Source organism: Lolium rigidum, chromosome 6 (assembly GCF_022539505.1).
Source record: "Lolium rigidum isolate FL_2022 chromosome 6, APGP_CSIRO_Lrig_0.1, whole genome shotgun sequence".
Lineage (NCBI taxonomy): Eukaryota > Viridiplantae > Streptophyta > Magnoliopsida > Poales > Poaceae > Lolium > Lolium rigidum.
Window position 1 is genome coordinate 132,902,189 of NC_061513.1, and position 62,756 is coordinate 132,964,944.

The window sequence follows — 62,756 nt, forward strand, 5'->3', positions numbered from 1 at the left end:
ACACATGAGAAGTCTCCATTCCTGGGAAAACAAAAGTCACCGTGCTCACACCGGTACGCAGGGGCGAAGCTCCCATTCGGACAAGGTAGGGCGGCTACGAAAACCGAAAACCGAGTTAGGGCGGCTACGAAAACCGAAACCGACTCCGTATAAGAAAGTTGTGCTTATTTTAGGGAAGCACATTTGGTGCACATGAGTACTGGTGCTTCCAATTTTCAAAATATTTAAAAATGGTGTATTTTTATTTTTAAAAATCGTCACATTTATTTTAGGAATACAAACACATGTCTTGAATACTCGTGGGAAATTTTGGTAGAAATTGCATTGTATTTTGAGCTACATAAAAAAAGTTGTGGCTACGTATAGAAATAGATATTTGTCAGAAATTTGTCTTTTTTTATATAGCTCAAAATACAACATATTTCTCTCCAAAATTCCTATCGTACAGAATGTTTTCATGTATGTGGGTATTTAATTTTATTTTTTTGGAATTCAAAAAATATGATTTTTATAAACCAGAAGCACTGGTGGTCATGTGTCAAACACACTTTTCGTTGTTTTAGTGAATACTGCACGAAACGGACTTCGAACAGAAACTAGGAACCAAAAAACATAGATCGTTTTCTAGGTTAATAAGATTGCTTGTCTTAGAGAGATTTATCATGGACCATACTATAAATAAGATAGCCTTGACCTATTCATTATTCATATCCTGAGAATTGAGGACTTAAGAGATTTCTTGGTATTTGAAAGACACATCACGTTTCCTCCGATGACATTATTCCCTTATTGGGTTTGCGTTGCTTTTATCGGTGGTGATGGAAAACAACTAAAAGGGATTTCCCAACGACAAAGATCATCAATACTGGTGCGTCGAGTAACAAATATTGAAAATTCTTGATCGATAGAATTATAAACCATTTTTAGTAAACAGTAAAGCTTTGCCATTGAGGGGGTATTATTGATATGTTTGTAGCTTCTACTTATAAACAAATATGTTTCTATTTTAAGGACTGTGTTAGAATTATATGCACTTTTAATGTCTCGTGACTATTTTGGTCTTTACATTCTTTTTACATTCTTTTTAGAGTTCGCTCTACGTCACGCGATGTTGCTCCTACATGGAGACATTTTTGGGGGTAACGGCTTCCGCCGCCCGAGAAGTGTCTTTCTAGACCCACAATTTTTTTTGAGAGCAACCACGTATTTCATTAATAGAAAGTCAAGTTACATAAGTAAACAAACGTGGAAACTAACAAACAGACTAGGAGAAAATAGTTTTCCCGAAAACTTTGCACAAAAAAACCTAAAGGACAGAAGAATACAAAATTATCATTAGGGTTTCCTGCACTCGCCGAAGCCAGCGGCCGCCGCCAAACTCCAACGCCGCCTAGACGTGCGCTCGAAGAGAGACGCCGAGCCTCCACCATTGCCAATCCAAAAGAGCACCATCGCCAACGAGGCTTTGTGAGTCGATGAACAGGACCGTTGCAAGCAACGAGGCACATGTCGATGTGGCATGTCGACCGGGGACGTCGCCGTGCTATCTTGGACCAAAATCCACCGCATCCCGACGACAAAGTCGGGGAACAACAATAGAACCACCACCTCCGGACCAACATCCTTGCTCCAGAGCATCCATCTTGCCCGGGCCCAGCGTCACCGTGGATAACAACAAACGCCAGCGACACGTCGACAAACAGATCTCGCCACATCTGAAGAAGCGGCGAGAAGACCACGTTGTCGATATGAAGAATCGACAAGCACACGATGCCACCAACTTTGAGACGCCGCCATAAAGGTCGCCGCCGGTGTGGGAGTAGAGTTGAGGCAGATTTATTTGCTCGCGCGTTCCCACCATCCCAACGACGCACCATAGCAGACAAGCCCTAACCCTACCTACAGAACGGAGGAACAAGATCCCCCTCCCTCCCGCCGCCGGAGCGGCAAAGTGGAGGGAGAGGGGATCTAGACCCACAATTGGGGAAATGGCAGAAGCATTTTCTAGTTTAAACTAGACTAATTTATTAAAAAATGTTACAACTAACTTCTGCTTTTGACTATGAAGCCGCTTTGCATCCCTACCCGTAGTGCTAATTAGAACCAATAAAGGATGGAATGGCCTTTTTTCCTTTTCTTTTATTTTTAATTTCTTATTTCTGTTTTTATTGCTTTCTTACCTTTTAATTTTTCTTTTTTCTTGTGGTAAGCCGCAAACATTTGTCTTTAAATAGATGAACATCTGTAGAAAAATATGAATATTTGCTAATAAGTTAATCATTTATACATTCTTTATTTTCTCTTCTATTATTGTGGTAAAAATATGTAGACATTGTTTCTGGGAGACCATTATGTTTAAAGCCGTCAACATTTTTTGTAACGTGTATACATGGCTTATGTTTTATTTATATTTATTCTACTTATTTAAATGTTTTTATTTTATTTTATTTTGGTAAAAATATAAATATTTATTTGAAAAAAACATGAACATATATTCCAAAATACATGAAAACTTTTTGCTAAATTTATAAACATTAGTTTTGAACTACACTTCTTTAGAAATAGCCGGTCCCAAGCTTGGGTAAAGGAGGAGGGTTGTGATAGGTGGCGAGCCAATGTCAAGGCCAACCGTTCCTATGAATATGAATCCCAATAGGAAATCGTTGAGGCATAACCCTCTTAGCGATGTTGAAAGGGCATTTTGTCCCCTAAGTATGTTTTGGTTTTTAATGACAACACTAGGATGTTTAACCATTTGCTAAGAAATAGAGTGTGTCGAAGACGAAGCAAATGGAAGGTGAATCCCCATGGAGTAGAAGAAGCAAAATCGAGAAGCCAATGTGTTTTCGTTTTCGGTTTGTAGCTAGTTTCCCGTACTATGATGACATTCTTTGAGAAGTAGAATGGTGGTTTTGGATAAACCTTCGCCATACCATACACAAAATTCTCGAGAAGGAATCGATTAGTTATGCCTTGGAGGAGCTGACTTTGCAGCATCAGACTAGCCAGGCTTGTCCAGTCTGGGCCGTAGGACTGGTCTGACACCGGTTGGGCTTTGCCGCCCCTGGACTTAGGCCGGAATGTGGCGCGGAGTGGTCCGATCAGTGAGCTTCCTTACTACTTTGGCAACCGCAAACAGTAATTTGACATGATCTTGTTTAATCTGACAACCACATCATCCATTGGCATTCTCTCATCAGGTGCAGTTCTTGAGCAAAGTAAGCCCAACTCAGCAATGGACACTAGGCAAGTATTCAAGACTCTAGAGTTCTCTTCAGAGGGATTGCTTGTTGGATTTATACCGTGCTCTGGTTCACCTTGCAGTAGTCAACAGTCAGTGACACTTAAGAGTTCGTGTGGGAATGCTTGACTAACCCAATGCCGGCGAGGAAATAGTGTGGGCGAGGGAGAGTTTTGGTGCGGGGTGGGTTGCGAGTTTTTTCTCTAGAGAGGCTGCGACCGAGTATATTTAAGAATTGGATGACACTAGAAGTAGAAAAAAAAAACTCCTCTAAAAGCTATGAGGGTTTGGTTAAGTCCTGGTTAGACCCCTGAAATAAATAAAAAATACTTCTCTAACCAATTTTAAGGATCTGTTAGAGATGTCCTTATATTATTGTATGCTGCAGTGGACAAGGAACAAAGTGCTACCTAAGGGCATCTCCAATGCCACAAATCATTTGGCGTGCAGCATCCGTTCGTGTCCATATACTCATCTGCCCTGACCCCCATCAGGATGAAGCTCACGTCCAGTGCATGACACCACGTGGAGGAGGCACACATCCCTCCTTGAAAAATCCTGATCAAAGCATAAGACGCTGCGGTTGAGCCACCCCAGTCCACCAAGGCCCTCTTCCAAGCGCACGACACCACTGTGAAAGAAATGCATAGTGCCGCCTGAAAGCCGAGTCAGCTGTCCGGGCTGGAGGGAAGCTAGAACGGCCCATGATTACACGTCAATTGTTGGTTTACTGCTTCTTTTTCTTGTAAGGAGTGGAGCAGGTGCTCTGCTTAATTTTATTGAGGAAAAATATGTTACAAATCTAGTCCAAGAATGTAAAAGCAGCCAAAAAGTTACAAGTTTCATTCCCTTAATTCGCTAGCTTAGAGCAGTAATTTGACTTGATCTTGTTTAATCTGACAACCACATCATCCATTGGCATTCTCTCATCAGGTGCAGTTCTTGAGCAAAGTAAGCCCAACTCAATAATGGACATTAGGCAGGTATTCAAGATGGTGGAGCTCTCATCGGAGGAATTGCTTGTCGGGTTCGTACTGTTCCTTGGTTCATCTCGCAGTAGGCTACAGTCAGTGACACTTGAGAGTTCGTGAGGGACGGCTCGACTAACCCACTGCCTTAAGCTCAACTCACCAACAAACATTGGATTCGTCGGGCTTTTCCTTGTGAAGACCTCAAGGAGAACAATCCCAAAGCTGTAAACGTCACTCCTCCGTGATGCTTTCCCTGTTGATCCGAACTCTGTTCCGTGACAAAAGGAAACCGGTGAGGTACATCATATGAAAACGATATGAACCATTTATCAGATTTTGTAAGGGAAATTACCTGGTGCCATATATCCTACGGTGCCAGGCATGCTTGTTAACACAATAGAGTTGTCATCCCCAAACAGCAGCTTGGAAACTCCGAAATCAGCAACATGTGCAGTCATCTCCATGTCGAGCAAAATATTATTTGGCTTCAAATCAAAATGAAGGACAACTTCAAAATGCCTGTGATGTAGATACTCAATTGCCGTTGCAACATCCAGCATGATTCCAAGCCTCTCTAGGAAACTGATGTGCCGCCTTTCACTTGAATGCAACCAATCACCTAAACTGCCATTGGGCATGTACTCGAGAACAAGTGCTTTGAAGTCAAGGTTAGAGCAAGTGGTAACTATCCTCACCAAGTTCCGGTGCCGGGCCATTCGCAGTGCGCGGCACTCTGTGTCAAAGCTGTTTGAAGCTGTTTCGTCTTGCATGTTGAGAACCTTTATTGCAACGATAGACTCATCATCTAGCTGGCCTTTGAACACTTTACCAAAGCCTCCAGCCCCTAGCAGGTTATCATCACTGAAGTTGCTTGTTGCACGGACGAGTTCATGGTATGAGATCAACTGGTAGTTCAGCACGTCTGTGTCTGAAGATACTGACATCTTTCCTTGCTTATTCATCTTTTTTCTGAGCAGCATGTACAGACAAGCAGCCAAAATAAGAAGTGTCACTACTGCAGGTAATATGACTTCCAGCAGTAGTTGTGACCTGGAGTGTTTTCTGTACTGGCATGGTGCTATTCCTTCTCTCGGGAGGCCACAAAGTGCACTGTTTCCCATCAATGATTTCAGGGTGATGTTGGAGAACACACCTCCTTCTGGTATCTGCCCATCTAGCTTGTTGAAAGAGAGATTCAAGTTGTCAAGGTAAGTGAGATTGGCCAGGGACTTCGGAATGACACCAGAAAGTGCATTGGAGGATAAATCCAAGTCCTCGATGTTAAGTAACTTGCCAAGTGAATCTGGTATTGAGCCTTCAAACAAGTTGCTGTACAGATTCAGATAGGTTATCATCTGCAAGTCGCCGAAGGAAGCTGGGATCCCACCTGACAGCTGGTTACTTGATATATCCATCGTGGTAATTGCAGTCAGTTTCCCTACACCGACAGGCAGGGAACCACTGAAAGAGTTATGTGACAAGTCAAGCTTAGTTAGTTTTTGATTTTGCCATAAACTGGTTGGTATGGCTGAAGACAATAAGTTGTGGGACAGTGTCAGGATCTGTATCTGGCTTAGGCTACTGACACTGCTTGGAATGGAGCCACTGAGTCTATTGCTATCAAGATGCAATTCTGTCAGGCTTGTTAATCCATTGATTTCTGTTGGGATGGTGCCAGACAATCTGTTGTTGGAAAGGTCGAGTCCTTGGAGATTACTCATTGCAGCAATTGATGTGGGGATAGTCCCATTCAGCTGGTTTCCACTGAGATATAGAATCAGTAAGCTGGTAAGGTTGGCCAGTGTACTAGGGATGCTGCCAGTGATCCTGTTATTATCTGCTATAAAAAGTTGGAGGGTTGTGCTAAGGTTTCCAATGTAGGCTGGTAGCCTCCCCGTGAATGTGTTGTTTGAAATACCAATTATATTTAGGCTCCTGCATTTTAAGAACACGGACAGGAAGTCTAGGTTCCCACTGAGCTGGTTCCCATCGACAAAGATGCGATGAAGGTTCAGCAATTTCCCAAATGAAATTGGCACTGATCCAGTCAAACCATTTCCAACAAGATCTATTCCAGTAAGTTTAGAAAGATAGCCTATGGATTCAGGAATGGGACCTGTTATTCAGTTGTTTGCCAAGCCTATAAACCTGAGGTTTCTTAGCTGCCCAAACTCTGGTGGGATTCTCCCCTCAAGCTTGTTCTCGCTGAGGTCCAAACTACGAAGCCCAGTACAGTTGCTCAGTTCCACGGGGATCTCTCCAGTAAGACCATTGGTTGACAAGTAAATTACGGTGAGATTGGGCATTGTTGCCAGCCATGATGGCACAGGACCAGTAAAATTATTCACTTGAAGGGAGAGCCCAGCAAGGTTCTGACATGCCGAAAGACCAGGCGGGATAGGTCCATCAAAATGATTTTCACCGAGCGAGAACAATTCCAACATAGGGAGGTAAAAGCTTCCATTTCCAGGAATCTGACCTGAGAGATTGTTCCTTGTCATACCTATTGCTCGCAACTGGGACATATTGAAGATAGCTGGAGGAATGGGTCCTGAGAGAAGATTGACTTGCAGGTTTAGCAACTCAAGCTTCGACAAGGATCCGATGCTATCAGGAATAGCTCCTGTCAGCCGGTTCGACCCGAGATCTACTGTACCCAAATTGGGTGTGTTGTTGAACAGGCCATAAGGTATCGACCCACTCAAGTCATTTTGTGTCAATCTTAGAAACTGAAGGCTGTTCAGATTTTGAAACTCGTGTGGGATCCCTCCGAAGAGGTTGTTGCTATTAAGATAAAGAGCCTCGAGCCTAGTGAGGTTGCCAAGGGTGGAGGGGATGGTACCTGACAAACTGTTGTATGAAAGGACGAGATTTTGGAGCCAAGGCAGCCCACCAAGCTCACTCGGCACAGGGCCTTCAAGGCTAGTGTTGCTAAGGACAAGGCTGGAGAGGAAGGAGAGGTTGCCGAGCTGCGGAGTGATGCTGCCCTGAAGCGGCACGCTGTCGAACTCTAGGCCGGTGACGCGCTGTCCACGGCGGTCGCATGAAACCCCAACCCACGAGCAAGGGGATGCGGTGGCGGTCCAGTTGCTGGCGAGGATGCCGAGAGGGTCCTTCACCTGTGCTTTGAAGGCGAGCAGAGCGGCGAGGTCTGTGGTGTTGGAGTGCTGTTGCCGGGTGGGTGCCAGCCGTGCGGCGGCACATGGCATCAGTAACACGAGGAGCACCACCATGCGGATGCAGACGAGAGTCATAGTGGTGAAGAACTGAACGTTGGTGAAGGTAATGTGGGACGTGCAGTGTGCTGGTTTTATATGGAGTTCTGGACGTGCAATCAGTAGGCTCAAGTGGCTGATAACTGAAGGGAGAATAAACCCTCACTCCAAGTTGCGCCCTATTTTGGATGTTGCATGGTTAAATAGTCAACAAGTTGCATACCGTACACTAGTACTCGTGGAAAATGGGAGGAAGCGCCATACGACCTTCTCATATGCAGCTGGTTGCACACGGCTGGTTCTTGGATCTTGGAAGTTAGAAATCAGAAATGCCAAAGCTCTTTCGTTTACCAGGTCCAGGTACCTGAATCGGAGGGAATCGCATAATACATATAATTTGAGAACAATCGTTCAGCCTTTCGTCATCTAGATGCATGGAGTCAATCCTGATCGTTGGAGACGTGGGGCGAATTCTGATTCGCATGCATTGTCACATCATTTTTCGCAGGAATATTTAGGTTCACTAGACTGCGCAAGTTTACGTTATCGACGATGGTCAGATTGCAGGTTGACGGTAGTATAGCTTTTCTGGCTTCCTGGATTCTCTCTTTGGTTGCTTTTTATAAACGACTTATATATGAGTAGTCATTCACGTCTTACAGTATTTTTTTTCTGGACAATGAAGAAAAGAGACTTTAGGCAAGTGGTTCTGGTAGCTCAGCTGGTTAGAGCAAAACAAGCAACGGATTGAGCAACTAGCGCGAAAGCCGTCGCGCGTTAGCGCATCCGTTTTCTTGCTGGACTGCAAATCCTTTTTTTCTTGTTTCAGTGGGAAGAGCAAGGGGGTGGGAAACTATTCTTCTAGAGTTGTTTCGGGTCAACATTATATATGGACGTGGTTACTTCCAGATTTGATGTATGTGTGTGTGGGCGTGTATGTGTGTGAACCCATGCATTTCATTCGTACCAACATGGCATGACCTTTCACCTAGTGCCTTGGACATTGACAACGGAGTTGGAGTGCCACCAAGCTTTAACGGCGACAAATAGCTCACCAGAAATCTCCTAGATCCCTCAATAGATGGGCATGGTTTATCATGTGTTAATTCATTATTGTGGTTATGCCAAATCCGCCATAGTGTCATCATCGTGCATGCTCGTTGCATCGTCGGTATGGCATTGAGTAGCTGGAGTGGTTTCCTGTAGGCTTGATTAGTGCATCTGCTGGCAGATCCCATTCTTCTCTCATTGCAAGCCAAAGAGTGTGCGCACCCTGGCCACTCTTTGGATCTGCCACTGATGGGAGGCTCCTGATCCTCTTCCTCCGTCCCCTATCTTTCTCCGAGCCTCCTCGCTGTTGTTGGGCAAAGTAAGTGAGGCTAACGAGCTATGGCAGGGCTCTGGGTGGGTTCGTAGCAATTTGTGCAACTACGACCGTGTGGCAGAGAGGCGGCGGGCGGTGATTGTCACGATGGTGACATTGAAGGCAGTATGGACATGAAGGGCACAACAATGACTGAACGATAGTGTATGGTGAGAACCTTTACGTCTGGTCTTTATTGATTATACCTAGGAATGGCGTTGCTTCCATAGTGTTCCTTGTGACACTGCTTGTAGATAGCTCAAACTTGATTTTCAAGGTGGAAACCCCCATGATCTAGCCTTTAGGGTGTGGTGAAGGTGATGTCTACACATCGTTGTGTGTTGTGAAGGGCGCTATTGGATGTTTTTTTATTGCACACATTTGGTTGTTTTCCTTCTTTTCTAATAATTTTTCCATGTGCACCATCGATGTCCCGGCTGATTCTTGGCAATATGTTGTTGAACTGGACGGATGAACCTGATATCGGCTTTGTTGGGTTTAGTCCCGCATTGGTTGTAGGAGGAACTCAAGGGCGACTTATAAGCCTAAGGGTGCCCCCTAACATGCTAGTCTTTTGGGGGAGTGGGGCCAGTAAGTTCGGGTAGGTCTGTGGTTGGGCTGGGTTGGAGGACCGACACACTCATGTAGCGGGCCCTTGATGCATATGGGTAGCAAACACTGTGAAATGGACATGGGATATTGCGATAACAAACGCTACAATTGTTATCAGATCCTAGGTGTCCGGATGCAAACTACATGTGTACTCATGGTAGTCGGGCATAGTTGATAGGCTAAAAATACTATGTTAAGCGGGCCCATGTGACTGATGTGAGATTTGTTGGGTTTAGTTTCACATTGGTAATGGGAGCAGACCATGGGTGACTTACAAGGCTAAGGGCATCCCTTGATTTCTCGTGTTGCCTTATTTCAGAATAGGTTGTGAATGCTACTTGGTGGACCATATATAAAGGAAAGGGGTGATTATTTTTCCTTTACGGCAATAAAAGTTGATTCCCTTGCTTATAATTTTGGATCGATTACGTGATTTAACATATTTAAGAGTGGTTATGGGAGAGAGGTTCCAAGAGCCGATATATGTCCGTGTTGGTCTCTGGTTGATCTAGGTTGGGCACCAAAGTGATCATGCAGCGGACCCATGGGCATGTGTGCCATAAACGGTGTAAAGTGAACCTGGGATTTCGACAACAACCGAAAATTTACTACGACAAACAATGCATCTTGGTGGTGATAATTAGCTTACTACTGCCTTCCCGAAATATTATCCTTTTCAAGAACACACAAGCTGTGTTTCCTCTATATTAAGGCAGTGCCTTCCTTGAAACATGATATGGGTTGTATCTCGATGAAGGGATGTTCATACACATAACGTCAGCATGACTGCTTGTGTACGTGGGCATATGCCGATTTTTTCCCATTCTGGGTCTATTTCCAATTGCTATTCCACCACTTGTCGCTCGTGGGGGCCGTTTACCATACACCAGTCAACTGCAGATGAAACGGGAGTACAGTACGACTGTACGAGACATGGAGACAACCGAGGACGTATGGCTTTGGTGACGACTGACGATGGAATTGGGCGATTTACACAAAAATAACCCTTTGCTGAAAAAAAACGCACAAAATGATCTTCCGGACAAACTATTTCACGCATCTAACTCTTTTGTGTGGCGCTCTTCGCAAGGGCGTCACACCTGTCTATGTGGCGCCCGTGTGAGCGGCGCCACACATTGTCGGTAGACAAGCTGGAGCCACCACGTATGACAGAATGTGTGGCGCCCTTGCGAAGGGAGCCACACAGAAGGGTGTGGCGCCCTTGCGAAAGGAGCCACACAAAAGGGTTAGAAACGTGAAATAGTTTGGTTGGAGGGTCATTTTGTGCTATTCTTACGCAAAGGGTTATTTCTGTGTAAATCGCCACGGAATTGGTGTTCGTTTGGAGCCTTGCGTTACGTACGTTGATGAGTGATGACGATGGTGTCGGGACGAACCCGTCCCCGACGCCGACGCCCACGCGCCGAGGAATGCCGGGGGTATTGACCAAATCTCTGCTGACCAGAGCCGGGACTCTGGAGTGAGTCGGAACCCTGGACGCATGTGTCTCGCTGCCTACATGCGAACATCCTTACAGTCCACAAGGGTGCAAGATGGGCGACCGAATTTTGATTTTTCCGGAAAAACTACCAATATACTAATAATCTTGAACGTTATATAGGAAATCTTAGTAATAAAATTGTAAACAAGTCTTTGAACCACCTAGTGACGACTACAATCATTCGAACGAGCTAGAGACACACCATCGCCCTCGCCCCTCCATCATTGGAGCCGGGCAAAGAACCACCGCATAAGAGCAACAACCATCACCGATGAAGAGAAGGGTAGAACATAAGGGCCACAGACCAACTCCAGCGAGATCAGCCGGAGACAAACCTCCACACCCTCCAATGACGCTAGGCGCTCCACCGAGACATGGGGTAGGTGGGGAGGACTTTATTCTATTTTTCGGAAGTCACCATCCCCATGCCATTCTGAGCAGGACCCAAACTCTAAAGAGACTATGAAAACATCAAAAACTGAGACCCCCGTGGACAAGGACCAGAATCCACCGCGGCCAATAGGCGAAAGAGAACTGATCTAAGTAGGCTCAATATAGGGAATACCCTAACCTGGAACCAGCGCCTCCATGGCTGTAAGCCCACAAGAGGCGAGGTAGATCGGCTCAACATAGGGAGGCAGGGAAGCCCTAATCACCTTTGTTTCTGTCTCGGAAACATGTCGAACCGAAAATTGTTTCAACAAATTATATGAAATAAGTGTTTATATAAAAAATATGAGCTAGCGTTATTCTTTCCATATTTCAAAAATGATAGCATGATAGACTTAATTGGTGTTCAAATTTAGAGGAATATTGCACCAAAGAACATATTTTAGGATGGCACTAATAGAAAGCCACTAGTTCAGGATGTTTTTAACATATACTCCTACCCTGTTGTTGCGGTCAGAAACCCACCGGCGAGCAACGACGGGCAACACAGGAGAGCCGGGAGCAACTTAGGGCTGCGGCTGGCCCTAGTCCCTCCGAGCGACGGCCCGCAAAGACTCCGGCATGCACGTCCGATGCTGGTGCAAGGGCGTGCCACCTGACCTATACCTGGTCAGGAAGGTGATGGAGATGCCTCGCTTAGTTTCCTGCATGGCATACACGTAAACATTAAATACGAGCCTCGATCGGCTCTCAGGTTGTCCTGTGAATCGGCTCAAGGAGCCGATCCACCCATGATTCGTACGAGGTGCACAAATATATGGTGGTCCTGCTTGATCAAGATAAAGCTAAAACGATCTACGACGATTTAGGGTTTTCACCGCATAATCGGAACATCCTACTCGTGATTGGGCCTCGCGGCCGCGCACGGTGATCGTAAGCCGATCCTAGACAAGACCTAAAAACCAACACGAGGTTGATCCTCGGAACATCCTGTCTAGGGCTAGCAAACTACACCCTACACGTCGCTGGATCCTCCAACCCTTTGTAAGGCCTAACTATGCAGATATTAAACTAATCCTTGAAGAACAAGGAGCAATCATAACGGATCGGATCTACTAAATAATGATCAAGCGGGGTGCCGCTCCTACGCCTAAGATAGGCGTAAGGGCGGCTAGATGTCTAAGGGTTGCACTACGATAGCATATGATATGAAGAACAATGCTAACCCTAACACATCTAAGATAACTACGTTGCTCGCCATCAAAAAGGCTTCAGTACGAGCAACGCATGAACGACGAATAAACTTGTACTGCCTAGATCGCAAGAGGCAGCATGCTGCTTACCCGGAAGAAACCCTCGAGACGAAGGAGTTGGCGATGCGCCTAGATTGATTTGTGGTGAACGATGATTGTTGTTTATTTCATAAACCCTAGATACATATTTATAGTTCGTAGACTTTCTAACGTGGGAATAATCCCAACCGTGCACGAGGCAAACTCTAACTAACCGACACGTAATCTACTATGTTACAGATACACGGGCAAACTAGCCCAAACTTTGCATAACAGGTCGATTCACGTATTTCTTCCATGTATATTCTTCAAGTCCATCCTGATCGCGGCCCACCTCTGACTCGGTCAAATTCTGGTGATAACACATGCCCCCTGGTTTTGGAATTGATAATTCCAAAATCACTCTGCTTTTTCTTCGTCGGGTCATGTCGTGGCAGAGCAGAACCGTCGCAGTATCCTTCTTCATGATGCCTTGTCTTCTCAACTTCTCTGCAAAATTTGATAGCTTTAGCATTACTTCCTTGGAAACTGCAATGGCATTAAATCTCCACTAGGCTCCTCCTTATTTAACTGTGCCGATTGATTAGCCCTCTTCATCCCCTTCCTCTGTTCTAGCTATCGGCACCGAAAAACCCTCTTTCCCTGTAGCAATGTCTTCCTCTTCCTCCGTCTCCTCCAGCCTCTCCCTCCAGTCTTCCTCCTCGAGCGAGCCGGAGTGGAACTTCGACCACGTGCCAGACGGTCCACCCGGAGCATTCGTCGGGTCAGATGGCGACCTGCCTCTGACCGATGGGGAAGACGACCTCAAGTTCCTCATCGAAGGGGAGCTGATAAGCGAAAGCGAAGACGACCTCCATCCCTGGGTGAAACCCACCTCCTCCGACGGGAAGGAGGAAGAAGAAGAAGTAGAGGAAGAAGAGGAAAAGGAGGAGGATGATTCCTCCTCCCCGCTAAGCATCCGCCGGCAAAGCGATTCCGCGCTTAGGCGGACAGCGAGGACGATGATGATGACGAGGAGGAAGAGGAGGAGGATGAATCCTCCTCCTCCGTCGGATATCCGCCGACAAAGCGCTTCCGCTCTTGGGCGGACAGCGAGGATGATGATGATGACGAGGAAGAAGAAGCTCCGGCCGAGGGCTGGGGCAGCAGCGACGAGGAACTCCCTGGGAGCAGCGCCGACGGCAGCTACAACGGCGGCGATGAGGACAGCGACGACTAGTAGAGTAGGACTAGTAGTAGCAATGCACTAGGCATCAGATTCCCCTTTTGAGAGTCATCGGCTCTTTCTTGTAAAGCCGCTCCTTTGAATTAATAAGAATTGTTCTTCCAATTTGTCTTTCAATTAATCCAATTTCAAGCTTTCCGCTCGCCACACCAAGACCGATAACAACGTATCGGATTTCTTCTTTAGACGCCCATGAAGCCAGACTCAGATATCGATTAGACCGTCAGTCAAGCACTTCTCAAATTCAGACTATGATTTGATACCTGACCATAATCACTCGCAATCCTATAGCCGATGGCTGTTCATCGGCTATTTTGAGAATCCAGTCTCCTTCATTTTCTTGCAGCAACAGGACGGTCCAAACCCTGTAAATGACGACGGCTTCCCTTTCCGGCTCCTCTCCGTAGCTCTAGCAGTCTTCTTCTGCAACAACTCACCGCTTTCGGAGAAGGTTATGATGCAGGGTCAGCTGATGCAACTCCAATCGGCTCTTAAAAACAGAGCATCTACCAAGTCAGTTGCCCCCCCGAGCCTTAGTCAAGGCGAGAATAACGGTGAGGATGCACAGATCAAACAAAAGGGCTTTGAACTCAGGTAATCTGGTAATCTGAAACAGCCATCATGAAGAGTCAGCCAAACTTGCCCCCATTGATCAGCTTTCTTCTACTAAACGCCGATGTTGTAGATGAAACACCAACAGCCGATGTTGTAAATGAGAAAGAGGCTGCCTTGCATGCCAAACTGATGTTACTGCTGAACTGGCGCAAAGGTTGGAAGTCCTTGAAGAGGAGGTTTGGGCACCATAATCGGCTCATTGCAGCCGAGGCTGCTCTCATTACACATTCCCTTCAAGGAAACAGAAGCTCTTGAAGCTGAACTGAAAACCATCTTGGCGAAAATCTGAGTCTTGAGCACATAGCAGGTAGATCCTGTGTAATTGTACTAGAGTCGATGGCTGTGCATCGGCTGTATAGCATAATTTTTTTTTACTGGCCGATTTTTTCTATCGGCCCCCAATATTTCACGGCACACATGTTCATCTGCACATGTTCATCTGATTAGGTGCCCCCCGAGCCGAATCTGTCAGGGAACTGCAGATATCGGCTCTGTAGTTAACCAAGGCACATGAATTTGCACGTCGGCTCCGGTAGGACCAATGTTGATTTTTCCTAACTCATCAGCCGACGTAAAACCGCTGCCCAGTAGATCGATGTTGAACACCAGCAGAACATGTGGTGGGGATAAATTTTGGCCGATTGCTGGAATCGGCCTCCATATTGATCGAAGCGCTCAATGAAGGTGTTTGTAATGTTCCTTCATATATCTTTGGGGCCGATCCCAAGGATCGGCCTCGCCACGTTTACTCATCGGTTTGTTCTTGCTACACGGTCAGGCCTGTGGATAGGACCAGCCTAACCCCGTTCTTCGTCAGGACGATGCGCTCGCAGTCGTCCAAATTGATGCCTGAGAGTGGTTCTTGGCCTGCTGTTTCCCAAACATTCATGTCAGCCGTTGAAATTTCGGCTGAGTCATCGGCCTGGACGACCTCTACCTCATCTCCATCCCACTGTATTACGCATTGGTGCATCGTGGAGGGAATGCAACAGTTGGCGTGGATCCAATCTCTTCCTAGCAGAACAGCATAGGTGCTCTTGCTATCGACGATGAAGAACGTCGTAGGGATGGTTTTCCTTCCTACGGTCAGATCCACATTCAGAACACCTTGTGCGTCAGACGCTTGGCCGTTGAAATCGCTCAACGTCACGTTGGTCTTGATCAGATCCGAGCTAGAGCGTCCCAACCGACGTAGCATAGAGTATGGCATAATGTTGAGTGCCGCTCCGGTGTCTACCAGCATCTTGTTGACAGGCCTCCCATCGATATAACCTCGCAAGTACAGGGCCTTCAGATGTCTGTAGCTTCTTTCTCGTGGCTTCTCAAAGATAACCGGCCGTGGGCCGCGATCAAGTTGTGCCACGAGTGCCTCGTCTAATCTCGGAGCACCGAACTCCGTAGGAAGGATGAACACCATGTTTGTGCCAGCCGATGTCTCATCATCGGCTTTCCTTTGCTTGGGGCGCCACACCATTTTTTGTGGTCGACCCTCTTCATCCAGGGTTCGCTGAATTTTCGCGGCCAGATCAGGCCGCGCCTTCCTTAGCGTGTGCAGGTACAACCTTTCGGCTTCTTCCAAGCCGCGCAGCCGCTGAACCCTACGCTTTTGGGAACGGCTGAGTCCATCAGGGCACCACCTTGGCCGGTGGTACCTGTCTTCTTCTTCTTCTTCGTCTTCCAAATCCTCGAGATCTTCCACCCGAGGGGACTCAGCGCGTTTGCTTCGAGGTGGGAGAGGCCCTAGACGTTTGAACACGGACACGTTAGCTGCATCCTTCCTCTTCTGTCTACATTCTGGGCAGTTGCCGATTGTAGGCAATCGGCTCATTCCTGAATCCCAGCGAGTGTCGAAGAAGGGCGGTCCCGGTGCCTATCCTCGTCGTCTTGCTCCCTCGACTTTTCCTTGGCACGGCGCTCGTACTCCTCCTCATCGCGATCATGCCGACGATGTCTCCTGGCGTCCCTAGCCAGACGGTCTCTATCATCATCGTCGCTGGATCGTCGGCGTTGGCTATATTGACTCACGTACTTGTTGAGGAGGTGATCGGAGAGAGGTCGCTGATATCTTACATTCTTCACTTCTCCCTCTGTGATGTAGCGCTTGCCATCGTGACGGAGCCGATCGCGTGGAGCGGCCTCCTCTGTGTCCTTGCTACGAGAGCAGCTGCCCTCGTCTCCATCCTTGCCGCAGTGGTGCCCGGGTCCTACCATGTTGATGCTGAACGAGAATCCTGGCCGGCAACCTTCGGGGTAAGTGCACTCCACCATGTTAACGGCGGGGAAGGGGTGGGTGTCGACTTTCATGGCGTACTTGGTTAAAAATCAGACGTCCTTGTTCTATCGCCATTTGGATCTGCCGACGCCACACCCTGCGGTCGTTGGTGGCATGGGAGAACGAGTTATGCCATTTGCGGTATGGCTTTCCGTTCAGCTCCTGTACCATGGGGATTTTGAGGCCTTCGGGTAACTTCAACTCGCTTCTCCTTGAGTAGGAGGTCGAAGATTTGCTCGGTTTTAGTCACGTCAAAATCGAACCCTGCCGGGCGGACTCGGTGGCTTAACCCATTTGCAGGACACGGGGGTTGCCCCCGAGTCCATTCAGCCATTGCTACCTCTTGATCTCCCGCCGAGCCTTCGTCTTCATCCGCCTCAACCGGGACTACCGCACGCTTGAATTTGTCCCGGTACAAGTCCGAGTGGCGGCTGTTCATATGCCGACAGTTTCGAACCATGTGCGCCGGTGAAGGGTAGTCCGCTTGGGAGGCCATGTCCTTGATTGGTGACGCAAGGCCCACCACCGCCAACTCGACTCGCTTCCTTTTCGGTCACACGAGCCGAATAACATCGGTTCCTTAGATTTACGAAGCGCTGGACGTATTCGCCACGGTCTCTCCACGTTTCGACGTATCCGTGCTAGATCGGCAAGGCCGGACTCGGAAGCCTCCGAGTGATACTGCATGTGGAATTGTTCTTCCAACTGCTTCCAAGTCCGGATCGAGTCTGGCGGTAACGAAGTGTACCACCCGAAAGCCGATCCCGTGAGGGACTGTGCGAAGAACCTCACGCGTAGTGGATCCGACGCTGAGGCCGTTCCTAGCTGCGCCAAATATCGGCTCACATGCTCGATGGAGCTGGAACCATCTGATCCATTGAATTTGGAGAAATCAGGGAGCCGATATTTGGGGGGTAGCGGGACCAACTCGTACTCGTTGGGGTACGGCTTGGAATAGCCGATTGTCCTCCTTTTCGGCACCATGCCGAACTGGTCTCTTAGGATCGTACTGATTTGATCCGCGGTGCTGGCTGTAGGAGTCGAACTCTGAAGATTCGCTGGAGTGGCATACTTAGCCAGCCATGCTTGTTTTTCCAACTCTGAGCCAACTGCAGGAGCTGGGCTCTGGAGGTTTGTCGGGGTGGCATACTTAGCTAGCCACGTCTGCTTCTCAAGATCTGTTCCCGAAGTTCCTCCTGTTGTTCCAGAAGTCCCTGCTGTTGCGGCCTGGTTTGTGAATGCCCAGTTACCGCAGTCTGGCACGTATGTGCACATGTACCCGTGAGGGATCTCCTTAGGCGCCTCATGCAAGAACCGGCAGTCACTAGGGTCACCACCGATCTTGTAGACGACGAATGCCGGTGAATTCGGCACTTCCGGTGCTGCCAACGCAAATGGCAGCGGTGGACGGGACTCGGAGTGGCATCTCTCCTTGGTGTGTCCCGAGAGCTGGTCCCGACGGAGAGTACTGGTGCCTCATGATCTCCTGGATCACCCGAAGAGCGACACGCTCCAAAGTGTTCACCAGGTTCTCAGAGTGGCGGTGCAGCGAGTGAGCCACCAGGTAGTTAATCTCCTGACGTAGGGACCTGGTGCGTTCTTCTGACGAGGCGGACAGGTCTATCCCATCGAGCGCACCTTCCGGCGAGAACCTTTTCCACCTGATGCCATGTGAACGGGTTCTGTGAAAAGAGCCGATGAGGACGGCTTCGAGGATCGCTTTGACCTCGTCATACTTCTTCTTGAGCTCCTCGGTCAGATCCTCGTACGTGACTGGAGTGCCGTCCGCCATCTCAGATGTAGATGGCGATGTGGTTGATGTCGAAGCTTGTCCCACCGGGCGTGCCGAATGTGTTGCGGTCGAAACCCACCGGCGAGCAACGACGGGCAACACGGAGAGCCGGGAGCAACTTAGGGCTGCGGCCGGCCCCGGTCCCTCCGAGCGACGGCCCGCAAAGACTCCGGCACGCACGTCCGATGCTGGTGCAAGGGCGTGCCACCCGACCTATACCCGGTCGGGAAGGTGATGGAGATGCCTCGCTTAGTTTCCTGCATGGCATACACGTAAACATTAAATACGAGCCTCGATCGGCTCTCGGGTTGTCCCGTGAATCGGCTCAAGGAGCCGATCCACCCATGATTCGTACGAGGTGCACGAATATATGGTGGTCCTGCTTGATCGAGATAAAGCTAAAACGATCTACGACGATTTAGGGTTTTCACCGCATAATCGGAACATCCTACTCGTGATTGGGCCTCGCGGCCGCGCACGGTGATCGTAAGCCGATCCCAGACAAGGCCTAAAAACCAACACGAGGTTGATCCTCGGAACATCCTGTCTAGGGCTAGCAAACTACACCCTACACGTCGCTGGATCCTCCAACCCTTTGTAAGGCCTAACTATGCAGATATTAAACTAATCCTTGAAGAACAAGGAGCAATCATAACGGATCGGATCTACTAAATAATGATCAAGCGGGTGCCGCCCCTACGCCTAAGATAGGCGTAAGGGCGGCTAGATGTCTAAGGGTTGCACTACGATAGCATATGATATAAAGAACAATGCTAACCCTAACACATCTAAGATAACTACGTTGCTCGCCATCAAAAAGGCTTCGATACGAGCAACGCATGAACGACGAATAAACTTGTATCGCCTAGATCGCAAGATGCGATCTAGGCAGCATGATGCTTACCCGGAAGAAACCCTCGAGACGAAGGAGTTGGCGATGCGCCTAGATTGATTTGTGGTGAACGATGATTGTTGTTTATTTCATAAACCCTAGATACATATTTATAGTCCGTAGACTTTCTAACGTGGGAATAATCCCAACCGTGCACGAGGCAAACTCTAACTAACCGACACGTAATCTACTATGTTACAGATACACGGGCAAACTAGCCCAAACTTTGCATAACAGGCCGATTCACGTATTTCTTCCATGTATATTCTTCTAGTCCATCCTGATCGCGACCCACCTCTGACTCGGTCAAATTCTGGTGATAACACCTGTACTTAGGATAAGTGACAAGCCTAAAATGTCGGTGGTTGTAACGTGGGCTTTTTTCAGAAACAATAGTCATTCATTAATCATTGGGCTTCCATTTCAAAAAAAAGTTATTGGGCTTACAATCATTCTGCAGACAGACAACTAGCGTAATTGATCCAAAGGCATCTACATCTACTAGATCTGCAATACTAAAGCAATCTCGGATCTTCCATTAGCCCGATCGTTCAATAGCTTTACAACTTCATTTGAATACATCTCCACATCTATCCGAGACATGCCAAGATCAAAAGCAAGTTTGATACCATCACGAACTATTGAGGATTCCATGATCAGGGCATTAGCTGCGTGGCAATACCATATGTTCTGTCCCCTTATCAATGATACTTCATGTTCACGAAGTACCAACCCCAACGCTCCTTCATGTGAAGTCATTGAGAAGCGTGCATCCACATTCATTTTCAAAACTCCTTCATCTGGTGGCTTCCGTTTCGACGAACTTTTTGGGGTTCGTTTAGATATTGCACGGCCTATTTTTGAGAGATCCATTGAAATATCAATAGTCCATTTTTATAGATTCTTATATAGTTCTTGATCGTTCTCCATGATTCCCGATGTTCCTTTCGGACCAAACATGGTTGACAAACTGTTGCATCCCTAAGGTCTATATTGATGCTATCAACAAGATCGATAGCCCAAGTTGTAGAATGGAGATCAGGTATTTTAACACCTCTAACAACCTTGATCTCCTGCCAGAATATTTTTTCCATGTACACTCAAATAAGGCGGCATGCTCATTGTTTTACACACTCCCACACACCTGACAAAAAACAATATTTTATATGTATCGCTTTTTTAAGTACAGCTTGGCATGGAATGAACCCCTTGATGACTCTCTACCAATAATTCCATACTGACATGGGGATAACTTATTGGGTCCGCATGATTAGCGTCCATGCATGGTATGGATCCAGGAAGGAGCCCGTGAAGCCTAAAATGAAATAATAGGACTGGAAGCATCTGAAGCCTAGGAACTAGACGTAAAGAGCAAGTAAATACCCATCTAGGAGCCGACATTGACATAGACTTATCCAAGTACTTGTAACTGACCTAGATTAGAATCTGAGACCCAACCTCACATATAAAGGCTGGGACGAGCCAACGGGAGGAGAGAGATTCAACTCATAGCATAAACGTTGTAACCCTAGATTGATTCTAGCAACTCAGGGACTTTGCGTTTTGATCAATATCATCGGACCACCTTGTTTGTCTAATAGGCGACGAAATCACCAACGCGCCTCTTTTCCTGAAACCCAAGTCAATAACCATGAACATTGCCGAGGTTAACCCTCCTCACAAACCTTTTGGTGGCACTCTAAATTTCCATAGCTTCTTCCACTAAGACTGCTCAGAACCACCTGTCCATAATAGGATTAATAGTGGAGTTTGCTTGCACCAAGGCTCTATAGGCCGACCGAAATGTGAAGTTGCCATGCCTCTCTCTCTAGCTGTGTGAAGTTGCCATGCCTCTCTAGCTGCCAAGCCCATGTATCTACCTCTAGACATCCAATTGAAAATTTTAGTATAGCTTGTACATCAACTGAAGAAATCTTAGTCTGCAAAACCTCTTCATTCCATTCACCCGTGCGAGGATTCAACGGCTCATGTACCAAGGTCGCCCGTGAACCAGGTCTCCTCACAATTGGCTTCATACACGGGTTAGTAGGGACCCACAACTCATCCTACACTCCAGTGCTTCCACCATCACCTATATGTTTTCTTAACCCCGCAATTTGGGCTTCTCGTCCACATAATATTGCTCTCAAGTATGAGAAGAATTCCTTTTATTTCATGGTGACATAAAATCTTCATCATGGTAATACTTCCCCTTAAAAACTCTTGCACATAGTGATTATAGAATAGAAATTAATCGCCACCCTTTTTCGTTAACATAGCTTTATTGAAGAGTGTGAAATCCTTAAATTGGTGAAGGTAAAAGGAAAATGCATTGGGTTAAGTGGGCCGTAAAGTCGGCTTGGTTTTTTTTTCTCTAGCCAGAAGAGCTCACCTATCATCTCAGGAAACTACATTTTGCAAACAGAGGCGAAGCTCGAGCAAGACATCGTCGGGGCACAATTCTTAGTACTGCGGTGTAATCTTGTAATCTTCTAGTAATTTGATATATCAGAGACTAATTCAACAACAGTTTGATGGATTTTGTTTGGTTCATCTGAACTTGATTATTCTATACTACCATCGCCACTGTTTGCAACTCATTGCATCCGCAACTTATTATTGGATGATGCGCTTTCAAGATTTCAAAAAACGCGAAGTATATCATGGGCATAGATTATGTTGCATATTGTACATCCACAAACTTTCATCTCAAAATATGATAATGTGTGGACTGCACACAAAAGATGTCTACATAGTTGCGGAATATTACTCACTTTTTTTTTTTTTGCATAGTTCACATATGGTCAGAGTTTGGGAGTTTTATGAAGGAGACAAAAACTGCGAAGGCAAGAGTTTTTTCTTATGGGAGTTAAGGGAAGAGTTGGGCCGGCCCTGTAAGAATAGCAAGCGATGTACAGAGTAAGCCTAATAAGCAGATTTGCATTTTGAAATGCCGGATAACCAAAATTAACTGCAGTACTGGCATAGCCCAACTTGCCAAACCTAAGAAGCCCAGCGCGCGTCCGAAACCCGGCCCTGCCCCATCCAAGCCAACTCGTGGTGTCAACAAGTCTAGCCGGCGACGGCGGCGATGCGGCTGCTCTCCGGCGCGTCGGCTTCCCGCCTCCACTTCCCCATCCTCCCGCTCGCCCGCGCAACGCCTAGACGTGTGCCACGCTCTTCCTCCGCCTTAGCTTGCCGGGCAGCCTCCTCGTCAGCTGCGCCCGCCGGTGACGGCGGCGCGCGTAAGCCGTGGCTGTTCGTTGGCCTCGGGAACCCCGGGAAGATGTACCAGCGGACTCGCCACAACGTAAGCTTCCTTACCGGCTCTGGCGCTGTAAAATACATCGTTCTGCTTGGTGAATTGTGACACTATCATAGTTACTCATGGGTTGAAATGTTGAAATGGTAGTACATATTTGTGTCTTAAACCAAAAAGGTTGCACGCTTAGATTGGTGAATAGTAGGTATGCATATCTGATAGGTAATCTTGAAAATGATATGGTGGTGCTAGGTTGTAGATATATGCTAGCATCGAGTTTGTGAACGTGGACATGCTTGTTTGAGCCTGTGTACTGAAGATATTGTCTTTGTAGTGGACTGTTGTTGATAACTGCATTGTGTATCATGGTGATTCTCAGAAATGTATTAAACTGTCTAGTATTAGTAATCGGGATAACAGTATATATTATGAAGGGTATTTAAATTTATAGGGAGCAAAATTGGCTGTTGTCACTGGTTTTCATTTTGTCTAGATAACAGTATATATTGTGAAGTGTATCTAAGGTTACTCTTGTTTCGGACTTGGTTTTGTAGAATTGAATTGCACATAACTCCAGTCTCCCAGAAAGGGATAAATGATTTGGTATGTCAATAGTCCAATGGGCAATATCTCTGTATTTAAGTTGAGGTTGCATCTGATTATTCACAGGTTGGATTTGAGATGATTGATGTTATAGCAGAAGCTGAGGGTATATCGCTGAGCAGTATGCAGTTCAAGGCAATGGTTGGTAAAGGTAATATTCTCACCAAAGATGTTTTTTTGCATTTCAAGTTGGGGGCTGGGATGCTATTTTGATTGGATCTTGCCAGAGCTAAACTTTCTTGCTTTTCTGTTACCATCATAAAAACTTTCTTCTTCATGTTTGCATACTGATGTAACCTAAATACCTAGTGAATAAAAAAAATCAATACTTGTTTCTGAACAATCTTTATGGTTTTTCTTAAGTAATTACAAGGTTCAAAAAAGCGCTAGGCGCTAAGCGAGCGGTGAGGCACTGCTTAGAGGAATTGTTGCTTAAGCGAGCTTAAGCGCCGCTTAAGCGCTTAGGCTAAAATCGTACGAACATGAAACAACATGAAAGAGAAAGTCAAGATGAGCACATATAACCCTATAATATGTTGTAAATTTGTATCCTAAGCATGTAATGCTACATTTCTGAGGAATACGAGGATTAATACCTTCGTTAGCCTCGGTTTTGCTCCAATTTGCTTATACACACAAGTAGCTAAGCAAACAATGTACAAACACAAGCAAGCAGCTAAGCAAACAATGTAACAAACACAAACAAGCAGCTAAGCAGTACTGGAGTAACAAGCAGCTAAGCAAGACCTAATCAAATTAACATAACATCAATGCATCGAGCAAGGAGCAGAGCAACACAGCCAACACACCAACACTCGCATAGAGGAGATTCTAGCACAAAACACGACCAGATTCCCTGTCTCGCTTAATCGAACGCTTAGGCCAAAAGCGAAGCGGAAGGCAACCGCTCAGAGCTTAAGCGCGCTTAAGCGTACCTAGGCGTACGCTTTTCTGAACCATGAGTAATTATTGGAAGCAAAAGCTTTTTTTCTTTTCGAGAAAACGCAAAGGACTCTTTGCATTTCATTTCATTGGAAAGATAGAAGTTTTACAATCCTCCTAAGAGGCAGGGTACATGAGCAGGGACTTAATGTACATCCCAGGTCGTCGGTAGCAAGATACGCAGGCCTAAGGCACCAGCTCTTGCCCACAGCCTGGCCTCGTCCTTGATCAAGCCAATCCTAGCGGTGACAGAAGGTTGGGCACCCTCGAAGACGCAGTCGTTCCGCTGCTTCCACACCATCCAGGGAATGAGCAGGGCCATGGAGGAAAGTCCTTTGCGCATGGGTTTGGGAACATGCTGTCTAGAGTCCTGCCACCAATCGAGGAGAGTGGCGTCGTGGCTGGGTGCGGCACAGGGTAGCCGTAGCCAGGCGATGATCTCATGCCAAACCTGCCTAGCGAAGGGGCACCCAATGATCAGATGACGTATGGTCTCGGGCTCCTGATTGCACAAAGGGCAGGCGGTGTGGTGCGGTAATCCTCGTCTGGCCAAGCGATCGGCGGTCCAACAGCGGTCCAAGTCGGCGAGCCAATGAAAGAACTTGACACGCGGCGGCGCCCAACACTTCCAGATCATCCTCCACGAAGGGGAGGCGGTGGAACCGTGGAAGGAGGCCAAGTAGCAAGATTTCGCCGTGTATGTGCCACTGGCCGTCCATTTCTAAAGCAGGGTGTCGGGTTCCTCGCCAAGCGTGGTGTGCTCGATGGCCATCCAGATGCGCAGATATTGGCCAATCTCATGCACACCAAGAGTGCCATGGATGTCCCTTGCCCAGCTGTGTCCCTGGAGCCCGTCAGCAACGGTCCTAGTCCGCCTCCGGCGCTTGGGGATGCACTCATAAAGCAAGGGCGCAAGCTCTCTGATAGAGCGGCCTTGGATCCAGCGATCCTCCCAGAAGAGGGCAGTGGCTCCGTTGCCGAGCGACATCGTGGTGGAGGCGAAGAATAGGGCGCGCTCTTCAGCAGAAAACTGCAAGTCAAGGCCGCTCCAAGCTCTGTTGATGTCCGTGCGAGAGAACCACAACCATCGCATACGCAAAGCCAGCCCCGTGCGCTCCAGGTCATGCACGCCTAAGCCACCAAGCGAGATCGGTCGGCAGACGCGGCGCCAAGAGACATGGCAATTGCCACCCTTGGCCTCCTCGCGCCCCGCCCAGAGAAAACCCCTTTCAATCCTCTCAAGCTGCTTGAGAGACTTCTTAGGCGGTGCGTGCACGAGCAGTTGATGAAGCGGCACCGCTCCCAGGATGGACTTGACGAAGGCGAGGCGCCCAGCTTTGTTCATCAGCCGGGCCTTCCAAGCGGGCAAGCAGCCTGCAACCCTGTCGACGACAGGCTGTAATTGCGCAGCGGTGGGGCGGCGAATGTGCAGCGGGATGCCCAGGTATGTGATCGGCAGATCAACGATGGGGCAGGCCAGGTGCTCAGTCACCGGCGCGGCCTCTTCCTCGCTGCAGCGCAAGAGGGAGGCAGAACTCTTGGCGTAGTTGACCTGCAGACCTGACACCCTGCCGAACAGGTGTAGGATTTCCTTGACAGCGATGACGTCTCCCTCAGAGGGGTGGCAGAATAGTACCACATCATCGGCGTAGAGGGAGATGGCGGGCACCGGGCGTCGAGGGTGGAGCTGCTGCAGGATGCCGGTGTCAATCGCACGCTTGATGATCTTGCTGAGGACGTCCACGGCGAGCACGAACAGCTGTGGCGATAGAGGGTCGCCTTGACGGAGTCCTCTTCGGTGCCAGATGGGCGGCCCAGGCTCACCATTGATGAGCACTCTTGTGCTAGCCGAGGAAAGCAGGATTGCCAGCCACTCAAGGAATCTGTCCCCAAAGCCGTGTTGGCGCAGAACCTCGAACAAGAACGGCCAAGACAAAGAGTCGAAGGCACGCGCGAGATCGAGTTTGAGCAGGACTCGGGGTGCTCCAAGTTGGTGCAGCAGGCGCGCAGATTGCTTGACGAGGATGAAGTTGTCATGAAGGCTTCTTCCGGCGATGAATGCGTTCTGGCAAGGACTGACCAGCTCCGCGAGCCTTGGCGCAAGACGCAGCGAGAGGACCTTTGCGAAGAGCTTAGCGACGAGGTGAATGAGGCTTATGGGGCGGTAATCGCTCAGGGAGCTGGCGTCAGCACGCTTAGGCAGCAGGGAAACCAGGGCTTGGTTGAGGCGACAAAAGCCCCGACCTCTCATGTCGTGCAGCTGCTGGAACGCGGCCACAATATCTGGGCCGACGACAGCCCAACATGAGCGGAGGAACTCCGTCGTGAAGCCGTCCGGCCCCGGCGCTTTGTGGCCCGGCAAGCGCTTGACAGCACCCCAGATCTCATCAGCGGTGAAGGGAGCGTCCAACTCGTGGAGGTTGGTGGCGGGCTCGATGAGCGGCGTGAGGTCCAGGGTGCAGTCGCGGTCGCGGCGGTGCCTAACAGGGCGTCAAAGTGGTCGAAAGCAGCCTCTGCCATGTCGGTATGATCCGTGACCACGCGCCCGCTGCTCAGGAGGCTGTGAATCCTATTCTTCTGGCGGCGGAAGGTACACTGCCTATGGAAGAAAGACGTGTTGGCGTCGCCATCTTTGAGGAAGGCAATGCGGGCTCGCTGTCGCGCGATCGTGCGCTCGAAGGAGGCCAGGCCCAAGTAGGTCACTTTAAGTTGCTTGCGCAGCCAGTCCTCGTGAGGCGTGAGCAGGCGGTCCTCTTGTGCCTTATCGAAGCGCAGGATAAGCTCCCTAGAGACAGCCATCTTGTCCCTAATGTTGCCAACTGAGCGCGCGCTCCAGCTGGTCAACCTCCGCGCCGTGGCCTGTAACCTTAGCACCAAGCGACGGAAAGGGTCGTCGTCCGTGACGGAGGCCCAGGCTCCGGCCACCGTGTCCTGAAAGCCATCCATCCGTAGCCAAAACTCCTCGAAGCGGAAGCGACGATGAGTTGCCGGTGATGGATTGCAGTCTAGGAGCAGCGGGCTGTGATCAGAGACGACCGAAGCGAGGCATCTGAGGTGGCATTCGCCATGTAGGTCTTCCCAGTCCGTGGTGCAAAGGAACCTGTCGATGTGGCTCAGTGTTGGTGGGCTGCGTTCGTTCGACCAGGTGAAGCGGCGCCCGCTGAGGTAGATCTCTTTGAGCACGAGGTCGTTGAGAAGCCGACGGAATCTGCCCATCATGCGACGATTGAGGTTGCCATTATTCTTATCCTCATCCTGGTAGATGAGATTGAAATCGCCGCATAGCAACCATGGTCCCGTGCACGCCGCGCGCACATCTCTCAGCTCCTGCAGGAAAGCGATCTTGTCGGCATCGTCTTGTGGCCCGTAAACCACAGAGAGCCACCATGGCGTGCCAGCGGCCGTGGACACCTTGGCCGTGATCGAGTTGGTGGTGAACATTGGGTCCGTGATCGAAACGGCCCTGCTCTTCCACGCCAGCAAGATACCTCCGCGCGTGCCAATGGCCGGTAGATACACGTAGTCATCAAATTCCGAACCTAGGGTTTCGAGGACAGTTGACGAGTAGATTAACTCCATCTTTGTTTCCTGGAAGCAAACGATAGAGACATCCATGGTGTCTACAAGCGATTTGATGGCAGTGCGGCGAGCACGGGCATTCATGCCACGCACGTTCCAGTTACCAATCCTAAGGCCGTAATCCATGAGACAAGGATCGACGGGTGCGGCGCGCAGCGCGGCTAGGCCACAAGCGGCCAGCCAGCCGCCGGGGCCACGAGGGGCGGCGCGTTGAGGTCCGCCGGCAGCTCACGGTCGACGAGGGCAGCCATGGCCGAGAGGACGGGCAGTGGTATCGGAGTAGCAAAGATGCTATCGTACAGCTTCATCTCCGTGGCCGTGATCGCCTGATCCACCCCAACGATACCGAGCGTGCGCAAGAGCTGGACTTGAGCGCGGCGCTCTGCAGTGGGCGGCGCAGCCGTCGAAGCTCTCTTGCATATGGAAGCTGAGCGGCCCCGGCGTGGCGAGAAGTTGAGGGCTGGCCGGCGTGGGCGTCTTCCTGGGGTGGGCAGGGCAATAGAAAGTTGCTTGGTGGCCGCGGCAAGGAAGTCTCCCAGCGTCCATGGCGTCGGTGACGTCGGGGATGTGGCTGGCTGACGAGGACGAGGGCGCAAACGGCGCAAGGTGATCGGCGGCGACGCGTAGCGCATGTGCGGGGGAGTAGCATAAGGAGCAGCAGCTGGATGGGCCTGGCCGTCACAGTTGGTGGGCTGGGCCTCGGAGGAGGGTGCTCCCATGCTTGGCCTAGAAACTTCCCGCGCAGGCGACGTGGAGGCGGGAGACGGATCAGTGGACGCATCATTTTCCTTGTCCTGCACGGTATCATCTGGCCCCGCTGACCGGTCAGCAGGAGCGTCCAAGCTTGCTTCCGGATCAGCAGCAGGCGAATCTCCACTTTGTCCCGACAGGGGATCAGGTCCATGCGCTGGAATAGGAGCCACAGGCTACGAGTCTGGCACCTCGCTGGTAATGGACTGGTCTTTGTCGGTGCAGGAAGTCTCCGGAACCTCAGACTCGTCGATGTGGCTGCCGCGTAGTGGAGAGTTTGAAATCTCCGGGGCCCCACCTGCAGGCGAGGTGGAAGTGGCGTCCACTGCGGGGGCGCCATCTGGCGTTGGTGAGGCCACAGCAGATCCTGTCGGGGGCAGGGTGGGGTCAGAGGCAGCAGCAGCTTTGGGCCTGCTTTTGCCTTTGCGGCGCCTTGTCTTGTTGCTCTTTCCACTTTTGGACTGGCGGCGAGCTGGCCATGGAGCCATGGTCTTCTCCGGCGCCGGCGACGGTGGCGCCGCCGTGGAGGAGGTCCAGGAGCGGTTGATGGCCAGCCCATCGGCGCGAGCGCAGCGTGGCTCCCTCCAGCCAAGGCTGTCGACGGCCATGCCATCGGCCCTGCCTTGGGGCGCAGAGGCGGAGCGACGGCGCTTCCTGCCACGGCGGCGGTTCTGGCGCCCGGTTCCGCGTCCTCCGCCGTTCCCGCCGCCCGAACCATCTTGACCAGAGGCAGGGTTGCCAGCAGCCGCGACGGCGCGGTCAATCTCTGGGCGGATCACCTCGATGGAGATGGGATACGTGAGGATGACCACGGATGGAGCACGGGAAGGGACGCGAGCAGGGATCTGCTCGACGATCTCAAGCATGGCGCGGGTGCGGATGGAAGCAGGGTCGTGGGTGCGCGCCGAGAGCCGGAACGTGGCAAGGTCGGCGCGGGAGCGGGTGCCGGGGTGGAGCCTCTCGATCCAGCAAGAAGGCCCTAGGATGTGCTCTGCCGTAGAGAGGTGCCAAGCTTGAGCAGGGATGCCGCGGAGCGCGAGCTCGACACGGTACTCGAACCTGCTTGAGCCGGCGTGGGCGAGCTTGCACCAAGGGCGCAGCGAGAGGGTGAAACCAGGACCGTTGATGAAGTGGTCGCCGGCGATGCGGTTCTTGGTGAGCGTGGAAGAGAAGATGATCAGGAAGTCTTCGGGGTGGTGGATGTGCACCGAAAAGTCCCCTTCTTCCAGGCCAAAGGAGTTGTAGAGCACGCGAGCCACCTGGTCGACGGTCACAGCAGGCCTGGTGCCGGTGATGGAGGCCACCATGGCGCGGGAGAGGGTGGCCTCGGACTCCTCCATCTCCAGCGAGCGTGAGATGATGACGCGCGGCGGGCTTGAGGGCGCCGCCGTGGCCACGGCCGTGCGCGGGGCAGGCGGCGGCGAGGGCTGCGGAGACCTCCTGCGGGGCTCTGGGGCAGGTGCGCTGGCGGAGGTGGTGCCTGGAGCACGGTTGCCGGCGGCGCGTGGCGGGACTTGACCATGGCGGCGCGTCTCGCAGTGGCGGGACTCGTGGCCCAGGACGAAGCAGATCCGGCAGCGGACGTCGCTCGTGCAGTCCCTGACCCTGTGGCCAGGATCCAGGCAGCGGAAGCAGAGGCCTCCTTCCTCCTCAGGGGTGGGGCTGCGTCGCAGGCGAGGCGGGCTCGGGGCAGCCGCGGAGCGCTGGGGACGCCTGAACCGGCGGCGACGGCGGGGCTCTTGGAAGCCATCCGCGTCAACCACCGGGGCGTTGCTCACGCGGTGCACCTCAGAGCGCGGGCCGATGCGCGCAGACGCCGGGATGCGGCCGGCCGGCGGCGGGGGCGGGGGTGGCGCAGCGGCGGCGGCGGGCGCCGGGCTGGGAGAAGCCGAGCTGCTCGCGACGTCGTGGTAGGAGCGGCCGCTCGAGGCCTCCCCGGCGAAGCGCTGACGGCGGAGGCCGCCGGAGCGGGAGCTGGCGTCGGAGCTCGACATGGGACGGAGCAAGAAGGGCTGGGTGCGCGGGGAAGGGCGGCGGCCGGCGGGGCTCGACGGCGTCGGGGCTAGAGCAGGGCTAGGCTCACATCTAGCACATTTACCCGTTGTTACCGAAGCAAAAGCTATGTGTTTAGGATAATCATGATTATTCAACAGACTAGATGCACGTTACTCCTAAATTCTGTATGTACAGTCTGATTTTTGTTTTGTACCAAAAATAAATTTGGCATTGTTCAGGTCGCATTGGCGATGTTCCTATCATGCTTGCCAAGCCGCAAACGTTTATGAATGCAAGCGGTGAGTCTGTAAGTATAATGATCTCAAAACAAACTTGAAACTAATTCTTCCACTATTCTCTTGTTTGACACACTGAACTATACAGGTTGGGCAGCTGGTTTCATATTTCAAGATACCACCGAACCAAGTCCTTGTGGTAAATGTTGTTCTTGACTTTTTTTTCTCGGATCAATATAATCTGATTCTGACTTCATTGTTCTCTTCTGTGCAGATGTATGATGATCTAGATTTACCCTTCGCAAAATTGCGTCTACTGCCAAAAGGTGGACATGGCGGGCATAATGGGTACTCCAGTATTTTCTTCTTTATGAACCTCTTTCTTGTACTAATTAATGTTATGGCAAATTGTTGTGATTTATGCTGCTGTCAACGGTTTCTGTGAATGCCCAGAGATGCATGTCATGAGTAAACAAGACACATTTTTGTATGTTACTTAATGTTTCACTGTCCTTTGCTTTAGAACTATAGGCTGAAAGCCTAATGACTTTGGATAGATAAACCTAACAAAATATTTACATCTGTATATGGAAGCTTTCTTTCATTTTTTTTTTGTCAGAATCTATATATGTAATAATAATAATCAGAACAATCGTGTATATATATTTCATTGTTGTTCTGGGAAGAGCTTGGGAAAACCTAACAAAATAGTAGTGGTGAGCTGGGTTCTTTCTTCTGTTTTCTGCTCTGAGATGAGCTATTTGTTTTTCTTGACATTCGTCATCATCAACAGGATGAGAAGCATTATCAACCATCTCAAACAGAATCGTGATTTTCCACGTCTAAGAATTGGTATGCTAGTAACTTCTCTCCTTTTCAAATGCTTTATTACTATTGCCTGAGATATTCTTGGGGTGATGATGATACTTTTGCAGGCATTGGGCGGCCACCTGGGAAGATGGATCCTGCCAATTTTGTTCTCAGGCCATTCACCAAGAAAGAACAAGAAGAGGTTTGTAGTGCTGAATAGAAATTTGAATCTTCCATATTTACCTCTTGTCTGTCACTCTCTGGGTGTCGCTCACCTAAGCAGTATATAATCATTTAAAAGTTGATCTCCATATCGATTCAAAATTCGGCAAAAAGACGACCGTTAATGCAAGTAATCTTTTTCCGCAGCTTGATTTCACGTTCCATAGGGGCTTGGAAGCAGTAAGAATAATGACACTTGAAGGATTCAACAAGAGCGCTACTTTCGTGAACACTGCACAGTCGTTGAAATGCTGAGTAGATGAAAAATCAGTTGATTCATTTTTTGTGCCAGCGAGTTTATGCGATGAATTGTAGTTATGGAACTGGATAGGGCTCTTGAGCTGTACTGCACCCCAAAACTGAAGCTTTACTGTTGCACATACGCCAATATTTGGATGATTATTTATACAGCAAGCTGAAAAATTGCGAGTCAACCGATGCAATAATTACATATCAACATTGTGTGTATACTTGTTCAATAGTATGTAATTTCCTGAACAGACTGCTTTTAAAGAGTAGTCACAGTGTCCAGCAATCTTTGCTGTACACCCCTAACTTATGTCTGTCAACTCATTAAAAATTTGTAAATACGGAGTACTTCTTCTCACCAAAGTAAGGAAAGGAAAACAAAATGGGACCAATACTTGGTGTGTGTTGCTTTCTCCTGTCTGTCTTGAGTCATGATATGATTTACAGGTAAACAGCGACATGTCTGCCTCAAAAAATGACGGGATATTATTTCCATCTTGGTGTGTGGTGGATGGAATATGCTGCTGTCGTCGTTCGCACTGCAGTTGCGCTGCGGCACATCCTGAGATGCGACCACCTGTGGTGGCCGTGAGCCCGGGGTCCTCCGGCCCGTACCATCCATCCAAAATCGATCTTCGGCGCCCCGTCCTCTCGCTCTCCATTCAATTCTCCACGTTCTAAATATCGGGATAAGCTCTCGATTCGATCAGATTTTTCACGTTCTGAATGAGGATAAGTTCGTTTTGCCTTATCTGCTCTGTGAGAAACCCAGCTCAGTCATCGAATGCGAAGTTTGGATGTCCCACGGTGTCCAACTTTCTGAAACCAGGTCATATTGCAACCGAAAGTGGTTTATTATGTCATGATTTCGTTAGGAACTTGCGGAAGAAACAACATACTTCCTGTTCACTAACATAAAACTGTTTAGATATATTTTTTGCAAAAAGTTCACCAATCTATTTACAATCTTCAACAACAATAAAAGGAAACGTAAAAATAATATATAAAAACAGGACCACCTAGCAACGACTATAAGCACTTGAGCGAGCTGAAGGCACACCGCCGTGCTCTCGTACCATATTAACCGTATGCGCTAGCCCACTATTTCAAAATTTAAACTGATAGAAAGAGGTAGGCAAAAGTGTTAGAGATATTTGGTATATGTGTATTTGGTAGTCTAGGATTTGTAATCTCTACCTACCATATCTCTAGGAGAGCTATCTTAGCCTCCAAATACCACTATATATACTCGTCCGCGAGGCTCAATACTACATCCAACCATTATGCCAAACCTCTCTCTATCGTTCTACATGGTATCAGGGCCAAGGTCTCGAGTTCGAGTTCTGGTTTTCACAATTTATTCTATAAATTGTTGTTACTCCCCTCCTGTCTACGTACTGGCCTCTAGAGCTATACACATATGTTTACACGTGTTGACTTGTCTCCGCGTCACACGGGGGAATGTTAAAATGCATAAGTGGATTACCTAACTCTTTCCATCGGTCTTTTGGAATAGCTGGTTAGTGCATGAAGCTTAACATGGTATCAGTCCATTGGTTTCTACCTTCAGCTTCTCTCCAGTCTGACCGTCCATGACGCTACTGTTATTCACGTCACGACTGCGGGGGAGTATTAGAGATATATTTGGTATATGTGTATTTGGTAGTCTAGGATTTGTAATCTCTACCTACCATATCTATAGGAGAGTTATGTGTATTTGGTAGTCTAGGATTTGTAATCTCTACCTACCATATCTATAGGAGAGTTATGTTAGCCTCCAAGTCTGTACCACTATATATACTCGCCCGCGAAGCTCAATACTACATCCAACCATTACGCCAAACCTCTCTCTATCGTTCTACACTAAGGCCTCAAAGAGCAAGTGTCTGAAAGCCAAAACCATCGCCGATGAAGAGATTCGTAGATTGAAATCAACACTGAAGCTAGATCCACTAGAGACAAACCTTCACATGCCCTCTCGCAACTCTATATGCACCGTCGGGACGGGGCGGGGGGCTAGATGGGCGGGCTCTTTTCCATCTTCAACGGTGGAAGGAAATTGCAATTCTTAAGCAAGAATGCCAGTATTCTCCAAGGAGTCGACACCGCCATGTCTTACTGGAGCTCTAACCAGGCTTAGGAAAACACAAAATCAATATTTTGAAGTGTAATATGCATTAGTTATGGACCAAAATAAGTGAATCTATGCATATATATACATACATTGAGAAAAAGCTAAAATATTGTCTCTGCCAATCAAAGGATGTCACAAGTTTATCTAAATTTAAATATATCTAGACACTCTTTTTTTTTGCGAAAGATATCTAGACATTTTTTAATACATGGATACATCCAAATTTAGATTAAACATCCTCTAATGGACGAGGGGGTATTTTACATTAGCTGCAGAGTATCTTTCTAACGAAGGAAATGCACATCTTGAGATTAAATGATATTAATGTCATAGTATCTACATTCACTACTTTGGAATTGGCGGTCTTGGTTGGTGACCAGATTCAGAGTGACCAGATTCAAAGTATGTAGAGATTACCATTTTTCAGGGAATTGCCGTTTAAACTGAAGGTGCAAAATTCTTATTTTCAAACCTCACCGTGGCGTAACGAGATGGGCAAAGATTGTGTTTTCTGTTGTGCTTTGTCAAACGAAAAAGATGAAATTCAGAAATACAGTTGAATCTGATCTGCTCTGTTTCTCTGCACACAGATCAGATTCTGATCACCACAAAGCTGAATATTATATGTATGTTGGATCTTCATGGAATCTTGCATGTACTATTTTAAATTAAATGGCTAGATGCAAGACATGAAGCTTTCAATTTTATATTTTCCAGCGGGAGAAAAATACAAGTTCGCAGAGAGCACGTCTGCCCCAAGCTGGCCCTAGGGCGGCTCAATTGTACAGTGACGAGCCACAACTGAAGAAAAAACCAGAACAAGCTACGTCTCCCCTACGACCCCATGTCTTACTGGAGCTCTAACTGGAGCTCTAACCAGGCTTAGGAAAACACAAAATAAAAAGTGTATTACGTATTAGTTATGGACGAAAATAAGTGAATCTACGCATATATAGAAAAAACCTAAAATACTACTTCTGTCTATAAAAGGATGTCGGAAGTTTATCGAAATTCAGATGTATCTGACACTTTTTACTACATGGATACATCCAAATTTAGATTAACCTACTGACATCCTCCAATGGACTGAGGGGGTATTTTACATTGGCTGCAGAGTATCTTTCTAAGGAAGGAAATACACATCTTGAGATTAAATGATACTAATTAATGTCCTATGTACATTCACTCCTTTTGAATTGGCAGTCTTGCCTGGTGACCAGATTCATAGTGACCAGATTCAAAGTATGTAGACATTGCCATTTAATATTTATTTTTCATGGAAATTACCGTTTAAATCGAAGGTACAAAGTTGTTATTTTCAAACCTCACCGCAGCCTAACGGGATTGGCAAAGATTGTGTTTTCTGCTGTGCATTGGCAAACCAAAAGATCAAATTCAGAAATACAGTTGAGTTTGATCTGTTCTGTTTCTCCACACACACAACAGATTCTGATCACCGCTACTAAGCTGAATATTATATTATTCATGGAATCTTTGATGTATTTAGATATGAAGCTTTTACCCGCAAAAAAAAAAAGATATGAAGCTTTCAATTATATATTTTCCAGGGGGAGAAAAATACAAGTTCGCAGAGAGCACGTCTGCCGCAAGCTGGCCCTAGGGCGGCTCAATTGTACGGTGACGAGCCACAACTGAAGAAAAAACCAGAAGAAGCTACGTCTCCCCTACGACCCCACCTGTCAGCGTCCGACTGCCGTCCAATCAACTTCCAGATCGATCAACGGTGCCTGCAAAGCCTAAAACCTCCGACCACGTCCTCCCTAATCCCTCTTCCTCCCCTGTCCCATCCTCTGCCCCGCCGCCACACCTCCGCCGCCGCGCCATGGCGGCCACCACCTCCTCGCTCTCCCTCCTCTTCGCCCACCCCCACTCCCGCCACTCTTCCACCCCTCACCGCCTCGGCAGGTCCCATCTCCGCGCGCGCTGCGCCTCCGACGCCGCCGCATCGGCCTCCACCACTGCCACCAAGCACCGCCGCCCCGCCGAGGAGAACATCAGGGAGGAGGCCGCGCGCCTCCGCGGCCCCGCCACCACCTTCTCCGCCTGGTACGAGCCCTTCCCCCCGGCCGCCGACGGCGACCCCAACGAGCGCTACTCCCTCGACGACGTCGTCTACCGCTCCACCTCCGGCGGCCTCCTCGACGTGCGCCACGACATGGACGCGCTCGCGCGCTTCCCGGGCTCCTACTGGCGCGACCTCTTCGACTCGCGCGTCGGCCGCACCACCTGGCCCTACGGCTCCGGGGTCTGGTCCAAGAAGGAGTTCGTGCTCCCCGAGATCGACTCCGACCACATCGTCTCCTCTTCGAGGGCAACAGCAACCTCTTCTGGGCCGAGCGCCTCGGCCGCGACCACCTCGGCGGCATGAACGACCTCTGGGTCAAGCAGTGCGGCATCTCCCACACGGGTTCCTTCAAGGACCTCGGCATGACCGCGCTCGTCAGCCAGGTCAACCGCCTCCGCCGCGCCCCGCTCTCGCGCCCCATCAACGGCGTCGGATGCGCATCCACGGGCGACACCTCCGCCGCGCTCTCCGCATACTGCGCCGCCGCGGGCATCCCCGCCATCGTCTTCCTCCCCGCCGACCGCATCTCGCTGCAGCAGCTCATCCAGCCCATCGCCAACGGCGCCACCGTGCTCTCGCTCGACACAGATTTCGACGGGTGTATGCGCCTCATCAGGGAGGTCACGGCTGAGCTCCCCATATACCTCGCGAATTCCCTAAACTCACTTCGGCTCGAGGGGCAGAAGACTGCTGCGATCGAGATATTGCAGCAGTTCAACTGGCAGGTGCCAGACTGGGTTATTATTCCCGGAGGCAACCTTGGGAACATCTATGCTTTCTACAAGGGGTTTGAGATGTGCAGAGTTCTTGGCCTGGTTGATCGTGTTCCACGCCTTGTGTGCGCGCAGGCCGCGAACGCGAATCCGTTGTACCGATACTACAAGTCTGGATGGACCGACTTCCAGTCACTCGTTGCGGAAACCACATTTGCCTCTGCCATACAGATTGGTGACCCGGTTTCTATCGACCGAGCGGTTGTTGCGCTCAAGGCGACTGACGGCATCGTCGAGGAGGCTACAGAGGAGGAACTCATGGATGCGACGGCGCTTGCTGATCTCACTGGGATGTTTGCTTGCCCACATACTGGGGTTGCACTTGCTGCCCTGTTCAAGCTCCGTGATCAGGGCATAATTGGCACCAATGACCGCACGGTGGTTGTAAGCACAGCCCACGGATTAAAGTTCACACAGTCAAAGATCGATTACCATGACAAGAACATCAAGGACATGTTGTGCCAGTACGCCAATCCGCCCATCAGTGTGAAGCCGGACTTTGGTTCTGTCATGGACGTTCTCCAGAAGAAGCTCAACGGTAAGATCTGAGCTTATCTTTAATTGACCTCAAGACGTCTTTTCTTGTTTATCGTCACAGCGGACTGTACTTTGGCATCTTATTAATCAACTGCAGTTGGTGACCATAGTATGGCACAATCGTCTTTATTTTCCAGTACTAGGTTCTTGAGGCTCTTTTAACTATAGGCAAAAGTGGATAGAGCTTTCCTTGTACTTTATCTGTATCATGTAATATCAATAATAAAATATGGTCTGATGGTTGAATAATTGTTTGGTGCTGCTAGTGCATTCTTTCCCGTTTCCTGTTCTATTGCTCTCTGTTCACTTTTGGCTGTCAATGGAGAAATTGATGTATGTAGCAAGGATTGACCTAGCAAGATGTATATTGGATTGTTGAAGTGTTGTGTTACTTTCCATTGGTCTCAAGAGAATGCTTGGCCTGGAGCCGTGGACGTAGTTCTTATTCGAGTGGCAGCAAGGTGTTTCTGTGCACCATCTTAAGTATCTAGGGGATACTCCCTCCGTCCCGGTTCATAGGGTCTACGCGACTGCGCGTATCCCTAGATCATAAATTTGACCAGCCTAATACTCCCTCTGTCCCACTAAGGTTGTGTGAGATTTGTCAAAATTTGAATATATCTAGATGCTATTTAGTGTCTAGATACATCTAAATTTTGACAAATCTTAGACAACTTTCATGGAACGGAGGGAGTACAAGATATATATGATAGCGTATATATCGGGAGCAAGTTTAGATATACTACTATGTAATGACATAAATAATTTTTATTTTGTATAATTTATATTATGTTGGTCAAAATGATGATCTAGGCATACGTGTAGGTCCTATGAACCGGACAGAGGGAGTAGTTTGGACTGTCGTAACTACATAACAGTGTTAGTGTCGAATAGCCATATCACAGGATGAGATGGATAAACTGAAACCAAAGTGTGCTCAGTCGGTCACTCTTTGACAAGCGAATTGTCCAAGCACTATCTGGTATGTAGTGATCTCCTTTAGCTGCTTGCTATAGGCTTTCCATTAGTAGAAGATAAGCCAGGTTGTGCATTATAGGAGTCAATCGTTCATCTTGCCTTTATTTCGCTACATTTCAGCCGTGACAGCTCGAATAATCAGTGAACTTTTAAGTGATGGTGATAATGTGAGATGATAGGGCCTTTTTGGCTTTCTGTCACACTTAGCTGATGCTGGTGAATGGAGTTGCCCCTCTATGTTTTGTTCCATAACTTCACTTTCTGTCTCGCTGCACCTGGGCAGCCTCAGGTAGAAATTAAAGTATACATTTTTTTGTGGATTTTGGTGTTCTCCAGTTGGTGTCCTATCAGAATCACTTTCCCCAAATCCTACTTTCTTCTTCAGGCCCGAATCCTACCTTCTTCACGGTTTATAGTCCTGACAGTTGTATCCTTGTTTCACATCTATCACCACTAGTTGTGCCTGTCTTAATCAGAACCTGTGCACCTCCATCTCATATCTTCTATTTGTTCGTCAAATAAGGCATAGTCACTATGATGTATCGTGCGTTAAGCATCAGACAAAATTCTTTGGTCTGCAGAATTTTGAGGTGCGTGTTTTAAGGACAGAGACTCAACTCAGCCTCCTTATAAGCGTGAGGCCCTGCTATACGTCTGTTCTAGTCTGCAGAGGACAACCCTGTCTGTTCTAGTCTGCAGAGGACAACCCTTTTGTGCTCAATTCAACGGTTAGTATAGCTTTTGGGGTGATTCTGATCCTGGCAAGTGGTGCACAATCAGGTAGAGTAAGCCCGGTTGGCTGTGCAGTTTAGAATGTGTTACTGTGCTGTGGGGGTAGTTTTTGAACCCCTGTGCTGTTGACAGTGCTGTTCCGTCGAGCTGCAGACGAGAACCTGCTCTCACCCTTGCACGGCTGCTCTTTGATCCAAAGAATTTCTATTTTTGTTAAACCATTTGTTCGGGATCATTTCACCAGTCAGCGAGTTGCTAGGGATCTTTGGACAGGCATCTGGACTGTGTCAATTACGGCAAGTCTTCTGCAATTATCATCAGAAGAGAGGAGCAAGCCTGGGTGGCCTTTGGCTTGCATGTGCCCGCAGTTTTTGCACCGTTTGATTTCCTGGGCTCCTCTGTGTTGTCCTGTGTTGTCGCACCACATGGTTATTAAAGCACCTCTGGGATAGGCCCAAGAGGAACGCTCAGTTTGATATTTTTTTAGGGACAGGCCCTGGGGAGAAGAAAAACCGACAACGCGAACTTCGCCTCGGCATGGCGGGAGAAGGGGAAATCTGAGCGGTGTTGCGCGGCATAGGTAGGGGTAATCTCCCTTTTCGGTTACCCTCTCCATTAGCCCCCTCCTAAATTTTCTCTTTCCTCAATTTTCGCACCGGCGGCGGCTGCGGCGACCCAGATCTAGCAGCGTGCATCTCTCTTTGGTCTCCAGCGTCGGAGCAGGGTCGTCGTTTCCAGCCACGGCGGAGTCTGCACACATCTGTGATGGTTTTCGGCCGTGTCCATCGTCTGCCATGACATAGGTAAGGAGAAACTCCTCTGCTCTACTGTAGTGCTAGATTCATGTTGGTAGAACTAGTTGGGTTCGATAAGACCGTTCGTAATGCATAAATTTCGTATGAGTAGACCGATCAACTTTACCTTGTGCATCACGCGCTTTTAGCTGATGATTTTATTAGTGTGTAAGGTGGCCCCGAGAGCTGAATCAGCAGCACTCATCATTTGCATACAAGCCTAAATCCTGATGGTGCACAAGAGAGTAGTTAGGCATGCTGCTTTTCCTCCTGTCAGTTACGGTCCTATCTTACAACGAGATTAGGAGAGTATTGCCAACCCTAGCTACATGTACAACTGCAACGATGTAGAGGCTATCCAGATGCTTCGGATGAGAAAAGCTCATTTCTATGCACTTGTGAAAACTAGGACTGCTGGTTGATAGCATCCACACCTCTGTCGAAGAACAAGTCGCAATGTTTGTTCATGTTGTGGGTCATAACTAGAGGTTCAGAGTCATCCATAGCACATTCAAGCGATCCACGGAGACTATCTCTCGGTACTTCCAGCAGGTGTTGTATGCAATTGGGAAACTCAGAGGTGAAATGATCAAGCCATATCATCGAACACACCACCCAAGATCAAGAACAACTACAGGTGGTTCCGTATTTCAGGTGAGTACAAAATCATGTTTGTTCAGAAACATGACTGTGTGCTAATTTTTTGACATGATTGCATTGGGGCTATTGATGGTACTCATGTGCCTGCAAAGGTACCGAGATCAATGTCTACAGCATTCCGCGGGAGGAAGCACTACACCAGCCAGAACGTGCTAGCAACTATGGATTTCGATATGAGGTTCACATACGTGCTTGTTGCGTGAGAGGGTTCAGCTCATGATGCGAGCATCCTGTCTGACAGTTTGACCAGGCCTAATGGGTTGCAAATCTCTGAGGGTAAGTTCTACCTTGGAGATGCTGGATATGCATGCCGATCTGGTATTCTACCTCCCTTCAGGAAAACAAGTTACCACCTCAACGAGTTCACTCCCAGGAACCGTCATCAGAATGCGAAAGAGTTGTTCAATCCGAGACACTCAAGCCTTAGAGTCACCATTGAGAGGGCCTTTGCTGCATTGAAGAACAGGTTCAAGGTCCTTGACTAGAAACCGTTCCAAGCTTTTGACACTCAAGTAAAGTTGGTCCTTGTTGCATTCTTCACAACTGGATCCTAGGTTGGGGCGAGGATGACTTCTTTCAGGAGGTTGTCCCTTTTGATGAAGTTGAGGCCGGCCATGGCATGGAGGCAGGCGACAATGAAGCCTGGAAGGAGAAGAGGCAAGAGTGGACAGACACAATGTGGGAAGTCAGAGGCAACACCACCATTTAAGAAGGAGAAGAAGTGAAGTGAATAACTGAAGAAGAAGAAGTGAAGTGAAGAAGTGAAGAAGAAGAAGAAGAACCTCCTTTGATCCCCTGTTTATCGAATACCAATTTGATACTCGTATGTTGAACTACCCCGTGATGATAAACTGTCATTTGTAGTAGCTAGGGAGCATCGTTATGATCTACCATTCATAACTGCTAGCTCTGTTATTCTGCAACTGTCATGAAGTGAGATTTCTATGTGATGGGAGGTGACCTCAGGCCTAGATGGTCCAAACATGCGTAATCTCATTTCCATCGAGATTTGAGGTTTGAGGTTAGTTGCAGGTAAACAAACAAAAAGATCTTTTTGGCTCAAACCATGCAGCCAGATCTACCAAACAACATGCTAATTTTGACATGTGGCACGTTTCGAACATGCAGATACCCTCACACCACTGCATCAGTGAGCCACGAATCGAACCCAAGCTAGCAAACGCGCCCTAACCGTCAAACACTGTCGACCAAGCAACTCACCAAGGTAGAGTGGCAGCAGATGATAAGCTAGATGGTATCACACTACTATCACTGATTGCCTTCCTCCAATCTTTGCAACGAGGTCTGTTGGATCGTGCTGGAAGGCTGGTGCTTATCAGAACTCTTGTCCGTGCCCGGCCAATTCATCGCCTCCTGGTCGTGCGAGTTGAGAATCTTGAGATTCAGTCTATGGATTATAATAATATTGCATATTAAAAATATTTACGTATAGGGAGGGTAGCGAACCCAGCCGACGGATGCATTTTTCCTTCATAATATTGCATAATAAAATATTTACGCACAGGGCCAAAATAAGAAAAAATGACATAAATAAAAAAATAGATAAAATGAATCAAAGCCCTAGCTAACTAGGGTTTGCGCTGCTAGTTGTCGATGGTTGACCAGAGCCACAATGGCACAGGAGCCGGTGGGTAGTACATCGGCGGCTCCAGCTAGGTGGCCCAAGCGTACTTGCGCTCCATGTTACCTTGAGCTTTTTTTTTTTTTTGAACAAAGGAGGATCCGAAGGTCCCAGAGGATGCTTCATTAATCCGTCGGTGGGTTACAACTTACATCGAGGCCCCTAATAAATTGGGGAATAACAGATAAGGCCGCGACATTTACCAAACAGACCCTTGGACTAAACATGGAAAAGCAATCAAGTCCTTGGTCTTCTCCACCGCCGTCAGGAGATCTCGCCGCTCGGGAGTCGACGCCACCGCCGGGGAACATGCCACTTAGGGTGGTGTCAACTGTGAGCCCCGAGCTGAGATCAAAGGGCTTCCGCATGGGCTCTGGCGCGCAGCAGCGTCGTCCAGGCGAAGCGGAAGAAGAAGAGCTCGTAGCGAGCCCAACACAAGATTTGCAGGTGGCAAAAGGAGCCACGAATAGCGGCGGCGCCCGACGCCGACGCTTGTGAAGCATAGTTGCAGCAGCCAAACGATAGCACCACTTGGGCAGCGACTGGCTCCGATAGGCGCTCGACGGCGGATCAGTGGCTTCTCCTTCCTCGCCACCACGGCAGGCCAGGGGGAAACCAATCCGATGGCCGGTGACCACCATTCGAAACCAGAACAGGTAAGACCTCATGGAAGATACAGAAGAAACGGCGCCGGCTTGTGCGAGCTCCTCCTCGCCTCCACGGCCGGCCAGGAGCTTGACGACGACGCTTCTCACCAACAGGCACACCCTTTCCCCCTCGCCGCCGAGGCCGGCCGCAGAAAGGACGTCACCCGCCGCTTCCGCACCTCTTCAAGAGGTACTCCGCCGCTTCATTATTGGAGGAAGCAGCAGCCCCTTCCTTCCCTCTCCCCTCCGACCGCCGGAGTAGAAGAAGAAGGAGGTAGGGCCCTAGAACAATCAAGATCCAGGCGGCCAGATCTTGATCTCCACCTCCACTACTGGGCAAAAACCCCCTACCGGCAAACTGCCGCAAATCCTAACTAAACTAAGTACTCCGGCACCTCTCCTCCACCCATCTCCATCGGCGGCGCCGGCGAGATGAGCTTCAGATCGGCCCGGCTTCGACGAAGAGACCTGCAGATACTGTAGACGAGAGAGAGAGGGAAGGGGGGGGGGGGGGGAATGGGGGCCTTTTTGTGACCATCCAGTTTTGTTACCTTGAGCTTGATAAGCAACACTCCCTATTCCCCTAAAAAAAAGTAAGACTTCTTATTTGCCGCCCAACAGGAGATGCATTGTGCTATGTGCGGGTGCTGCGTTGGGCCAGCCCATTAGCGCGCCTTTTGGATGTAAGGTTTTGCCGTTTTCTGCTGGTTTTTTCTTCTTTTTCTTTTTCTTTTTCTTTTATTTTCATTTTCTTTTTATGTTTATTTGTTTTTATTTAAGACAAATGATTTTCTTGTAAACATATTAATAGTTTTATTATTGTTCAAATAACATAATTTTCATATTAAAAAATCGTCAAGTATCATAAGTGTTTAACTTGAAAATTTGTTAAGTAACATAGATGTTCTTATTGGAAAACCATTTAAATGAATAAATATTCATATACAAAAATCTTTCAATAACATAGTGAAAGAACATGTCCATTGCCCCATGTGTGGTTTTGGTAATTGATGACAATCCCTATGGACTAACGGTTGCATTGAGAATCAATCTTAGGTCAAGTCCATAGCCATGTGTTGGACTCAAGGTTGCAAGATGGAGAAGACGGAGTACAATGACGAAGACGGTGTTGAAGATGAAGAGAGATGAAGACGGCGTTGAAGATGGAGACGGTGACGTGTATGTTGGCGGAAGACGGTGGCACGTACAAGGTTGATGAGGATGAAGACGGAGCTTGCCGATTCGAGTGAAACGTGTAAGGTTAAGGTTTGTGCTCGATAGGATAGTGGATCGCATCATCGGAGAGAGCTCAAACCTTGCATGCACTGCATCGTGTTTCTTGGTTGTTCTTGGTTCTTATTCATGAGGTGGGTTAGAGTTTGTGTTCATTCTTATGACAAGCTCTAGCTCATCGGAAACGGATTCCGGATGCATCGCATGTTGCATGTGCGAGGGTGATGATTTTCCCGACATACCATATTGAGAGGTTACACCTCTATGATCATGAGAAAATTATCACTCACTCTTTTCCATGTTTTCACCTTGTGTAGTGGTAGCTCTCGTCGCCCTCTTTCCAACAAAATTGGTTTCACCGCAATCCGAGTTTCCTAGCTCAAGTTATGAATTTTACATTGCATCTTATTCGGAAAAAGAAAAGAAAAAGCTTTGATGGGTCGGGCGGTACTACCGGGCCCAGTACCGCATCAGCCTTCTAGGCTTACTGGACCCGGAGCGGTACCAGCCCGATACTACCGTATTTGTTACGGTACCGGCCCGGTACCAAACCGGTAGTACCGGCCCACCTTCTCCCACCTCCTCCAGCCTCCACCGCCTCTGCCCCCGCGTGGGTCGCGCCCCGCTGAGCCCACCGCGCGCCCGCCTTGGGCCGCTGCGCACCAGGCCGCCTGCTTGTGCGTGGCCGCTCACCCCGACGCAGCCTCGCTCGGGCGTTGACCGCGCCTCAATGGGAGCGCGGCTCGCTCCTCCCGCCCACACGCCCGTACGCCGCAGCCGTACGGCTCCCGCTCGCTGCGCGCGCACGCCTGCAGCTCCCGCTCGCCTGCCGCGCTTCTCCCCTGGCCCCACCTGCTGCGCTGCCACGCTGCTCCCTGCCTGCTGCTGTCCCCTCTCTCTCTCTCTCGGTTTTGCACAGATTTGCTATTTTCTCAGCACAAGCGGTAGTACCGCTCCGAGCAGCGGTACTACCGGTTTTTGCCCAGTTTTCAGATCTGACTTTCTGGGGGAAAACGGTAGTACCGCTTTGCACAGCGGTAGTACCGCTTGGGGCGAATCTGACCGTTTTCTCAGCCCCAACAGCTATATTTTGGGCCCCCTATTTATACTCCTCTTCCACCTCCGACCCAACAACTTCTCCCCCTCCATTCTCTCTCCTCCATTGTTGACCTTGAGTTGTTTCTTCCTCCTCTTGATCCCCCTACTATTTCTTGCATATTTTTGGGGGAAAGGAGAGAGGAGATCTAGATCTAGAGCTTCACCAATTGAATCCCTCTCCAAGTGAGGGGATCTTGCTAGATCTAGATCTTGGAGTTGCTTGGTGTTTCTCCTCATATTTGTTCTTCCTCCCTTATTCCCACAGTAGCTTTTGTAGCTTTGTTGGAATTTGGGAGAGAAGAACTTGGGCATCTTAGTGGTGTTCTTAGCCATTGCATTAGGTGCATCGGTTTGGGTTCTCTCCGTGGTTTCGATCTCGTAGAGGGCATGTTGACCTTAGTGGTGTTGTTGCCTTAGTGGCCTTGTTGCCTTAGTGGTGTTTTTGTAGACTTTTGTGTCCTTGTAGCCTTTTGTGGCTTTGTAGCCTTTGTGGCCTTGTCGTCTTTGTGGCGTGGTAGCCTTTGTGGTGTTGTTGCCTTTGTGGAGTGTGTTAGCCTTTGTGGTTTTGGAGCCGGTTGTGGCGTGTTGGTGTCTTGGTGGCCTTGCCGCTGGTGTGGCGTGTTGTAGCCTCTTGTGGCCTTGTACTTGAGAGCCTCCGTGTTGTGGAGTTGCCTCAAGCTTGATACTTGGGAGTTTTCCCAAGCTTTGTACGGGTTCGGTGACCACCCTCAAGGTTCCCTTAGTGGATCGAGGCTTTTCTCCTTGGAGGAAAGGTTCGAGGAGAATACGGTGGCCCTAGTGGCTCATTGGAGTGCCTCGTGCCTCCACACCGCTCCAACGGAGACGTAGCACCCTTGGGTGTGAACTTCGGGATACATCGTCGTCTCCTCGTGCACCGGTTACTTCTCAACCCGAGCTCCTTTACCTATGCGCTTTACATTGTGATATATATCATGCTTGATGCTATATCTATCTTGTTATCACCTTGTTGCTCATCATGCTAGCATAGGTTGTTGGAGCACTTAGGCAAACCCCTAGTTGATAGGCTTTGAGCTAAACTAGTAAACACTTAGTTTTATTCCGCCTAGTTTAGCTCTCAAGTAGAAGTTTTTATACACCGCCTATTCACCCCCCTCTAGGCGACGTCCTAGTACATTCAATTGGTATCAGAGCTAGGGCTCTCTTATCTTGTTGGGCCTCACCGCCTAGAGAGTATGACGTCGGCTAGAGGATTAGTGCACATTTCCTCTCTTACATTTGATGGCACTAATTATGATTCATGGAAATTCTACATGCTTGATTATTTTAGGGGAATGCACCCACATGTGGAGCAAATTCTTGATATGGGTTTTTCTCCTCCTAAGGATCCACAAAATCCATATTTTGAGGAGGAGAAAAACTCTTATCTAGATGCTCAAGCTACTAAAGTGCTTTGCCATGTTGTGAGTCATGTAGTGATTTCCTCCATCGCGCCTTTTCGGAGTGCTCATGAGTTTTGGACAAAGCTTCGAGATACATATGGTGGGTCCAAGACCATTGAGGATGATCGCACTCCTTCCACTTTACCAAAGTGTGGTAAGACACAAGGTAATGATATGGTGAGTGGTGATGAACATTGCATTGTTGATGGTGAGTCTTCTCTTGATGATTCTTCATCCCTATCCCATTGCAATGTTTCATCTTTGGACTTGAACACTTATAGCACTATGAATGATTTACATGCTTGTGTTGGTAGTCCTTGCATATCTTCATTTCATGATGATATGCTTGCCTTGTCTTGTTGCCATAATGAAAATACTTTGCTTTCCTCTAGTATTTGTGTGACTAATAATGTAGAGGAAACCGAAGATGCTATGGGCCAAGACAAGATCTTGGATGGAGCTTCAACTAGTTCATCTTCTTGATCTCATGGTACTTACACTTGCCTTATGGCTAAGGCTTCTAAGGTATCTCCTTCCTTGGAACCCTATCTATCTAGTGATGATGAGGATGATGATATGGAAGAACTTAATGTTGCTTCCTTAAACATGATGGGTGAGTTAGTATTCCATGCTCTACATCACTACAAGAAAAGTTGCCATGGCCGACGAAGTTGAAGTCGCGCCGTGGTTGCTGGTGTACCATGGCCGACGATTTTTGGTCTCTCCGTTGTGCATGTCAAAACGTTTTTTTTCTCGTTTTTGAGGGCACGTAGCCCGACGAAAACGGCCAAAACGTCGAGTATGGTGGCCCGGGACGTGGTGCATCTCGAAATCTCGGGTTCGCCGGCCGAGTCAACGCAAATCCGCACCGCCGAGGGATGTAGGGCCCAGATGGCAGCCTCTCTGGCATTGTTTTTTTTCTCGATCGCGCCATCTCGTTCAACGCTCTCCGATCGAGCCGTTTACGATGCAGGATCATGGGACCCGCATGTCATCCTCTATGAACCAAAATTCTTTCTATTCTTGGATTTTTTTTGATCCCCTGATATCTGGCTACTTCCTTTTTCTTTTGATCCCTTGCCGCCTTGGAAACGTTGAGACCGCTACTGCTAAATGGGACCCGCATGTCATCCTCTATGTACTATAAAACTTTCTTTTCTTGAATTATTTTTGGCTCCTCATATTTGGTCACTTGCCTTTTTCTTTCGATCCCGTGCAGCCTCTCAAACGGTGATACCGCTGCTGCTAAATGGGACCCGCATGTCATCCTCTATGTACTATAATACTTTCTTTTCTTGGATTTTTTTGGCACCTCATATTTGGTCACTTAGCTTTTTCTTTCGATCCCCTGCCGCCTCTCAAACGGTGAGACCGCTGCTGCTAAATGGGACCCGCATGTCATCCTCTATGTACTATAAAACTTTCTTTTCTTGAATTATTTTTGGCTCCTCATATTTGGTCACTTGCCTTTTTCTTTCGATCCCCTGCAGCCTCTCAAACGGTGATACCGCTGCTGCTAAATGGGACCCGTATGTCATCCTCTATGTACTATAAAACTTTCTTTTTTTGAATTATTTTTGGCTCCTCATATTTGGTCACTTGCCTTTTTCTTTCGATCTCATGCCACGTTTGAAACGTTGAGGAACCTGCAGGATCATGGGACCCGCATGTCATCCTCTATGTACTATAAAAGTTCATTTTCTTGGTTTTTTTCACCCTCGATTTTTGGCTATTTCCTTTTTCTTTTGATCCCCTGCCGCCTTTGAAACGTTGAGGACTCTGCTGGCTCATAGGTCCCACATGTCGGCCTCTATGTACAATCAAGTTTCTTTTCTTGAATTATTTTTGGATCCCGATATTTGGTCACTTGCCTTTTTCTTTCGATCTCATGCCACGTTTGAAACGTTGAGGAACCTGTCGGCTCATGGGACCCGCATGTCATCCTCTATGTATAATAAAACTTTCTTTTCATGGATTTTTTGGCACTCGATATTTGGTCACTTGCCTTTTTCTTTCGATCTCATGCCGCCTTTGAAACGTTGACTAAGCTGCTGGCTCATGGGTCCCGCATGTCATCCTCTACGACAATAAAAGTTTTCTTTCTTGGAGTTATTTTTGACCCCTAATTTCTGGCTATTTGCCTTTTTCTTTTGATCTCCTGCCCCCTCTGAAACGATGAGGACGCTGTTGGCAGGTCGGTCCCACATGTCATCCTCTATGAACAATTAAAGTTTTCTTTGATGGATTTATTTTGAACCCCTAATCAATTTCTGGATATTTCCTTTTTTTTCTTTTGATCCCCTTCCGCCTTGAAATCGCTGAGGATGCTGCTGCCTCATGGGTCCCGCATGTCATCCTCTCAGAACGGTAAATGTTTCTTTTCTTGGATTTTGTTGACCAAACGATTTTTGGTTTATTTTTTCTTTCGATCTCCTGCAGCCTTTAAAACGTTGAGGACGCCGCTGGCTCACGGGTCCCACATGTCAGCCTCTATGAACAATAAACGCTGAGGATGCTGCTGCCTCATTGGTCCCGCATGTCATCCTCTTAGAACGAAAATGTTTCTTTTCTTGGATTTTTTGCCAACATATTTTTGGTTTATTTTTTCTTTCCATCCCCTGCCGCCTTTAAAACGTTGACGACGCTGCTGGCTCATTGGTCCCCGATGTCAGCCTCCCCATACAACAAACATGTGATATCTTGATTATTTTGCAGACAATAAACAGTGTATTGCGCTCTGAGCTATTTCAAATGGATAAAATAAATCTTTATTTTTACATAAACAAACTTATATGTTGAATCTCCTTGTTTTTTTGTTTTTGCGAAGCGGACTTTCCTGTTTTTTTTAGAAAATTCCGAACTTTCCTGTTTTGGAGTGGGCTGAAATTGTACGAGTCAAAAGGCCAAGCAGGATAGTTCGAAGGCCCAGATGTCTAGATGCAGCCCAATTTAAATCTTTCTTCTTGGATTTTTTTTCACCCCCTGATTTCTGGCTACTTCATTTTTCTTTTGGTCATGTGCCGCCTTGGAAACGTTGAGACCGCTGCTGCAAAATGGGACCCGCATGTCATCCTCTATGTACGATAAAATTTCTTTTCTTGGATTATTTTTGGCACTCATGGGTCCCGCATGTCATCCTCTATGAACCAAAATTCTTTCTATTCTTGGATTTTTTTGACCCCCTGATTTCTGGCTACTTCCTTTTTTCTTTTGATCCCTTGCCGCCTTGGAAACGTTGAGACCGCAGCTGCTAAATGGGACCCGCATGTCATCCTCTATGTGCAATCAACTTTCTTTTCTTTGAATTTTTTTTGGCACCTCATATTTGGTCACTTGCCTTTTTCTTTCTATCCCGTGCAGTGATACCGCTGCTGCTAAATGGGACCCGCATGTCATCCTCTATGTACTATAAAACTTTCTTTTCTTGAATTATTTTTGGCTCCTCATATTTGGTCACTTGCCTTTTTCTTTCGATCTCATGCCACGTTTGAAACGTTGAGGAACCTGCAGGATCATGGGACCCACATGATCCTATATGTACTATAAAACTATCTTTTCTTGAATTATTTTTGGCTTCTCATATTTGGTCACTTGCCTTTTTCTTTCGATCTCATGCCACGTTTGAAACGTTGAGGAACCTGCAGGATCATGGGACCCGCATGTCATCCTCTATGTACTATAAAACTTTCTTTTCTTGAATTATTTTTGGCTCCTCATATTTGGTCACTTGCCTTTTTCTTTCAATCTCATGCCACGTTTGAAACGTTGAGGAACCTGCAGGATCATGGGACCCGCATGTCATCCTCTATGTGCTATAATAGTTTATTTTCTTGTATTTTTTTTCACCCTCTGATTTTTGGCTATTTCCTTTTTCTTTCGATCTCATGCCACGTTTGAAACGTTGAGGAACCTGCTGGCTCATGGGACCCGCATGTCATCCTCTATGTGCTATAAAAGTTTATTTTCTTGTATTTTTTTTCACCCTCTGATTTTTGGCTATTTCCTTTTTCTTTTGATCCACTGCCACCTTGGAAACGTTGGGTAAGCTGCTGACTCATGGGACCCGCATGTCATCCTCTATGTACAATCAACTTTTTTTTCTTTTGATCTCAAGCCGCATTTGAAACGTTGAGACCGCTGCTGCTAATTGGGACCCGCATGTCATCCTCTATGTACAATAAAGTTTTTTTCTTGGATTATCTTTGGCTCCTGATATTTTGTCACTTGCCTTTTTCTTTCGATCTCATGCCGCCTTTGAAACGTTGAGTAAGCTGCTGGCTCATGGGTCCCGCATGTCATCCACTATGAACAATAAAAGTTTTCTTTCTTGGAGTTATTTTTGACCCCTAATTTACGGCTATTTGCCTTTTTCTTTTGATCTCCTGCCCCCTTTGAAACGATGAGGACGCTGTTGGCAGGTCGGTCCCACATGTCATCCTCTATGAACAATAAAAGTTTCCTTTGATGGATTTATTTTGAACCTAATTTCTGGATAATTCCTTTTTTTCTTTTGATCCCCTGCCGCCTTGGAATCGTTGAGGATGCCTGCTGCCTCATGGGTCCCACATGTCATCCTCTCAGAACGGTAAATATTTCTTTTCTTGGATTTTTTTACCAACTGATTTTTGGCTTATTTTTTCTTTCGATCTCCTGCCGCCTTTAAAACGTTGTCGACGCTGCTGGCTCACGGGTCCCACATGTCAGCCTCTATAAACAATAAACGTTGAGGATGCTGCTGCCTCATGAGTCCCGCATGTCATCCTCTCAGAAAGATAAATGTTTTCTTTTGTTGGATTTTTTTACCAACTGATTTTTTTATTATTATTATTTTCGATCCCCTGCCGCCTTTAAAAGGTTGACGACGCTGCTGGCTCATGGGTCCCCGATGTCAGCCTCCCCGTACAAGAAACATGTGATATCTTATTATTTTGCATATAATAAACAGTGTATTTCGCTCTGAGCTATTGCAAACGGATGAATTAAATCTTTATTTTTCATAAACAAACTTATATGTTGAATCTCCTTGTTTTTTGTTTTTGCGAAGCATAGGACTATCCTGTTTTTTTTTTTGAGAAAAATCCAAACTTTCCTGTTTTGGAGTGGGTTGAAATTGTACGAGTCAAAAGGCCCAGCAGGATAGTTCGAAGGCCCAGATGTCCAGATGCAGCCCAATTGAAATATTTCTTTTCTTGGATTTTTTTCACCCCTGATTTTTGGCTACTTCATTTTTCTTTTGGTCCTGTGCCGCCTTGGAAACGTTGAGACCGCTACTGCAAAATGGGTCCCGCATGTCATCCTCTATGTACAATAAAATTTCTTTTCTTGGATTATTTTCGGGTCCTGACATTTGGTCACTTGCCTTTTTCTTTCGATCTCATGTCGCTGATGTCTACGGGTGCTTCTATTCTTGTAGACAGTGTTGGGCCTCCAAGAGCAGAGGTTTGTAGAACAGCAGCAAGTTTCCCTTAAGTGGATCACCCAAGGTTTATCGAACTCGGGGAGGAAGAGGTCAAAGATATCCCTCTCAAGCAACCCTGCAATCACGATACAAGAAGTCTCTTGTGTCCCCAACACACCTAATACACTTGTCAGATGTATAGGTGCACTAGTTCGGCGAAGAGATAGTGAAATACAAGTAATATGGATGTATATGAGTGGTAATAACAATCTGAATAAAATATGGCAGCGAGTAGACATGCAACAGAAGAGTAAATAAACGGAGATTCGATGTTTGGAAACAAGGCCTAGGGATCATACTTTCACTAGTGGACACTCTCAACATTGATCACATAATAAAACCACTCTACACTCTCTTGTTGGATGATGAACACCATTAATTGTGTAGGGCTACAAGAGCACCTCAATGTCGGAGTTAACAAGCTCCACAACATTCGATGTTCATATTTAAATAACCTTAGAGTGCATAATAGATCATTGCAATTATACCAAGTACTAACATAGCATGCACACTGTCACCATCACACTATGAAAGGAGGAATAGATCACATCAATACTATCATAGTAATAGTTAACTCCATAATCTACAAGAGATTACAATCATAACCTACGCCAAGAACTACATGATGCACACACTGTCACCATTACATCATGAAGGAGGAATAGAGTACTTTAATAACATCACCAGAGTAACTAGATCACAAAGAGAGAGATGAACCACATAGCTACGGTAGAGCCCTCAGCCTCGGGGGAGAATTACTCCCTCCTCATCATGGAGACAGCGATGGCGGTGAAGATGGCGGTGGAGATGGCGGTGGAGATGCGTTCCGGGGGCACTTCCCCGTCCCGGCAGGGTGCCAGAACAGAGACTTCTGTCCCCCGAATTGGAGTTTCGCGATGGCGGCGGCTCTGGAAGGTTTTCTGGTGTTTCGTCAATCCGTGTCGATGTTTTAGGTCAGGACGGCTTAAATAGGCGAAGAGTCGGAGTCGGAGGGGCCACGGGGCCTCCTCACACTAGGGGGGCGCGCCCCCCCTTGGGCCGCGCCGCCACCACGTGTGGGGCCCCCAGGGCTCCCCTCTTGTCCCACTCAGACTTTTTGGAAGGTTCCGGGAAAAATAAGATGTTGGGTCTTCGTTTCGTCGAATTCCGAGAATATTGCCCGAACAGCCTTTCTGGAACCAAAAACAACAGAAAACAGCAACTGGCCCTTCGGCATCTCGTCAATAGGTTAGTTCCGGAAAATGCATAAATATGACATAAAGTGTGTATAAAACATGTAGGTATTGTCATAAAACAAACATGGAACATAAGAAATTATAGATACGTTTGAGACGTATCAAGCATCCCCAAGCTTAGTTCCTACTCGCCCTCGAGTAGGTAAACGATAACAAGGATAATTTCTTAAGTGACGTGTGATGTCTACGTTCCCCCTCCTTTCCTGTAGACAGTGTTGGGCCTCCAAGAGCAGAGGTTTGTAGAACAGCAGCAAGTTTTCCCTTAAGTGGATCACCCAAGGTTTATCGAACTCAGGGAGGAAGAGGTCAAAGATATCCCTCTCATGCAACCCTGCAACCACAAAGCAAGAAGTCTCTTGTGTCCCCAACACACCTAATAGGTGCACTAGTTCGGCGAAGAGATAGTGAAATACGGGTGGTATGAATATATATGAGCAATGAGTAACGGTGCCGGAAAATAGCTTGCCTGGCGTGTAGTTGATGGTGGTAGTATTGCAGCGATGAGTAACACGAGTAAAACAAGTAAACAAGCGATAGTAACGCAGCGATATTTAGGAACAAGGCCTAGGGATTACACTTTCACTAGTGGACACTCTCAACATTGATCACATAACAGAACAGATAAATGCATACTCTACACTTTTGTTGGATGATGAACGCATTGCGTAGGATTACACGAACCCTCAATGCCGGAGTTAACAAGCTCCACAATTTGTTCATATTTAAGTAACCTTATAGTGTAAGATAGATCAATACAACTAAACCAAGTACTAACATAGCATGCACACTCTGTCACCTTCATGCATATGTAGGAGGAATAGATCACATCAATATTATCATAGCAATAGTTAACTTCATAATCTACAGGAGATCATGATCATAGCATAAACCAAGTACTAACACGGTGCACACACTCGTCACCTTTACACACGTGCGGGAGGAATAGAACTACTTTAATAACATTGCTAGAGTAGCACATAGATAAATTGTGATACAAACTCATATGAATCTCAATCATGTAAAGCAGCTCATGAGATTATTGTATTGAGGTACATGGGAGAGATGAACCACATAGCTACCGGTACAGCCCCGAGCCTCGATGGAGAACTACTCCCTCCTCATGGGAGCAGCAGCGGTGATGAAGATGGCGGTGGAGATGGCAGCGGTGTCGATGGAGAAGCCTTTCGGGGCACTTCCCCGCTCCGGCGGCGTGCTTGGAACGAGACTCCTGTCCCCGGATCTTGGCCTCGCGATGGCGGCGGCTCCGGAAGGTTTACTGTGGTTTTCGTCGAACGTATCGGGGTTTTCGATCCAGGGGCTTTATATAGGCGAAGAGGCGGCGCGAGGAGGGTCGAAGGGCGACGACACCATAGGGCGGCGCGGCCGGGGCCCGGGCCGCGCCGGCCTATGGTCCGGGGGCCCAGTGCCCCCCTCCGGTCCTTCCCCGGTGTTCGGATGCTTCCGGTGAAAATAGGAACTTGGGCGTTGATTTCGTCCGATTCGAGAATATTTCGTTACTAGGATTTCTGAAACCAAAAACAGCAGAAAACAGGAAGCTGGCACTTCGGCATCTTGTTAATAGGTTAGTTCCGAGAAAATGCACGAATATGACATAAAGTGTGCATAAAACATGTAGATAACATCAATAATGTGGCATGGAACATAAGAAATTATCGATACGTTGGAGACGTATCAACGTGCTATCATGAACTTGATCAATACTATTGTAAAGCACATGAGATGAATGCAGTGATTCGAAGCAATGGTAAAGACAATGAGTAAACAACTGAACCATATAACAAAGACTTTTCATGAATAGTACTTTCAAGACAAGCATCAATAAGTCTTGCATAAGAGTTAACTCATAAAGCAATAGATTCAAAGTAAAAGGCATTGAAGCAACACAAAGGATGACTAAGTTTCAGCAATTGCTTTCAACTTGTAACATGTATATCTCATGGATAGTTGTCAACATAAAGCAATATAACAAGTGCAATAAGTAAACATATAAGAATCAATGCACACAGTTGACACAAGTGTTTGCTTCTAAGATAGAAAGAAGTGGGTAAACTGACTCAACATAAAGTAAAAGAAAGGCCCTTCGCAGAGGGAAGCATGGATTACTATTTTTGTGCTAGAGCTTTTCATTTTGAAAACATAGAAGCAATTTAGTCAACGGTAGTAATAAAGCATATGCGTTATGTATAAGATATCCTATAAGTTGCAAGCCTCATGCATAGATTACCAATAGTGCTCGCACCTTGTCCTAATTAGCTTGGATTAACATGGATTATCATTGCATACATATGTTTCAACCAAGTGTCACAAAGGGGTACCTCTATGCCGCATGTACAGAGGTCTAAGGAGAAAGTTCGCATTGGATTTCTCGCTTTTGATTATTCTCAACTTAGACATCCATACCGGGACAACATAGACAACAGATAATGGACTCCTCTTTTAATGCTTAAGCATTCAACAACGAGATAATATTCTCATAAGAGATTGAGGATTAATTGTCCAAAGCTGAAACTTCCACCATGATTCATGGCTTTAGTTAGCGGCCCAATGTTCTTCTCTAACAATATGCATACTCAAACCATTTGATCATGAAAATCGCCCTTACTTCGGACAACACGAACATGCATAGCAACTCACATGATATTCAACAAAGGTGTAAAAGTTGATGGCGTCCCCGAAACATGGTTACCGCTCAACAAGCAACTTATTAAGAAATAAGATACATAAGTACATATTCTTCACCACAATAGTTTTTAAGGCTATTTTCCCATGAGCTATGTATTGTAAGGGCAAAGAATAGAATTTTAAAGGTAGCACTCAAGTAATTTACTTTGGAATGGCAGAGATATACCATGTGGTAGGTAGGTATGGTGGACACAAATGGCATAGTTTTTGGCTCAAGGATTTGGATGCACGAGAAGAATTCCTCTCAATACAAGGCTAGGCTAGCAAGGTTGTTTGAAGCAAACTCAAGTATAAAACGGTGCAGACAAGACTCACATATGAACATATTGTAAGCATTATAAGACTTTACATCGTCTTCCTTGTTGTTCAAACACCTTAACCGAGAAAATATCTAGACTCTAGAGACCAATCATGCAAACCAGATTTTAACAAGCTCTATGTAGTTCTTCATTAATGGGTACAAAGTACATGATGCAAGAGCTTAAACATGATCTATATGAGCACAACAATTGCCAAGTATCAAATTATTCAAGACCATATACCAATTACCACATGAAGCATTTTCTGTTTCCAACCAAATAGCAATTAACGAAACGGTTTTAAACTCCGCCATGAACATTAAAGATAGAACTAAGAACACCAGTGTTCATATGAACAAGCGGAGCGTGTCTCTCTCCCACACAAGTATGAATTTATTCAGAGAAGGAAAATAACAAAATGAAAATAAAAACAAGCAGACGCTCCACGTAAAGCACATAAGATGTGACCGAATAAAAATATAGTTTCAAGAGAAGAAACCTGATAAATTGTTGATGAAGAAGGGGATGCCTTGGGCATCCCCAAGCTTAGATGCTTGAGTCTTCTTGAAATATGCAGGGATGAACCACGGGGGCATCCCCAAGCTTAGACTTTTCACTCTTCTTGATCATAGTATATCATCCTCCTCTCTTGACCCTTGAAAACTTCCTCCACACCAAACTTAAAACAAACTCATTAGAGGGTTAGTGCATAATCAAAAATTCACATGTTCAGAGGTGACACAATCATTCTTAACACTTCGGACATTTCCCAAAGCTACTTGGAAGTCAATGGAACAAAGAAATCCATCCAACACGGCAATAGAGGCAATGCGAAATAAAAGGCAGAATCTGTCAAAACGAACGGTCCGTAAAGACGAATTTTTAGAGGCACTTGGACTTGCTCGAGATGAAAATGTTCAAATTGAATGAAAGTTGCGTACATATCCGAGGATCACGCACGTAAATTGGCAGATTTTTATGAGTTACCTACGAGAGAACCCTGCCCAAATTCGTGACGGACGCAAATCTGTTTCAGCGCAATAATCCAAATCTAGTATGAACCTTGCTATCAAAGACTTTACTTGGCACAACAATGCAATAAAATAAGATAAGGAGAGGTTGCTACAGTAGTAACAACTTCCAAGGCACAACAAAACAGTAGCAAAATAAACACATGGGTTATCTCCCAAGAAGTTCTTTCTTTATAGCCATTAAGATGGGCTCAGCAATTTTAACGATGCTCGCACAAGGATGAGAGTTGAAGCAAAAGAGTGCATCAAAAAGCAAGTTCAAAACATATTTAAGTCTAACCCACTTCCTATAAAAAGGAATCTTGTACACAAATAAATTCATGAAGAACAAAGTGACAAGCATAAGAAAGCAATACAAGCGCAACTTCAAAATTCTCAACATAAAGAGGGGAAACTTAATATTATTAAGATGCATATAACCATGTTTCCCTCTCTCATAATAACTTTCAGTAGCATCATTGATGAAATCCACAATATATCCATCACTTAAAACGTTCTTATCATGGTTCATATGTATAAAAGTATCATTATTTTTGGCATAAGAAAAACTCTTCTCATTAATAGTAATTGGAGCAGGATCATTATCAAGAACTTGAACATGGTAAACAAGTTGCATACTAAGGGAATTGTTTTTGGGAATCCAATCATAACTATGACAAGTTTCATAAGGATAGTTATAACCTATATCATAGCATTCTTTATAATAATCATCAAATATTGGAGGCACAGTGTCATCATAAGAAATAGAATAGTTATCTTTCACAGTATGTTCATCTGTGACCATACCATCATTGTTACTAGAAGGAGATGTATCAAACATATAATGATCGGTAGCAAAAGGATTTTCAAACACCTCATCCCCAAGTTTAGAGCTTTCTATATCATTATGGGAGGAAGCATGGATAGTACTTGATACTATGGCAATTATTAACATTATCATTTTCAGAATTAGTTTCCCAGAGATTTGCAATATCTAAAGTAGTGTGCTCTTTCAAATCATGATCACTAATGTAGGTAAAGGGCATAGGAAGATCATTGTATTCAGATTCATTATCATAATAATCATCAGGAGCAACATACTTACGGTTACCTATCGTTATCTCATACAAACGGGGATATGCTGTTACCTCTTTCTTTTTATTCCCCTTCTTCTTCTTCTTCTTCTTCTTCTTCTTCTTCGTTCCCTTCTTCTTCTTCTCATTCTCCTCGTTCCTTTCTTTAGGGGGGAGAGGCTTGATGAGAGGCTTCTCCTCATAACTTGTTTTATTTCCGAAACAATAGAAGAAACTTGGGAGGATTCCTCCTTTTCATTAATAAGTTCAAAGCACACAGCGGTCCTATCATATTTTGGCAAAGTGTCATCTTCTAAAATATTTTGTATGTAAGTATTTGTATGGCAATTATCAATGCAATAAGAAAGACACCCATGCAGGACATCATCAATATCTAGATCGTTAATATCTAACAAAGAAATTTTTCTTGATAACTCTTCACGCCTCAAAAATAAAGTAAGTTCATCATGCTGATTAGGAGTAATTTCATCATCACAATACAAATTTGAAGCACTCATGGGGTTCGAATTATCATTGGAGGAGCATTGAAAATTAAAATGACCCACTTTATGACAAAGTTCACAAATAAAAGGATAGGCTGGCACAAACTTTTTTACCAAGATCATCTAGAGCTCTAGACCACTTTCTAGTTTTTTCATTCCCATGATGGATACAATATTCATCTTCGATTTGATTAATTCCACAAGGTCTATGCATTCCACAAAAATTAACATGCTTATAAGAAATAGTATTTTCAGAAGTTTGGGCATGCTTATTGCAATCATTAATAACAATTTCATCCTTCATGCAAGCGTCTTTAAAAGGTTCATGAAACTTATCAAAATTCTTCCTAGGCAATTCAAAATGAGAGGCAAAAGCTTTATAAAGATTTGCAACAACTTGAGAGTCAAGACCATAAGTAGCACTCATATTTCGAATTTTATCGGTATCCATAAAAGTTTCAATGCATTCATAATCATATTTTATACCGACTCTTTACCTTTCTTGTTATCCCAACCTTCAGCGTTCTCCTGAATCCGATTAAGAAGGTCCCATTTAAACTTTTCTTTATTGCACGTGAATGATCCAGAACAAGCAGTATCCGGCAAAGTTTTATATTGAAAAGAAAGTCTTGCATAGAAATTATCAATGATGATATTACCAGGAAGCTCATGATTGGGGCATTTGAGAATTAAAGACTTCAATCTCTCCCATGCTTGGGCAATACTCTCTCCATCATGAGGCCGAGAAATTATATATGCGGTTTCGGTCTTTGTGAATTTCACTTGGAGGATAGAATTTAGAATAAAATAGAGGCACAATATCCTTCCAATCAAGAGAATGCCCATCCTTCGCAGTTTATACCAATGCGCCGCTTTACCGGACAACGACATAGAGAATAATTTCTTCTTCACTTCATCCATAGAGATACTCGCACACTTGAATAACCCGCATAATTCATGCAAAAACAGTAAATGATCTCCAGGATGGACAGTTCCATCCCCTTCATAGCGGTTATCCATAATACGTTCAATAATTTTCATATGTATTTTATATGGAATACTTTCAGTAGGTGGATTTAAAATATCACAAGCATCATTAGAGTTATCGCATATGGGAGATAAATTATTATCAGAGCAAATTTTCTCCCCTAAAGATGGGAAGCTAAAAATATCACAAAAACTAGCTTCCCCAAGCTTAGACTTCTCCATAGCATTAGCAGTAATTGCATTCATACTAATAACATTGCTACTAGCATGCAAATAAGGTTCCATAGGTTTTTTAATTTTCGCATCAAACAATTCTAACTCAGGAAAAAGATTAAAAAGCTCACCAATTTTTTTGTTGTTTTCCATTATGCCTAACTAGTGAAAATAAAAACAAGAAACAAAAAGATGCAATTGCAGGATCTAAAGGAGATAGCTTCGAGCAATCACACACCGGCAACAGTGCTAGAAAATAGCTTAGTAGTCGGAGGATGTGAATACCTTTTACCTTACCTCCCCGGCAACGGCGCCAGAAAAGTGCTTGATGTCTACGGGTGCTTCTATTCTTGTAGACAGGTGTTGGGCCTCCAAGAGCGAGAGGTTTGTAGAACAGCAGACACGTTTCCCTTAAGTGGATCACCCAAGGTTTATCAAACTCGGGGAGGAAGAGGTCAAAGATATCCCTCTCAAGCAACCACTGCAATCACGATACAAGAAGTCTCTTGTGTCCCCAACACACCTAATACACTTGTCGGATGTATAGGTGCACTAGTTCGACGAAGAGATAGTGAAATACAAGTAGTATGGATGTATATGAGTGGTAATAGCAATCTGAATAAAATATGGCAGCGAGTAAACATGCAACGAACGGTAAATAAACGGAGATTCGATGTTTGGAAACAAGGCCTAGGGATCATACTTTCACTAGTGGACACTCTCAACATTGATCACATAATAAAACCACTCTACACTCTCTTGTTGGATGATTAACACCATTAATTGTGTAGGGCTACAAGAGCACCTCAATGCCGGAGTTAACAAGCTCCACAACATTCGATGTTCATATTTAAATAACCTTAGAGTGCATAATAGATCATTGCAATTATACCAAGTACTAACATAGCATGCACACTGTCACCATCACACTATGAAAGGAGGAATAGATCACATCAATACTATCATAGTAATAGTTAACTCCATAATCTACAAGAGATTACAATCATAACCTACGCCAAGAACTACATGATGCACACACTATCACCATTACATCATGAAGGAGGAATAGAAGTACTTTAATAACATCACCGGAAGTAACTAGATCACAAAGAGAGAGATGAACCACATAGCTACGGTAGAGCCCTCGGCCCTCGGGGAGAATTACTCCCTCCTCATCATGGAGACAGCGATGGCGGTGAAGATGGCGGTGGCGATGGCGGTGGAGATGCGTTCCGGGGGCACTTCCCCGTCCCGGCAGGGTGCCAGAACAGAGACTTCTGTCCCCCGAATTGGAGTTTCGCGATGGCGGCGGCTCTGGAAGGTTTTCTGGTGTTTCGTCAATCCGTGTCGATGTTTTAGGTCAGGACGGCTTAAATAGGCGAAGAGTCGGAGTCGGAGGGGCCACGGGGCCTCCTCACACTAGGGGGGCGCGCCCCCCTTGGGCCGCGCCGCCACCACGTGTGGGGCCCCCGGGCTCCCCTGCGGTCCCACTCGACTTTACGGAAGGTTCCGGGAAAAATAAGATGTTGGGTCTTCGTTTCGTCGAATTCGAGAATATTGCCCGAACAGCCTTTACGGAACCAAAAACAACGAAAAACGACAAGCTGGTCCTTCGGCATCTCGTCAATAGGTTAGTTCCGGAAAATGCATAAATATGACATAAAGTGTGTATAAAACATGTAGGTATTGTCATAAAACAAACATGGAACATAAGAAATTATAGATACGTTTGAGACGTATCAGCCGCCTTTGAAACGTTGAGGAAGCTGCTGGCTCATGGGTCCCGCATGTCATCCTCTATGAACAATAAAAGTTTCCTTTCTTGGAGTTATTTTTTACCCCTAATTTCTGGCTACTTCCTTTTTCTTTTGATCCCCTGCCGCCTTTTAAACGTTGAAGACTTTCTGGCTCATGGGTCCCACATGTCAGCCTCTATAAACAATAAACATTTCCTTTCTTGGAGTTATTTTTTACCCCTAATTTCTGACTATTTGCCTTTTTTTCTTTCGATCCCCAGTCGCCTTCGAAACGTAGAGGACGCTGCTGGCTCATGGGTCCCAGATGTCAGCCTCTATGAACAATAAACCTTTCCTTTGTTGGATTTATTTTTCACCCTCTGATTTTTGGCTATTTCCTTTTTTCTTTTGATGCACTGCCGGCTTGGAAACGTTGAGTAAGCTGCTGACACATGGGGCCCGCATGTCATCCTCTATGTACAATCAACTTGCAAGATCTTGGAGTGAAAGAGCTTGTATCAGTGGGACCCATATGTCATCCTCTATGTACAATAAAAGTTTCTTTTCTTGGATTATTTTTTGCTCCTGATATTTGGTCACTTTCCTTTTTCTTTCGATCTCATGCCGCCTCTGAAACGTTGAGGAAACTGCTGGCTCATGGGTCCCGCATGTCATCCTCTATAAACAATAAAAGTTTCCTTTGTTGGAGTTATTTTTACCCCTAATTTCTGGCTACTTCTTTTCTTTTGATCTGCCGCCTTTGAACGTTGAGGAC

General features: G+C 46.9%; 1 protein-coding gene and 2 pseudogenes across 1 annotated transcript; all 3 read left to right on the top strand.

The window, feature by feature from the left end:
• LOC124659737 overlaps window positions 1-7,256 on the top strand; it is a 12,255-nt pseudogene extending 4,999 nt beyond the window's left edge.
• A 15,201-nt stretch (window positions 7,257-22,457) lies between these two features.
• Window positions 22,458-32,214, top strand: LOC124667169 (peptidyl-tRNA hydrolase, mitochondrial-like). Its single transcript, XM_047204487.1, has 8 exons — window positions 22,458-22,691; window positions 23,313-23,397; window positions 30,752-30,819; window positions 30,897-30,947; window positions 31,023-31,096; window positions 31,542-31,600; window positions 31,684-31,760; window positions 31,928-32,214. The coding sequence occupies exons 1-8, from the start codon at window positions 22,473-22,475 to the stop codon at window positions 32,033-32,035; spliced, it is 741 nt and encodes a 246-aa protein (XP_047060443.1). The 5' UTR covers window positions 22,458-22,472; the 3' UTR covers window positions 32,036-32,214.
• A 3,565-nt stretch (window positions 32,215-35,779) lies between these two features.
• Window positions 35,780-37,808, top strand: LOC124660884 (annotated as a pseudogene).
• Window positions 37,809-62,756: the final 24,948 nt, after the last annotated feature.

What these genes read in the sequence shown, in the direction of transcription:
- LOC124667169 (XM_047204487.1), top strand. Translation starts at nt 22,473, where the DNA reads ATGCGGCTGCTCTCCGGCGCGTCGGCTTCCCGCCTCCACTTCCCCATC. An exon ending in ACCAGCGGACTCGCCACAAC is followed by an intron (nt 22,692 to 23,312) that starts GTAAGCTTCCTT and finishes GATTATTCACAG; the next exon opens with GTTGGATTTGAGATGATTGA. An exon ending in TGAATGCAAGCGGTGAGTCT is followed by an intron (nt 30,820 to 30,896) that starts GTAAGTATAATG and finishes TGAACTATACAG; the next exon opens with GTTGGGCAGCTGGTTTCATA.